Source organism: Eschscholzia californica, unplaced genomic scaffold (assembly GCF_041429995.1).
Source record: "Eschscholzia californica isolate CP2 unplaced genomic scaffold, dmEscCali1.0.p SCAF_3, whole genome shotgun sequence".
NCBI lineage: Eukaryota > Viridiplantae > Streptophyta > Magnoliopsida > Ranunculales > Papaveraceae > Eschscholzia > Eschscholzia californica.
Window position 1 is genome coordinate 39,243,076 of NW_028238420.1, and position 71,629 is coordinate 39,314,704.

General features: G+C 36.8%; 5 protein-coding genes across 6 annotated transcripts; 2 read left to right on the forward strand and 3 right to left on the reverse strand.

The window, feature by feature from the left end:
• The first annotated feature begins 10,288 nt into the window (after positions 1-10,288).
• On the forward strand, positions 10,289-16,979 carry LOC147550164 (dolichol kinase EVAN-like). The gene is made up of 14 exons (XM_086665058.1): positions 10,289-11,361; positions 11,740-11,852; positions 12,175-12,381; positions 12,580-12,684; positions 12,983-13,053; positions 13,143-13,223; positions 13,305-13,534; positions 13,887-14,076; positions 14,177-14,242; positions 15,403-15,491; positions 15,590-15,704; positions 15,798-15,849; positions 15,955-16,055; positions 16,658-16,979. The coding sequence occupies exons 1-14, from the start codon at positions 11,174-11,176 to the stop codon at positions 16,769-16,771; spliced, it is 1,722 nt and encodes a 573-aa protein (XP_086521184.1). The 5' UTR covers positions 10,289-11,173; the 3' UTR covers positions 16,772-16,979.
• A 1,345-nt stretch (positions 16,980-18,324) lies between these two features.
• Positions 18,325-18,711, reverse strand: LOC147550165 (auxin-responsive protein SAUR24-like). The gene has a single exon (XM_086668429.1). It carries the CDS (start codon positions 18,709-18,711, stop codon positions 18,325-18,327), a length of 387 nt encoding a protein of 128 aa, XP_086524555.1.
• Positions 18,712-30,799: 12,088 nt separating this feature from the next.
• LOC147550166 (U-box domain-containing protein 14-like) lies at positions 30,800-34,648 on the forward strand. Its single transcript, XM_086665059.1, has 4 exons — positions 30,800-31,859; positions 32,046-32,162; positions 32,368-32,781; positions 33,169-34,648. The coding sequence occupies exons 1-4, from the start codon at positions 31,593-31,595 to the stop codon at positions 34,252-34,254; spliced, it is 1,884 nt and encodes a 627-aa protein (XP_086521185.1). The 5' UTR covers positions 30,800-31,592; the 3' UTR covers positions 34,255-34,648.
• Positions 34,649-35,636: 988 nt separating this feature from the next.
• On the reverse strand, positions 35,637-46,369 carry LOC147550167 (vacuolar protein-sorting-associated protein 33 homolog). The gene is made up of 23 exons (XM_086665060.1): positions 46,210-46,369; positions 43,046-43,235; positions 42,899-42,938; positions 42,737-42,817; positions 42,449-42,643; positions 42,087-42,197; positions 41,930-41,995; positions 41,658-41,765; positions 41,505-41,549; positions 40,772-40,828; positions 40,297-40,391; positions 40,066-40,117; positions 39,833-39,889; positions 39,452-39,514; positions 39,249-39,355; positions 38,608-38,730; positions 38,382-38,463; positions 38,174-38,244; positions 37,510-37,590; positions 37,002-37,059; positions 36,822-36,883; positions 36,524-36,617; positions 35,637-36,027 (listed from the first exon to the last, which is right to left on the reverse strand). Exons 2-23 carry the CDS (start codon positions 43,096-43,098, stop codon positions 35,938-35,940), a joined length of 1,791 nt encoding a protein of 596 aa, XP_086521186.1. The 5' UTR covers positions 43,099-43,235; positions 46,210-46,369; the 3' UTR covers positions 35,637-35,937.
• Positions 46,370-52,717: 6,348 nt separating this feature from the next.
• LOC147550168 (heavy metal-associated isoprenylated plant protein 3-like) lies at positions 52,718-54,838 on the reverse strand. 2 transcript variants are annotated; one of them, XM_086671844.1, is made up of 5 exons: positions 54,702-54,838; positions 54,434-54,611; positions 53,983-54,212; positions 53,761-53,848; positions 52,718-53,623 (listed from the first exon to the last, which is right to left on the reverse strand). In XM_086671844.1, the coding sequence occupies exons 1-5, from the start codon at positions 54,720-54,722 to the stop codon at positions 53,148-53,150; spliced, it is 993 nt and encodes a 330-aa protein (XP_086527970.1). In that variant the 5' UTR covers positions 54,723-54,838; the 3' UTR covers positions 52,718-53,147. The 2 variants fall into 2 exon arrangements, with proteins under 2 accessions (XP_086527970.1, XP_086527971.1); XM_086671845.1 differs by lacking the exon at positions 54,702-54,838 and having other exon boundaries at positions 54,434-54,640.
• Between the last annotated feature and the right edge of the window lie 16,791 nt (positions 54,839-71,629).

A 71,629-nucleotide genomic window follows, 5' to 3' on the forward strand; every position in this document is an offset into this window, starting at 1 on the left:
TATCATTGAGGGGGGCCCTTTTACCAAAAATGAAGGGGCCTATAAAATCTCCCATAGTAGTATTAAATAATTACAAGGGATATCATAAATATACGAAACTATATCTTCAAATATTTTTGAATATTTTTAAACATTTTGGGCTCTTCCTGAATGTTGGATCTCTTATTCTGCATCAGTCTAAGTATTATTATTCACGTTTGTCATTAATTTTATTTTTTGTACTAATTCATCAAGTGATAAATTTGTGTTGATTTTAGACCTATTTCAGTCAAGCCAATCAAGCTCAGCCAACGAGGAAAAACAATACCTTACTCAGTAACCTTCCTTCACTTAATGAGTTATTTCTGCTACTAGTTTCTCGCAATGTACCCATCTAAGGATTTCCACTTTTTGGGTCGGGGAGTTGAGTCATCCTAATAACAAGTAAAGCTGTGAACTATATTGGATACCGTAATATAGTGATTAGTGAATTTATAAGTGTGTGGAAAAATCTCACCACTTAGACAAAGTTTTCTGAGTGTGAGAAACTCAAAGCTACCCAACACTAGTACTAGAGCCGAAGATATAACAAGTCTCTAACTATTGTCTATTGAAGTTAGTACCAACGCGTGAGGTGGAGATTGTTGGGATAATTGGACATTAGTCGAGGTGAGTTTATAAGTTTTGATAGAGAACCTCGTCTCTTTAATCCATCAAGACCACCCGATTCTCGAGTTGACTCAGTAAGGCTAACTCCCAAAGGGAAAGATCAGTGACTTGCATTTACAACTTAGTGACTTACAAGAGATCTTATCACCTTGATGAATTTCTTGGCAACTTCCCTTCTTCGAAGAATCCAAGGACAGGTTAAGTTTTCTTGGATATCATCAAAATATTTTGATCTACCCAATAATATTTAGAAACTCAAATAAGTAAACTACTTTTCTTCTTTCTCTAGATCTTACTATCTTACTTATTAGATCCCCCACTCTCTCTCTCTCTCTCTCTCTACACACACACACACATCAATACTTCTTCAATCGGCTACAAATATATTTTCTTAGATAATCAAAACAAAGGAATCCAAGCAAAAGTGCAAACCCCACTTCTTAAATCAAGGAAAAACTTAAGAATGACCCCTCATGAAAAAGAAAAATAAAATGAAATTCAAGAATCTCGAAATAAAAAGGATAAAATTCACTTGCATTTTCCATTTATTTACCTCATACATGTGACAATAAATTATAGACTTTGTGACAAAATAAAATAAAATATAAATGCACATCTAAAGGAACAAAGTTTTTGAAACAAATATTAATTCTCTATTTGATCACAAAAATCAGAAACAAATTCTCACACTAATTAATAACAATTGAATTATGTATCTTGTTTATATACACTCAAAATTTGATGTAAAATCTAACTAAAAATGGAAATATCCATCCAATTAGACAAAGATGAATCATATATCGGTGGATTCGTTCCAACAAACTAGCATTGTAATGCAACGTCGAAAAATGTAGAACTTAGCTCTTTGCTCTTTCACTAGACGGTTGCACCTTTGCCCAAATGATTTACATGGGTTTCGCACGTGTTTAGAACAAAAACTCTTGTTGGTTTCTTTCATCATCATCTCCATGACTAGAAAATTGATCTTCTTCTTCTCGGTTGTTTATATTCTTGCAGTTGTAGTAGGACTAAGTAGTAAGATTTGAAGTTTGTAAAGTTTGTATTGAGGAAGGAAGGGGGAATGGGTTGGTATTTATAAAGGTAATAGGTATGAGGTTTGTTTGCTTTACTTTATATTTATTTATTATTATATTTTTTAACTTTTATCTAAATACTTTCCTAGATTTTGGCTAAGTATGGGTAACATCAAGATAATTGTATCTTTCTGTGCATAAAATGGAAGGACATACGTGTCTTGATAAGTTTATTAAATTTATTCTAATTTTATGTTAAATATAGAACTTCCTTCTCATAGGAGTCGTAATTTTGTGGAGTCAGACTAGACTTAGTATAGACAAGAGTCACAAAAAATAACAAATATTGTTCTACTCTGACCATTTAGGCAGGCGAAAACCCAACTTAGTAGACGATCAAGATTTAGAGACAGAAGTGAGATCAACTTATTTTCATTTTAAAATCTTGTCCGTCCACTGGTCGGAATTCTGCCCTCGTAAGTTGGGGCAAACACTTTTTAGAACTCGAAACCTAAAGACGAAAGGATGATCTTTTAGGCAATGTTTTTTCTCGTGAAAGGCAATCCCACCGAGGGTTAGACGCAATGTAATCTAAGAGCAATGCCCATCTTCCTTCTTCCCCAACAAAAAGTTGTTGGCCAGCAACTTTAAATCCACAAATCATTTTTTGTTTTTTTAATGCAAATCCTAGACGCACACTAGATTTTTTTTTTTGATGAGAATGACGCACACTAGATTTGGCGAAGGAAAATCTCTTTCGCCGGAATAGAAGGTAGAAATGAAGAGAGAAGGAGAACCAGATAAGAAGGTGAGTATTGTCTCCAACCACAGTCGTAAATATATTGTCTTCAACGAAAAAAAAAAAAGACATTTTCCATAAAATTTTCAGGACAAAATTACCCTCAAGTCAGAAACCGTACCTGCACGAGTGGGTTGTAAGATTTACTGTTATGTATGATGAGAAAGTTGTTTCTTTTGTATTTTGATGTCTTCAAAAAACACCCTCAGAATCTCAGATGTTAACATCTGGATGGCCAAAATTTAATTATTTAATTATTCCTGGAAAGAATATATCTTGGGTTCTTCTTCCCCTAATTTTTTGCACTTTGACCCATTTATTTACTAAACCTCTCTCTCCCCAATTTTTTTAGATTTCCAACCTATGTTGATATGTTGACTGATGTTAATTAATTAATTTATTTATTTTAATCTTTTGCCATAAGATTTTCACAAGAGTTGGACTATTTCTGTCCTTACTTTTAACCAATTATATTAGTTATCTCTAATTTTTCTCCTAATCCATTCTTCATTTTGTCCTTGGTGCCGTTAAAAGCATTTGATTTTTGTGCTACTACGGTTCTATTAGCACGAGAATTATTTTAAAAAATGTCTATAAACACTAGATTTTTCAAACAAGCACCAGTTGATTTTTGTACACGATGCACTCAAGCATTAAATAATGATTAGGAAATAATTTGTACACTTCATTAGAGATTTTTCTTTGGTTGACAATTTGTTGAAAAACACTCGTATTAAGTATATTTTCTAAATTTTGGCAAGAGAAAAGAATCACTCGATATCAGGGTGCTTGTGAAGTGTTCTGGTCAATGTTCATTAACCTAGTCAAACGAAAAAGCTGTGTTCTTAAAGTGCAAAGGTCGGGTGGTTTTAGCATCATCCTCGTGGATATTATCTAAATAGTGATCATTATATAGATGACCTATTAGGATTTTATCTAAATAGTGATCATTATATATTTTGAAAAAGTATCGCGTCATTTAGAGAACGAAATGAAGTAAATAAGTAATACTTTTTATATGCGCTTAAACTATTAGACTTTTTGGGAGAAAGTATCATGAAAGAACTAGAAGACTAGATCTAAGAATGTTTATATCAACAAAAAACTTATAAAATCTTTTGGGAGAATGTATCATCAAAGTAGTGAAAGAGTCAACATGAAGACTAGATCTAAGAATGTTTAGATTAAAACACAACTTTTGAGTAAAAAGGGAAGTTGTATCTACCAATGTTGTTGTTATCTTCAAGATTTGAATTAATCTTATATTTTGTCCACTTATTTCTTTCATAATATTGGAAACTTATGTATCCCTAAAACATACTATAGTACTATATAAGAATGTTAGTCTTTTCAAGATTAATTAGTCAAAACTTCAATTAAAAAAAGTAAATTATTGTAAGTTTAAGAAAATAGTCCCACATAGGTAATTAAGAGTTACTTCTCGTAGTTTGTTTGCATGTGTGAGAAACTGAAAATATAGTCCCACATAGATAATAAAAAAGAAATCTCAATATCAAGGATTCTTTGACTCATTTTAGATATTGGTGAGAAGTATTCAAGAAACAAAAAAAAAAAACCCATCTTCTTCTCTATATTGTCTCTTGTTTGGCTGAAGGAATCAATAGTACACTTGAAAAACAACATTTATAAACAAACAACTACAGTAACTAATAGTAGTAGGAGTACATGATTCACGTGAAAGTTTGAATATAAGGAAGAAAGAAATAGTACTTATAGCAAACAGACAACCAGGTCTCTGAATTCTGATGCCATAATATACATGCATGGTTGTCACTTGTCAGTATATATATATAGACAGAGAGAGAGAAGATAGTTCTAGAGAGAGAGAGAGGGGAGATGGGACGAATCAATAAAAACGCTTCAAGGTCACACAGTATTCTTAGTTAGATTCCCATAAAATTCTTAAACCTTCTAAATTTAGTAGGTAGGCGTGCAAGCTTAGATACGAATATCCCAAACACTTCTCTCCAAATTACTATCAGAGATAACAGTGGAGAATATTGACAGTACTCCTCATCACTTTTTATTCATCCATCTTTATGATTCATTTTCTTTATGTCTAGTATATTTCTTTTAGTTCCAAAATAACTTAACTTCACAAATGCTATTTCGCTTGAAAACATGCGCCAATCACAATACGAAAGTTGATATGGTCAGTGCCCGGCTCCCATTTATTAAAACGTTACTCTCTTACATGGCCATGATCATTGGTAGTAGGCCGTATCAGATTTCGGGTTGTGGTGGGTCTCTATTTTCAAGCCAAATACTCCCTCAGTCCAAAAATGAACTCAGAATTCTTTATTATTGTAGAAGAAGAACTATCTAAATTACACGGAGTTTCCATCTATTTATAGAAGTAATTTTCGTCCCAAAATATCTAGAAAAAGTTGTTACAATAGTTAGTTATGAAAATGGATTTCCTAACTAACTTTGAGGTTGTTATATTCTAATCTAACGGCACCTCTGATTCTTAAGGCACCTCTGTGAGTTCGACTTACTCTTTCAATACATCACCCCTGTTCTTGATTTACCTAAACTTCTTAAGCTTTAATCCGTTCTTCAAGCTTACTCTAATAAAAAGCATATCAGCTGCATTACTAGAGTACTTGGGCAAGGCGGCCAGCATTTTGGGCTTGTTTAGGACTAAGCCCTTTAGTATGTTGGTGATGTAGAAACGCAGCGGAATTAAAAGAGATGAATAATTAACTAAGAACGATGAAAATAAGAATCAAATAACTCTAAATAATAAACTTGATTAAAACTTCAATGGGGTTTTTCTCTCAATCTGAGAACAATAGACAAACTAGATATCCTTTTATAGGACTCTGGACTTTCCTAGATAGACTTGAATTAGACTTTCTAAATAATTAAATACTGCAACTGCCTAAATTACTTGGACTCAAATATGAACCTTTCCAATTATTGGAAATATTAAAATAGTAAAATTCCTAAACCCAAATTAATTAATAATCATACTAAAATAAGGACTTCCTAATTATACTCTCTCTGGCCGGTTGGTCCATGACCGGGTCCGGTCATGGAAATAGTCTCCACGCCGGGTGCCCCTGCATCAGCATCCCCTTCCCTCAAGAGGTTCGTCCCGAACCGTTTGTGAAGAGAATGTAGTTCTTCCGATCCATCTTCAATTGGCAATAACGTCACAATCTTCTTCTTCCATGGAAATTCATAAACATTCAAACGACCACGGTAAGTGGCATCAACATCAGATTGCCATGGTCGTCCTAATATGATGTGGCATAAATCCATATCACTGACATCACAATTAACTGTAGACACATAAGAAGAACCAATAGAAAGATTAATAGTACACATGTGATCAACCCGTGTAGTAGTTCCTGACTGAATCCAAGCGGTTTTATATGGGTTTGATTTAATCATTGTAGCAATACCCAAGAAATTAACCAGTTTTGTAGAAATTAAATTTTCTACACAACCATTGTCAATTACTATAGTACACACTTTATTCAGTACTGTACCCCGTGTAACGAACAAATTCTTTCGTTGAGATAAATTCCTTTTAAAAGGTGTGAAAAGAACTCTACGAGTGAGTAACATAACTCGATCACCGTTGTCTGGAATAGTATTAATTCGTTCCAATTGATCTTCATCTTCATCTGAATCTGATTTCTTTTCTACAATATTTGCTTTACCGCGAGAGGGGCAAGCATTAGAATAGTGGCATGTTTCAAAACAACGATAACACTTAACTGGTGGAGGTTTTTTATAAGGATTTTCAGCTACCTGTTTAGTACCCTCCTCCGGTTGTTTTGGTTGATCCAACTCATCCGGTAAAGTTCTTACCGTTTGACTTCTAGTACTGTGTCCCCGAAAGATGGAACGAGAATCTGATTCAAAGGATCTAGCTACACTAATACATTCAGATACGGAATTGAAAGACCTTAAATTAACCAAATCCTTAATATCATTCCGAAGTCCGTCTTTGAATTTTTCCACTTTCATTGATTCTGAATCGGGAAGATTAAGCCTTGTTATTAGACGTTGGAATTCCGAAGCATATTCCTCAACAGAACGTCTTCCTTGACGGCAACACAAATAATCAACACATAATTGGTTCTCATAGTCCGGAGGGAGGAATCGGGAAAACATTAATGGTTTAAGCTCTAGCCAAGAAGAGATAGGAGGTAGTTGTGATAAACGTCGATTTTCGGATTCCTGTTTCCACCAAGTTAGAGCAGTTTTAGATAAATAACCAGTAACACAACGTACCTGTTCAGGGTCTTCCACTTGCATAACATCAGAGAAGATCTCGAATCGTGAGACGTAGTCCAAGAAGTCTTCGATATTTATTGAACCATCATATGATGGTACTTCCATTCGAATACGGTAAGATGAATTAGCATGGGTACAATCGGTTTCGGTTTGTTGATGGTGGTGTTCGAGAATTGGTTTAGGGGTTTGAAACACAATCGGTTGACGTTGGGTTTGGTTGCTTGGACGGTGGAATGGTTCTCGGGTTTGGGTAAGGGTAAGGTTGGTCTCTCGGTTTTGGTTGATCGGTTGGTATGGGTCTCGGGTTTGAGTGAGATTTAGGTTGGGCTCTCGGTTTTGGTTGAACGGTTGGTATGGTTCTCGGGTTAGTTGAGTTGGGTGATGATCGGTTTGGAGATGATATGGAAGGGCTGACTCGGTAACTAGTGGTCGAGAGGTGTTTGGAAGTTCTCGTAGTTGATAGGGTTGGTTAGGTGGTGGTGTTGTGTCGCGAGTTTGGAGGTAATGGCGGTTGTCGGTTTGTTGATTTGGGATGTAGTTATGTGGTTGGTGTAGAGGATGGGTGTCGGTTCGGGTTAACGGGTTTTGGGTGTGAGGTTCGAGATACGTTTGTGAAGGACGGGAGGGACCGAGAAGTTGGGTTTGTTGTTGGAGTCCACTGTTGGTGTGTTGGTTGTTGGTTGGGAAACGGTGTTCGGGTGATGTCGAATTGTGGTGATGTTCGGTTGGGATGTATGATTCGGTTAGTGGACGGTTTTGGTTTATGGTAGGATTGGTGAAGGAGAATGGTGATGATTGTGGACTTGTATAGGATGGGTATGTATTTGGTTTTAGTGTAGGAGTCGTTGGGTTGTTTGTGATAAACGGTGGAGGTGTAATTGGGCAAGGATTGCTAATGGTGTGACCGAATAGGGGTATGTTGGTATCGGTAGGGAAGCTTATAGGTGAAAACCGGTTAGGGTGTGAGTTGGTTGTGAGGATTGGTGGTGTATTGGAACCGATAGGTAACGGGTTTGAAGTGTGGGAAGAGGGTTGATTGATACACATACCTTTAATTTGTTTCGAGAGATTGTTTAAGGAATCGGTGAGTTGATCGAAACGTTGATCGATTCGTTCGAATTTTTCTGTTGTTTCCTTCTTGTACTCCATGAAACCTTCTTCCAACTTTTTACCTGCAGATAACCCTTCCTTAATATTGTCCCATTCAGATGAAAAGGTTGGTGTTTTCCCCTTAGTTGGTGTAGCCGAGATAGTAGTATTAACCATGATGATAAAAGTGATGAAGACCGGGAAAAAAAAAAAAATTTATGGCTCTAGATACCACTTGATGTAAAAACGCAGCGGAATTAAAAGAGATGAATAATTAACTAAGAACGATGAAAATAAGAATCAAATAACTCTAAATAATAAACTTGATTAAAACTTCAATGAGGTTTTTCTCTCAATCTGAGAACAATAGACAAACTAGATATCCTTTTATAGGACTCTGGACTTTCCTAGATAGACTTGAATTAGACTTTCTAAATAATTAAATACTGCAACTGCCTAAATTACTTGGACTCAAATATGAACCTTTCCAATTATTGGAAATATTAAAATAGTAAAATTCCTAAACCCAAATTAATTAATAATCATACTAAAATAAGGACTTCCTAATTATACTCTCTCTGGCCGGTTGGTCCATGACCGGGTCCGGTCATGGAAATAGTCTCCACGCCGGGTGCCCCTGCATCAGTTTTTCCAAAAAGAAGAAGATTTACTCAAATTGATTAAACCGGCCAAGGAGATGTATCATATTATCAAGAAGGTACAAGAACCACTTCAATCCTTTGTAACTACCAAAAATAAAATGTTTGAAAAGATTGTTTTGGACTTAATGAAGATTCCTGATGTTCTGCATAAGGTAGCGCGTGACAAACGCTTGAGCCGGCATGTTCAGAGTTCTCTTAGTCATCTTATGGAATCTATGTGGAAGTGTAGAAAACGATATAATAAACATTCTGCTAGATCAAAGTACAATGGTTTGATAGAGAAAGTAATTGAACTTCGTCCTCATTATTATGGATATCCTTGCGTGCCAGTTTTTGAACATGATGGTGTTCATGGTCGAAGACCCGCTGGAAAACTTGGAGGAACAATTGTCTCAATGTAAAGAGGATACTGACACACATATGTGTGGTATTGGTTCGAAGAGACCCGCTGGAAAACTTGGAGGAACTATTGTCTCAAGTGTAGAAAAAAACCTCTCCAATGCAAAACTCGATTGAGATCTTAAGATGATGTGGAAGCATTTAATTTTGAGATGTCTCAATTACAAACTTTATTTTTTGAGAGTCTTAAATGTCTTAGTCATCAAATTTAATATTTCGATCAATAGAAAAGTGTTGCATTGGAGAAGGATTTAAATTGGAGACACTCAATTTGAACACATAGGAAAGGAAATCTCAACTGAGACTTGACACATAAACCAATTAGAGTTTTTTTGAGTTTTGCAACGAAAATGTTCTAATTTAGCGTAATGGGGCGTGGATTTTTACGTTTCTCTCATTGATTAAAATGTTTCTCTCTCACATGGTCGTGATCAATGGTAGCCGGCAGTAGCAAATTTCGGGCTGTGGTGGGCCCCTATTTTTAGGCCAAATAACATTTATATACTTTGTAAGAAGAAGTCTAGAACCCTTTCATAAAGAAAAAAAAAGAACTCTAGAACCCAACTGTTTAATTTAGCCCGGTAGATCTACTAATTTTGCCAAGTTTGTACACATATATAATTGCATTTTTCTTCAATAATTTAGTGAAAGCCGTCAAATCATTGAGATCCTGATTAAGGAAAAGTATAAGAAAAGCTTCAAATAGAAATAATAAATAGAGAAACTCAAAATTCTTTATTATTGTTGAAGAAGAGCTAACTGAACTACACGGAGTTTACGGAGTTTACATCTATTTATAGAAGTAATTTTCGTCCCAAAATATCTAGAAAAGTTGTTACAATAGTTAGTCATGAAAATGGATTTCGTAACTAACTTTAATGGTGTTATGTTCTAAGGGCACCTTTGATTCTTAAGGCACCTCTGTGAGCTTGAGTTATTCTTTCTTACACCTAGACTACATCATCTCTGTTCTTGGTTTAGCAAAACTTCTTAAGCTTTAATCCGTTCTTCAAGCTTCCTCTAGTAAAAAGCATATTGGTTGCATGAGTAGAGTTAAGTTAGGCAAGGCAGCCAGCATTTTGGGCTTTGTTTAAGACAAAGCCCTTTAGTATGTTGGGCTATAAAACCACCTACGAAGATGGATTTGTCCTTGCACTTGTGTACTTCGTTTACATTTATGAGTTGGCTAAGAAAAAACTATATCGAAGAAAAATTTAAAGCACGCTGAAATTACAAAACATCTAAGCCCAATCACTATCACTGGTTAACATCTAAGCCCAATCACTATCACTGGTTGTACCTTCTTTTCGCGAGTCCACCAATGTTAAAGAGTATATTTAGAACATTATAGGCCCAATAAAATGGTTACTTTTGCCTTATGAGATAGAATGTAATCGCCAAGATGCTTCTTCCCAAATATTCTGTATTGAATGATAGCTACTTGGTGCAGGTAGATTATGTTTGTGTTCTATCCACACCCATTAAAGCACGCATATCAATGCGTGTCTGATTGAATTTTGGAAAGAAAAAATTACTTCGGATTTAGGAATTTCTCGTTCTTTCATTATAACTTCTATTTTGTAATCTTACACCTGAGAAACTTAGCTACAAAAATCAACATAAAATTCAAACTAACAAAAATACTGGTACGTACAACTTTTAAATAAAGAATGATATGTAATCTCTTACGAAGGTCATCTGTGAGTAAGGGCTCACTCTCTCATCCGGTTGGGTACTTCACGCTCTAGAAATTCTATATCTATTAGAGTTATTGGGCGGACTAGAGCGGGTTATATTTAAAATCTTTGCGTCCAAGACTCGTCTAACTCTTTCAAGTTTATCGGGTGGTCCAAATTCGAGTTTACTAACCAAAATGATGGTTTTACGCGGCATTCAAGACTTGAGAGAGGGATCCCTTCAAACACTATCGACAGGAACACATCAGTGCCAAGATTAAATAACTTGAGCTTAATGAAAATTTGAGAAGGTCGGCCATTCGAAAAGAGGATCATACAAATATGTGATGCTTTCTTTGCGATGTCGATTAAACCACTCTTATACTCTAACTCTAGCATCTCCCTATTAAAAAAATTTGGGACGTTTTTGATTACCTGCTAGGCTGCTACTAGGAATATTTTGGTGGGCGAACGAGGAACGACCCGTGAAAGTAACGTTTTTCAACTACATGCCAAATTCAAAGACGCGGGCTAACTAATCCGCTCTCCCGCGTTCTCTCTCTGATCTCCTTCTCTCTCTCTTCACAGCCAGGGATGTCTTATGTATCAATCTTCAATGGAGAGAGAGTTGTTGTTGTTCTCTTCGTTTCTAGGGTTCTAATTGCTGCTGTTCCTTACTCTCTTAATTATGAAGCTTTCGCTCTTTTTCTTCTCGCTTTTGCTGCTCTCTTCGTTGAGATCTCCGTCGAAAATTCAGCCTCTTTCACCCGATTCAAAACTAGGTAATGGATTTACTCATCTCTTGGTTTTAATTTTTTCTTTTTGATCTTAGTTATTGTTTTACTCAATTTTATTTTCTGCAATTTTGTCTTTTTTTTTCTTCTCCAATTATAGTTTCAGTTAGGGAAGTAAGATCGACATTAATGAATTGTTCAAGTAATTAGGGTTTTTGATTTGTATTCAATTCAACATTTGTAATATATCTTTTGTAAGAATCTTAAATGGATTTCGTCTAGCCTGGATAGAAATTAGGGTTTGATTAGTTCAATAATAGTTGTTATTGCACATTCTAGATCTGTGCCATATAGCTAATGTCAATATATACCTTTAGGTATACAAAATGGAGATTTTGAACTTGTTAAATTTGTCAATTTTTCTAGGCCAGGTGCTTCTTCTGGGATTCTACTTGGAGCAGTTACACTGCCTGCTGTCATGCTTTCTCGCTCGATTCAGTTGTCAAGAGCCATACAGTCGAAAGATATTGAACCTCAAGGTACATGATTCATATATCAGAAGATGGGGTTTGAGAGTATTGGACACTCTGACTCTTTCATTGATTATATCAACTCACTAGAAATAACAATTTCGTTATATTTGCTCATTCACAGGGGTAGATAGAAATTTTGTTGAAAAGTCTTGGTGTTTAGAAAGCTTTAAACGTACAGAACCCATTCCCTTTAATTTAGGACCAGAAGAGACCATATTGGTTATTGTGACATTGTCACAAAAACATAACATATCAGTACAACCCTGAGTTTTGCTGGAACATTCCTTGTAGTTTTCAGGTAATTGACAGTATCTTTTATGTTTTGCAGAGCTGGATTATCTGATTCTGCAATATTGGGCTGTTTCTGCTACCTGCTTCGGTGTGCTTGTTTTCCTGTGCTTCATACAACAACGTTCGAACGATGCTATAATTTATTTCCGCCTAAAGAGTTTCCAAGACACAAAGTATAGCTTATTTTACACTGCCTTCTATGCAGCAGTTTGCTCTTTATCTCTTGCTACGAGATGTGATTGTGGTTAGTTTGCGATGCTAAACTCTTATTTTTGACAATCCTTTAATGTTGGTTGAAGTTCACTTTGGGAAATGAAACTTAATCTGGGCATGAGATATTTTTTCTGCCAATAGAACATCGTCTGAAGTAATATGACTTCCACGATGGAAAATCTAAAGAAAGGATATGCTTGAAATGACATTATCTTACCATTCTTTACAGGCTCACACATAGCAATGAAGTTATTTTGGGTGTTCTGTCATGGATTGGCAGCAGTGAGATTAATTGAACATATTCTTCACACTTTCCCATCATGTGCTTCTATAGGTACGTACTCTATAGTTTGTTCAGTTATCTTTCTATTCTGAATATCTGAACGTTTAAGCACTAATATGACATATTTAGTACTGTCTCAAACTCGTTTTGTCTTCTAACTTTTCAACTTGAGTAGTCTCATATATTTACATAGAATGTGTCAGCTGAACAGGTGTCAAACTTGGTAGTTTTGTTACTCAAAAATGAATTGCTATGCTTAAAAATGACAGAAATGTCAGTTTTGTTGAACCAAGTTGATTCTTGATGGTTATATTGATATATCTTAGCTAAAGATTCATGTTTTTCTCAGGTGAAGCACTTCTGGTGACCTCTGGCCTTGTTCTCTATTTCGGTGACATGCTATTGCAAACTCTTGCAAAGGTCTGGTTTGCTAGATGTTCTACTTTATACTTACCCCATGTGTTCACCAAAGTTGTTCTGATATTGATGGTCTAACCTTGGATTGACAGGTCAATACATATCTAGTCTCTTCAGAATTAGCCTCTGGACAGTTTGAAATTAAAATAAGTGAGATTAGTGCCATCATTCAGGTTCTGCCCATATAACTCTTTTGGAGTATTACGTGAATAAGATTCAAGACTATGGCTTAAACTTACTTTCTTTTTATGTAGGGAGTTCTGATTGGCCTTCTCATTTTCCCGTTATGTTACAAATTTATTATTCGGATATACCAGAACATGTCGATTTTGTTTAACGTCCAATCTCCTGAAGCTGGGGAGAAGAGTTCTGAAGTGATTGGAAAATGTCTTGTTTTTTATGCTTCTCTGATGGTGACGGTAGTAGTGATTGCTCCAGCATGGATGCAGTTCGTCGTGCATTTTGACTCGCATCCTTTGTTATGGTAATATACCTTCTGTTTTGTATACAGGCTATTTATTCAGTCGTCTTCTGTTTTTTGTATGTATGGTGGACATATGGTATATAAATATGACAAAAATGCCTTGTTATTTTTGGTTCTTCTATTAACTGTATTTTTCACGTCACATGATTAATCTGGGGTTTACTTGAATGAAATTTCGACATATCAATCCTTTCTGTGATGCTCATTCTCAATTTCTGTGACACGCAAAACTTGTAGTATGTCATTAATCTGCTGGTTTCAGATATTAAGTTTCCCAAAATTGTAGAATGTCATCAATACTGTATACACATGCACACACACCTAATACGTTTGTATTACTCAATTTATGCAGGGTATTTAATTTTGTATTTGAGGACCCACTGAAAAGACTAATATTATGTATATACTGGATCACTGTAATATGTGTATCAGTTTTGCGTTTCTACAATATTTCAAAGAGTAGCAAAATTGAGAGGATTTTGCTTCGAAAGTATTACCATCTAGTGGCAGTTCTAATGTTTTCACCAGCTCTTATTTTCCAGGTATGTTGGTTTTTTTATAGAATTTCTAGTTGTCTGCCATATTCCATTACATTGATGCTTTAGTAAAACCCTTATTAGTTCAGCATGTTTTATGTTGCAGCCCAGTTTTATTGATCTAGCTTTTGGTGCAGCGTTGGCAGTTTTCTTGGTATTAGAAATTATTCGAGTAAGTCTTTTCTGAAGGTTCAATCTTTTAATATGCAAGTACTTAGTGAGTTAGCGTGATATTGTTGAATCATTTTTTTATCGGAGGTAGGGGAACAGACCGGGCTGGTACCCATGGTCAATTTTTCCTTCTGGTTGAGTGGGCTCGGGCACTTAAAAGGCATGACCAATAGGGTCGCCTGGCGGACTCAGGCGTGTAAACTACGAAATTTGTGCGCAATTACCAGTCTGAGCTTGCCTTAAACATCGTGTACTGCGGGTACGAGGCGTTTCAGGTATGGGTGGAACGAATCTTACGAGTGCCCATAAGAAAGCTCTCCAAGAAGCCCCTCCACGAACACGCCAGTCTCAGTGTTGTATTGCTCAAATTTGTGGATATATATGAACCCCAAACCTCTCCTCATTTTATACAGATGTGGTGTTGGATTATTCTCAATCTCCACATCATAAGTTAATGGGTTCACACGTTCCTACGTTGGGAATTCGCCTGTAGTGAAAATCTCTTGGCGTTATAGTCCGGTATCTTCAGGCATATGGGCGGGGACATTAATCGAGCTGCGCACGGGTGGAGTGTCGTCCAGGGACTTACGCCCGTGCCCGATCCGCTAATTTAAAGCGTCAGACGGGTATAGTCCGTTTCCGGGCAGCAGGCACCGTCGAGCATACTCCTTCACGGGTACCCAAGCTAGGACTTGGGCTCCTGTTTTTTTCCCCACCCCTAATCAGAGGTGGAAGTCAACAATGAAATTTCAATATTATGAGTATCTTATTTTGACTAAAGCTGCTTGATCATGTCAGTTGACATCGCTAATCAAGAGCAAATAAACCAGCATAACGTTCAATTATATGCTCTAAGGCACAAAGTATTAACATAAAAAAGCGAAAATGAAGTAAGACACTACCTACCTTATTTCTCTCTAAGAATTTATATCAACTAGTTGGCTGCAGCTATGATACATATCTTTCTATAATATAGTTTCATTGGAGGAGTCTTAGATCTTCAGAAACAACTTAAGTTTGTTATCTCTCACTTCCTATCAGTAGAGCCTAGGTTGTTCTAGATTCATGTTTAGCAATACACGCAATGCTGTAAAAAAGTTGTTACTTCATTTCTCTTGGCAAAATCTGGAATAAGAGCATAACGACAACTTCTGTAGACAGGTATGGAACATTTGGCCTTTGGGGAAACATGTAAATCAGTTTATGAATGCATTCACAGATCATCGTGACTCGGATCTTCTTATTGTCAGGTAAGACATTTAATTGAATAAACCACAAAAAGTCATAGTCAATGTTTTTTTTAACAACCATCCTTTTCATCTATTCCAATACCATTTACTTCTTGTAGCCATTTTTCGCTCTTACTGGGATGTGCACTTCCTAAATGGATGTCGTCTGGATTTAATGATCGTCCGCTTGCCCCTTTTGCTGGAATTTTGAGCTTAGGAATTGGTGATACCATGGTAATTGCATGTTTTTGATAAATGGAGATACTGCCAAGCGCTTTTGCAAATTCTGGTAATTGTTGATATGAAGTTGCTTTGTTTTGTTCACAGGCATCGATGGTTGGTCACAAGTATGGGGTTCTCAGGTGGAGCAAAACTGGAAGTAAGTAAAGTAACTGATCTGCAAATATTTTTATAAATCATCGGTTTAATCTTGCCTGTAGACCATCTAAATCGAACATCTGTTTTTTTTTTTTTACTTTGTTAGAGAAAACTGTTGAAGGTACTGCAGCTGGTATAACATCAGTTCTTGCAGCTTGCTCTGTCCTCCTTCCGCTTATAGCATCAAGTGGCTATATTTACTCTCAGGTACACCTTTGAAAATTTGGAAATGCGATAATTAATTGTTCGTCATGTATATGTAAGTGAGTATAACGACTGCATACAACTGGTGAAGATGAAATAATTATTTTATAAATTTTCTTAATTAAAAGAAGTTAATTACCACATATAAAACCTTTAATTTTGATATTTGATCATTTTCAGGGAACGCCAAGCACACACTATTTCGAAATAAAACCTTTTTAATACCTCTCACGAAGGTGGTGTTTGTGTGTGTTTTTTTCTCATTGCAAAAAATTTGGCATGCCTGATTCTGAATTGTCCAACTCAAATGGACCTTAAATCAGCCTCAGTTAGCCATTCAGATGAGTCAGACAAAAAAACAAACATTCGGAAATCCCTGTCGAGCCATTGAGACAATCCAGACCTCAATTCAGATTTCAGACCTGACTTGGAATAAAACAAACACTACCTTGTGCTGGATTATGACCCAACAAATATTTGCTCTATACAATTTTATTTATAGTCCTATATAGTCCTCCTTTGGCCTTAAAACAAGTAGTAAAATAAATTTGTTTCTAAGATAGTCTTCTGTCTAACCCTATCGAATATTATTATCATATTTGCAGCACTGGGTATCCCTTCTAGTAGCTGTAACAGCAAGTGGTTTGTTAGAGGCATACACTGCACAGCTCGATAACGCCTTCATTCCTCTAGTCTTCTACAGTCTTCTCTGCTTGTAAGGTTTGCGGCTCTACTAGCGACGTAAATTCAGCATACTTGTTAGTGTTTCGTAATTTTTGAATTTAGGATCGTGCTTCTCTCGAGCACTAGTTTCTGTACATAATACAAGTTACCAACCACTCAGGCATGTAATATAGAGCTCATAGAGGATAGCAATAACACAGCTGTATTTCGACATTGTTCTACTAAATAAATTCAATAACTATATATAGGCCCGTACACTATATATACATATGTTTATATTGTTTGAAAGTTTGGAAGGGAACCCATTGAATGTGAGTGTGTCTTCCTGTCAATGAATGTATTTTCTTGATTATGTATGGTGGGGTATGTTCATACAGTCTATGGTCTAACGTTTACGCAGCACATGGCGAAGAAATTCAAATATGAATAGCCATTTCCACTTTTTCCATCTCTCTTCCTGAACTTGAGTTGCAGTCAAGCTGGGAAATAGATAACAGTTAGGTGAGAAGAAGGTAGCCATTTATTAGATGTTCTTGAATTTCCAAGTAATGGGTATCTAACTTTTAGTTTCAACACTGGGTATCTAACTTTTAACCAAACAAGTAAATTTTTAGGTTTTAATTAGGAGTAACTTAGAAGGGAAAATGAGTATTAAAATGTCTTGACATTCGATCGCCAATGACGCTGTTGATAAGGGTAACCTATTTGCCAAAACTTCATTACTTGTGACGCCCCAAGCCTTCCGGCAGTTAACGATATTGTCCCCCCTATGCGCACCACACACGGGTAGAGGGTTTTGTTCTTGGCGAAGACTCTACGAGTCCCCCCAAAAGACCTCGCCACGTACCAAGCTTGAGCGTACACCTATAGCCCAAGCTCCAGACACTCTTGAGCAATGTGAGACTATTTTATCATACAAAAAAAGGGCAAGATCTTGAAGTGTTGTGGATGTCAAAAAGCTATTTTATCATACAAAAAAAGGGCAAGATCTTGAAGTGTTGTGGATGTCAAAAAGATTTGGGTAGCTTGGAATCTAAAACCATTTTCTTGTTGTTCATTTGAGTCTGTTTCTTCTCTTACAAAGCTTAATTATATATTTCCCCAAGAGTCTTACAAAGGTTGAATCTACTTTCTGCACCCATGATTTCATTTCATAGAGATGTGTATCAGTTACAGATTCATGATGGATTGAGGTTTTCTGAATATTTCGATTAAAGCTTTTGATATGATATATTAATAACATTTCTTCAAAGAGAATCAGTAGGTCACCGTTTCAAATCTTCTCAGGATCATTTATACTACGTAAATTAGTTAAGATACACGCAAACTAGCGGCCTGGTTTAGTAGAAGTTGGGTGATTGTGAGAGGACACATTGTCTAACTTTTTCTTACTCTTATGATTAACTCTATTATTCGTAATAACCATCTCATCGTGTTGTTTGGAGATATAAACCAAAAAAATTAACAAAAAAAATATCACAATTCATTCATATATTCTTAACGTATTCTCACTTCTACATTTTTCTGTATAGTTTTTGGTTTTTTACATTGATCGAAGGAAGAAAAAAGTTTTCTAAGATCAAATATCCTAGAATCTACGAAGGGAGCGACGAAAACTAGCACAAAAAACATTCTTTTTCTTGTTAGTGCTTAACATTTCCTTAAGATCATCTGGTTTACAAGGAACAGCAAGAACACCTTCTTGTTCGAACCCGAATTCCTCTTGAGCTTTCTCCAATAACCTTAAAAATGAAGGGTTATTAAGCCAACTCAATTCAAGAACAAACTTCTTTGGTTCTTCTCCTTCAACTGCCAAAACTGCAAAATGACCTTCCTTCACTTCCTCTCCATCTCCCATTATACCATTTTCTTTGATTTTTTCATTGAAATCAATCTTACTATAATCGAATACTCTCCTTGTAGTCATCGATAACGAGCGAGTTTTCCAAAGCTTCTTCACTGCAAGCTTGACCATTGTAGTCTACAGCACTTCACACTAGTAGTTGCTTGGCAATCTCAAATTCTTCTTGAAAGCTTAAGAGTTTGTGTTGTTTTCCTTGAGAGAGAGAGAGAGAGAGAGGGAGAGATTATGATGGAGATATGTGAGTGTTCTATAAGTTTAAATATAGGGAGATGGTGTACGAAATTTGTGTCCTATCATTAAATGTGATGTACTTGTGGGGTCTATTATTACTATAAAGATCTATAGTCTCACGCGGCAAAATTGTCACCTGATCTAATTTTAGGTTATTTCTTTGAACCATCCATTTCGATTTCGCTAGACTTTTTTTTTTTTAATTATTTATTAATCTTAGATACTTCAATTTACATTTTGTCTGTGGTCATATGACTTTATACTTTTTAACAACATTTTTCCGAAAGTAGTATTATATAGTGATTGCTTAATTTTTCGTGGAGCTCTTCCATTTTTCAATTAGATTGTCCTCTGTATTATAATACTACCACAAAATTCACTTAGAAAGAAATAGTCTTTTATTGGTAAAAAGTTCCATTCATGACTTCTTTTGCTATTTGTTTTTCAGCTTAACTTTTGCTCCATATAAGCGGTGGAAATTTACCTTTGAAATTCAATATAAATGGACTGTTATCGAAGTACAGACAAATTTTCCTCGAATTAATTACACAATGTGTAAGGGACCATTTGGTGATTGATGTCTGTTCTGTGCGGAACAAGGACGGTTTGATTGTTCAAACTATCGTCCACATCTTTGTATTGCCAAAATTAATTAAGTAGTTTACAAACTACAGATGATACAAGTTATAATCGGATAACAATCTAGGCTTGTAGAAATATGGAAATTGACACTAGATGTAAAATAAATCCAATCAGGTTCAAGAATCTCAATAGACTTATTTTGTGATACATTAAGGCCAGCTTATGTGTCATACTTATTTTAAGTTCATTTAATTACATGAACTAATTTTACTAAAAGATGTTGAAATCTGAAATAACATGACATTACCATTTTAACTATAGTAAGTTCATTCACTTATTTTGAGAACTTTCTCTAACTACTACCGAATTTAGTTTCTATCTTTACAATTACTAGATTGGATTTTTTCTACACAAAAGCACCTATTAACCTACAAAACATTTTTTCTTATCAGCATGAATAAACTATTTTCGTTCAACAAAAAAAAAAGAAAAAATCATGAATAAATTATTTTATACTTTAATGGAACAATTTTGAGAGATAAATTAGAAGAAATATTTTTAATTAATTAATCTCGATCTGAGCACTTCACCATCATTTTTCCGTATTTAATGCATGTACAAATTCTTTTTTCAAGCACATAAAGTGATGGATATCAGTCGTTGTGTTCATGCAATGTTCTAGCTAACATATTAAACATTTTACTTGGAGAGTAAGCTCCCAAGAAGGAAACTCAGTGAAATCGGATGGTTCCACACAAGCAGTGAAACATACATGTCGTTTGATTTGATGCAAACCCAAACCTTACGGGAGCTAGACATGGGTATCCTCTTGAAAGGTACTGGTGCCTTTTTAGGAAGCGAGATTTGTTGTTTGGACCCCCTTTTATCATAATTGACTTGTTGTTTGGACTTCTTATTTCCAGAGTTGTATTTTAGACTCTCTTTTGACGGAATCATTCGAGAAGTAAAAACTCCATTACTTAAAAAAAAAAAAACATCAAACTATTTCTCTCTCTAAACTTGTCTATAAAAACTCCATTATTCAACCTAGCTAATGAAGTAAAAAATACACTTTCCCCACTTGCAGTAACCAAACCCTTGTTTGTTTTTCTTCATCAATCTGATTCATACCTCACTACCTCATGGTTAATATTTAATTAACCAAAATTTTCGATCCACATGATTCGGGTCTTTCGTCCCATCTTCATACCCATCCTTGCAATACCAATGGGTTGTTATAGAAATTAGATTGATTTGGAAAATGGATCTCTCCCGATTTTACATCTTCAATCTAATTCAATTTTGAGAATTCTAGTGAGAGAAAGAAAGAAAGAGGAATTCAAGAATAGAGTAAAACAGTACTTTTCACCTATTATTATTTTGGAACTGTTATATTTAACCTTTTATTTTGGAAAAGGGAGTCGAAAGTCGATTATAGGAAAGGGAGTCCAAACATCAAGTCGATTATAGGAAAGGGATCTAAACAACAAATTTCCCTTTTAGGAACTCGGATAGAGGTGACGCACGACTAGCTTTATTACACGTACGGGCCAATGACGAAATTTCTAAAACCAATAGTTGTTGGTAATGACACAATAGTTTCTCCATAAATTTCGTAGCCGTCCATGTACCTATTTATTTTTATTTTTGATTAATTCCACATTGGCGCTTTGTATTGTGTGTTTTGACATTTAGTCAGGGGTAGAGCAACGTATGGGCCCGTGGGGGCGCATGCCCCCACGGCTCCGCGCCAAAAGCCTTTGCAGGTATGAAAATTTCAGGACCGAGTATAAGTGCAATAGAACTAATTGCTTTATTATGTCGCAAAGTTGTAGATGGTTTGGTGGTTCCGACACTAGTTGTGCACCCAGCAGGTCATGGATTCGAATCCATTTAAAGGTGCCTTGCTTTAGTATTAAAGGCGCCTCCTTCCTTCACAGACGTTCTCTCATGTTTGTCTTGAGAGAGACACCATTAATACTTATAAGGGGTTGTTCTAAACTTTCGAATATATTTTTACCCCTACTATCTTTGTAGTTATCTAATTGATACATCAAATTTTCTTTTCAACTCTTATTTTTTTTTTATCAAATTTCTTTTGTTCCTATTTCTTTGTAAACTCATCCAACTTTCGATAGAGTTATTTGCACTCCCGTATTACCCTTATGTCTTATTAATTCTTCGTTTTTATGTATATTTCTTAACATTATTTAATTTAATTGCAAATGTTATTTATTTATATTTAGATTTTAGTCAAAATAAGTCACGGTTAGTTGTAGCCTAATTAGTTGATAGACTAATAGTGTTGCTATGATATATAGAAGTCATTGGTTTGAACAACATATGATTTTTTTTTAATTTAGACTTATAACTAATTTTGATAGAGGTTAGTAATGAAGCTCGCAATTCGTCATTAATGAAGGTGTTCGTTTTTTTCCTGTTTAACTGTGCCCCCACAAAGAAAAGTTTCTGGCTTCACCACTGCATTTAGTCCCAAATTATGCCCCCTATTTCTAAGCTAAATTCTTTTTTGACCACATTCTTGCCAAGTCAAGTTTTACCTCTTTGGTTAGGTTCCATCAAAGTTTGTTGTAGTTATTATTTTCTTCGTCCCAAATTACCAATGACCAAACTGTTAATGATTTCTTTAAGTTCTCTCTATTTGAATATCAACAAAATTTGCTAGTGTGACATAGACTCTAAAATCCTCGAGTCTATGTTGATAGTGTTGACATAGACTCTAAAATCCTCGAGGTCCCAGGTTCGATTTCCAAAGGAGGTGGAATCCGTGGTCATTAAATTTAGGTCATTAAAGGTATAAATATTATGGTTGTCAGACTTTAGGCTTCTTTATTATGTTCTTGGGTTTTAGCTTCTTTCATTCGTAGTTTAACTTAGACTTTTATCGTGTTTATCACATATTGATGATGTATCAATGCCATGTAATGACTAACGTAGATCGTAGTCCATATTCAAAAAAAACTTCCAAAAATATAGAGATAAAATTAATATAATAATTAGTGAATATAATTTTTTTGTTAATTACTGTGTTAGCAAAAAAAATAGTATATAACTTCGCACCCCCTGAATCAAATTCCTACATCCGTCCATTTAAAGGTGCCTTGCTTTAGTATTAAAGGCGCCTCCTTCCTTCACAGACGTTCTCTCATGTTTGTCTTGAGAGAGACACCATTAATACTTATAAGGGGTTGTTCTAAACTTTCGAATATATTTTTACCCCTACTATCTTTGTAGTTATCTAATTGATACATCAAATTTTCTTTTCAACTCTTATTTTTTTTTTATCAAATTTCTTTTGTTCCTATTTCTTTGTAAACTCATCCAACTTTCGATAGAGTTATTTGCACTCCCGTATTACCCTTATGTCTTATTAATTCTTCGTTTTTATGTATATTTCTTAACATTATTTAATTTAATTGCAAATGTTATTTATTTATATTTAGATTTTAGTCAAAATAAGTCACGGTTAGTTGTAGCCTAATTAGTTGATAGACTAATAGTGTTGCTATGATATATAGAAGTCATTGGTTTGAACAACATATGATTTTTTTTTAATTTAGACTTATAACTAATTTTGATAGAGGTTAGTAATGAAGCTCGCAATTCGTCATTAATGAAGGTGTTCGTTTTTTTCCTGTTTAACTGTGCCCCCACAAAGAAAAGTTTCTGGCTTCACCACTGCATTTAGTCCCAAATTATGCCCCCTATTTCTAAGCTAAATTCTTTTTTGACCACATTCTTGCCAAGTCAAGTTTTACCTCTTTGGTTAGGTTCCATCAAAGTTTGTTGTAGTTATTATTTTCTTCGTCCCAAATTACCAATGACCAAACTGTTAATGATTTCTTTAAGTTCTCTCTATTTGAATATCAACAAAATTTGCTAGTGTGACATAGACTCTAAAATCCTCGAGTCTATGTTGATAGTGTTGACATAGACTCTAAAATCCTCGAGGTCCCAGGTTCGATTTCCAAAGGAGGTGGAATCCGTGGTCATTAAATTTAGGTCATTAAAGGTATAAATATTATGGTTGTCAGACTTTAGGCTTCTTTATTATGTTCTTGGGTTTTAGCTTCTTTCATTCGTAGTTTAACTTAGACTTTTATCGTGTTTATCACATATTGATGATGTATCAATGCCATGTAATGACTAACGTAGATCGTAGTCCATATTCAAAAAAAACTTCCAAAAATATAGAGATAAAATTAATATAATAATTAGTGAATATAATTTTTTTTGTTAATTACTGTGTTAGCAAAAAAAATAGTATATAACTTCGCACCCCCTGAATCAAATTCCTACATCCGTCCCTTGGGGGGGGGGGGGGGGGGGGGGGTTGGGAGTTTAATGGAGAGAGTGGTTGGACGTGAAGAGAGAAAGTAATAATTAGTCTTAGGACAAAAAGTTTAGGTGTAATTTTGGTAGAAAAAGATAGGTCAATAAACTTTAATGAAATAGATGACGAAAAAAATGAAAAAAAGACCCAAATTAGAAGTTGGTTATTTTTAGGGGGCCATTTTGGCGAGTTGGTCATCTTTAGAGGTCCAAATAGAATAAACCCATTTAAAAATAAAAAATTTTCTAACAAGATTCACATTTGATGTCTTAATTTATTCTAAACAAACGGCAGAAAAAACGATTTTTTTTGCAAACCTACAACTTTGGTTTATAAATCTCGCAAACTAGATTTGCAGATGCAAACTGAATTTTAAATTCGGGAATTTGGCTAAAACTCCCTAAGAAATTATGACTTTGGTTAAAAAAGATTCATCAAAGTTTTTTAGGCTTCACCTCCCTGGTGGAAATTATGTAATTTTCTATTTCAGTGAAAAGACCAACCTAACCCTAGTCTAAGAAAATACCTTGCAAACACCTTGCACTGCCTTGCAAAGCCTTGCAAACACCTTGCAAAGCCTTGCAAACACCTTGGATAACCTTGCAAACACCTTGCACTGTATTGCAGAGCCTTGCGAACACCTAGCATGACTTTTGCAAACACCTTGCATAATCTTGCAGATCCTTCCAAAGCTTGCAAACACCTTGCAGAGCCTTGCAAACACCTTGCATGGTTTTAACAAACACCTTACATGGTTTTTACAAACACCTTGGATAGCCTTGCAAACACCTTGCACTGCCTTGCAAACACCTTGCAGAGCCTTGCAAACACTTTGCAGAGCCTTGCGAACACCTTGCATGACTTTTGCAAACACTTTGCATAACCTTGCAAACACCTTGCAATGCGCTTGCAGTGCCTTGCGAGTAACTTGTTGAACCTTGCAAATGGTTTGCAAATTAGTTTTTGAATTGATTTAATATGAAATTTGTTACAAATTGTTATATTAACAGAATGTTTTACCAAAAAACTAGCTAAATATCTCAACAATTCATAGTTGTCATTTTATCAACTCTAGCACCATCCTTTTACATTTCTTCAAAAAACTTCCATGAAATTCTTAATTTGAACATAAGCACCTATCATCATTGTTCAAGAGGAAGCATTTCTCAAAAGAATTTCATCAAACAACTTTAGAGCTATTTCAACCAATCCAAATTTTGTATAACCAACTAACATTGCATTCCAAACAACAACAATTTTTTCAAGCATTTTATCAAACACATTCCTTGCACCAACTATACTTCCATAACTTTCATATAAATTCAACAAATAAGTTTGAACATAAACATCAAAAATAACAAAACATCAAAACTAACATAGCAAAAAATTTACTTCAACCCTAAAGATTCGAAACTTGGAAATTGAACTTTCTCTCTCTATAATTTTTCACCAAAACTAACTCAAACCCTCCAAATCATCTTCTAACAACAAGTAAGAGATTCAATCACAAAAACCTAAAATAGATTGACAATCTAAACATAAGGAGATCGACCCTATAGAATCAGCTCGGAGAATCCACCAATTTCTCACATTCGTTTTTTTCATGAGTAGAAAAAAAAACTTCCTAATTTATGAAAAAATTGATTTTTTTGGTATTTTTCGTCACACAAAGGGTATTTTTGACCCTGAAAATGAGAGTGCCTACAAAATTGTCCTTCAAGAACATTTTGAAAAGTTATATGGGGCCTAGCTCTTTAAAAAGATGAGATGTCTTTTTAACAAAAAAAAAACAAAAAGTTGGGCCTTCCGCCCAATTTCAATTCATCTAATCACATAAACTAATTTTACTAGAAGATGTCGAAGTCTGAAGTAACGTGACTGAAAACTCGTACTAAAATGAGTAAGTTCATTCACTTATTTTGAGAATTTTCTCTAGGTACTACTAAATTTTAGTTTCTCTTTTTTGTTTTTAAATTTACAAGTACTAATTGGATTTTTTCTAAACAAAAGCATCTACTAACCTACAAAAACATTAGTTGCTTATCATCCTGAATAAACTATTTTATTCTTTAAGGGAAAATTTAGAAAAAAGAGAACAAATATTTCTCGTTTAATGCATGTACAATTTCGTTTTTCTAGCACGTAAAGCGACGAATACCCATCGTTGTGTTCGTGCAATGTTGTAGCTAACATATTAAGCTCGCCAGAAAGGAACTCCGAGATATTGGATGGTTCCACAGTCAAGCATAAATGTGGTTTAAGTTAATGTAAAGCTAAACCTTGCAAAAGCTTGACAGGCATATCCTCTTGAAAAATAGTGGTGTCCATTTAGGAACTCGGATAGAGGTGTTGCATGACTAGCTTTATTAGGTGTATGGGAGAATGCGGAATTTCTAAAGCTAATAGTTGTTATCCATAAATTTCGTAAGAGGGATTGGGCAAAAGGTCCAAAACCAACCCAACAATGTATATCAGGTTCACTGCAGATAAAGAATGAGGGGCAGGTCCAACAAGTCAGGTTGGGGGTGGAATTTCCGAAACACCCTTCTTCTTTTCGAAATTTACGAAACGGTCGTCGAAAAATTCTGAAAGATAATCTGACACGCCTCCCATCAGACTGTGTACTTTCTATAAATTTACAAAATTGCCACCGAAAAATTCCCTGGAAATGCGAAATTTTTTGAAAAATAGTCTGACGCACCTGACATCAAACCTTGTACTTTCCACAAATTTACAGAATTGCCATTACAAAATTTACCAACTTGCCATTTTCGTTCTATTTTCCAGATTTATTTCTTATTTCTTATTTCTTTTTTATTTTCTCCCACACATATTTCTCTCTCCAATCTTTTTAAATTTCTCTCTCCAATCTCAACAAATTTTGTTCTTTTTTCCAGATTTATTTCTTATCTTTTTGCAATCTCAACAAATTTCTTCATTTTTGGTAGTTTTTCATTGATTTGTACAAGGAAATTTTCTTGTGTACCGGAAATTATTTAATGTACTGGCCATTTTTTGGATATGTACTACATATTTTTGTACTGGGAATTTTCTTGTGTAACGGGAATTGTTCTGTGTGCTGGCCATTTGGTTATGTACTAGACATTTTTGTTCTGGGAATTTTCTTGTGTAGAGGGAATTGTTCTATGTACAAGCCATTTGGTTATGTACTAGATATTTTTGTAGTGGAAATTTTCTTGTGTACCGGGAATTGTTCTGTGTACTTGCCATTTGGTTATGTACTAGACATTTTTGTACTAGGATCTTTCTTGTGCACCGGGAATTTTTTTGTGTACTGGCCATTTGGTTCAGTATTTGACACTTTTGAACTGGGAATTTTCTTCTGTAGTGGAAATGGTTCTGTGCACTGGCCATTTGGTTATGTACTTTGATGTTTTTAGAGATGAAGAAGATAAAATGTGATACAAATAAGAATGATGAAGAAGAAAAATAAGAACATAAAACTTTTAGAGAGAGAAAGACAGAAAACTTTGATGTTTTTAGAGATTGAAAGAGATGAGGAAGATAAACTGTGAAACAAAATAAGAATGATGAACATCCAAAAATAAGAACATAAAACTTTTAGAGAGAGAAAGAACAAAAAATTTATATTTTTAGAGATTGAAAGAGCTGAAGAAGATAAAATGTGAAACAAAATAAGAATGATGAAGAAGATTTTTGGATGTATAAATAAGAAGAAAAAGGAGTTGAAACAAAATATAATGGGCGGGGTCCAAAAAAATTGGTTGAAATTTCGTCAAAAAATGGCGTCATTTTTGAATTTTCAAAAAATCTGAATGTTTCTCTGACATTACGCCATGTACGGGGAATTAATTGCTTCGCTGTCGTCCGCCAGATTGTCAGAAAACACAAAAATTTCCCGTGGAGGGGTAAATTCGGGATAAATAAAATAAAAATCAAAAAAGTGTGAGCTGTCCTAACAATTTGGACTGAGTTCTCATTGTTTTTTTTTGGCTGGGGGTAATGCTTATTTACCCTCCATTTTTTGGGCCTCTCATTCAAAAATCCATTTCGTAACCGTCGATGTTTCTACCATATCCCAAATTCAGTATATTCCGAATTTATATATAATTTTAATATTTTCATTCATTAACAAGACCCACCCCTAGAAATTTTGTTACACATAATTCTGAGATTTTAGTCATTTGAGCCAAAATAATATTTGAAGTATGTAAGAAAAACAATAAATATTTTATTATTATTAATTCAAGTCAAAATATTTATTAAGATTAAACAACTTTTTTGAATAATTTTTTTATTTTAAATTTAAATGTATAACTTTTTTTTTTTTCTTACATGTTAGTAAAACTATATATTTTTTAAAAATTACTTTTTTCAAATAAGTTGTTTAATCAAAATATTTATTAAGATTAAACAACTTATTTGATGTTAGTAAAACTTATATTTTTGAAAATCAAGATTTTTCTAACAAGATTCACATTTAATGCCTTTATTGTAGAAAACAACTAGAAAAAACAAATTTTTTTAACAATTTCGCGAACTCGATTTGGAGATGCAAACTGAATTTTAAATCTCACAAATTCAGTTTTCCAGATGTAAAATGAGAGAATCTTGCGAATTGGGTTTGAAAAGTTCGCAAATTGATTCACGAAATCCGAAAACACGGTTTGCAAACACGATCAAACCCCAAACTGCAAAAAGCAAAAATCCAACAAAAAACATCAAAAATCCGCCACAAAGAACAACAAAATCCTAATTTCTATGGTACTAATAATATTACAAGGAAATAAATAAAAATTCTAAATATTTCTACTTCCTTTCTCTATAAAAATTAGTAACTATAAGTCTATAAAACACGATTTGCAAACACGATCAAACCCAAAACTGCAAAAAGCAAAAATGCAACAAAAAAACATCAAAAATCCGCCACAAAGAACAACAAAATCCTAATATTACAAGGAAATAAAGAAGAAGAAGAAGAAGAAAATCCTAATATTACAAGGAAATAAAGAAGAAGAAGAAGAAGAAGAAGAAGAAGAAGAAGAAGAAGAAGAAGAAGAAGGAAGAAGAAGAAGAAGAAGGAGGAGGAGGAGGAGGAGGAGGAGGAGGAGGAGGAGGAGGAGGAGGAGGAGGAGGAGGAGGAGGAGGAGGAGGAGGAGGAGGAGGAGGAGGAGGAGGAGGAGGAGGAGGAGGAGAGGTCACCGCAACATATAATAAACATGACACTTTTAGGTGTCGTTTGACAAACAAAATTAGAAGAACTTTTGCTTCTAGTAGAAGTACTTTTGCTTTAATAAAGTTAAAAAAATATAGAACGTGTGATTGACAAAATAGTTATTTATAAGTAAAAAAGTTAAAAAGTTAGTTTGACAACATTATTTACTTTTCTATTTTTTCTTTCCCCATAGAGATAATTTATTTTAAGTTTACTCATACGATTTCCTGATGACTATTATGGCAAAGGTGGCGGTGGTGGTAATAATGGTGGTGGTTGAGGCGTGGTGGAGGAGGAAATATGGCGGTGGTGGTGTTAATATGGTGCTAGTGGTCATGCGGATATAGTGGTGGAAATATGGCGATGATGGTAGTGATGGAGGTATGATGGTGGTGGTAGTGGTGGAGGAGGTATTGTGTTGGTGGTTGAGGTGTGGCGGTGGAGATGAAAGTATGATGGTTGATTTGAGGTGTTGTGGTTTTGTGGTGGTGGTGGTGGAAATGCGGTGGTGGATGTGTGGTGGTGGAGGCTTGGTAATGATAGTGGTGGAGACATAGTGATGATGGTAGTGGTAGTGAAGGCTTAGAGACGATGGTGGTGGTGGTGGTGGTGGTGGTGGTGGAGACATGGTGATGGTTGTAGTGGTGGTGGAAGCTTGGTGATGATTGTAGTGATCGTGGAGGTACATTCGTGGTATTTGAAGTGTTATGGTGTGGATATGGTGTGGTGTCGGTAATGGAGGTGTGGTGGCGGTGTGGCGGAGGTGTGGAGTGGTGGTGGTGGATGTGGGCCTGTGATGGTGGTTGAGGTATGGTGGTAGTGGTGTAAATTGTCTTGTGGTGAAGCTAGCAGAGGTAGACAAGAAACAAAATAGTCAAGTAATATTCGTGTATGTGTTGGACATAAGTAACTTAACTTTGAAGTCAAAAGTAAAAAATTTTGAACTTTAAAAGGAAGTCAAATTTTAACTTAAATAAAGTCAGAAATTTTCACGTTGCCAAATTAATTTTTTACTTTTCTACTTAAATGTGCGAAAAAATAACTTATTTTAGTACTCCTATTGAATGACAATTTATACCAAAAAAGAGGAATAAATGTGTTATGGTTTTTTTTTTGATAATTATGTATTATGGTTTGACTTGCAAGATTTGTGATATTGAGGATATCCGGTGATTTGGAGGAATATTGGATTTATACCAAAAAAGAGGAATAAATGTAGATTGGATGGCTAAGGATTTGCCCCCAAGACGTGTGTTTGTCCACCCACGTTGAGACAGCATGCCGGCAAAGAAAGTTCTATGCGCGCCCACTTCATTGTTGTAGGCGCACCCCCCACCCATAAAATCCTTTCGAGATACGGCTGTATGGGGGCGTCATTAATAGTAAATAGGAGTGTTTATAGACAATGACGGCAAATGACGGTCTCCTTTTTCTTCCACGCGGTGGTTAACCAAACCAGATGGACCCACAAAAGTTTAACGAACAACTAACCTCATAATCTAGTCAGCCACCACACGCCATCTCACTGTTACCAGAATCAACCTCGGCGGTGGGTCGTTAATGTGTTCATCTTAAAGGGTAATTTTGTCAAGTACTAAGTCAACTTTGTCGATCTTAAAAACCAAATACCTTTGACTTTAAGGGTTAATTTTAATTTGACCCCCAATTTGTGGGCAACTCGAAAGTTTGACCACTTTTCTTTTTCAATGCTCCACATTTAGCCTCTAAGACCATGTTTCCGTTAGTGTTGGTTAGTCAACTCTAACCCTCAATTTTTTCTTTCCTTTTTACTCTATATGGAAAATAGTTCTTTTTCTGTGCTTTCTTTCTTACTCACTGGATTAGGTCCCTGATAATGACTGATTGTCATTTCTGACGACCTTCAACCATTTTTTGCCAATCTCTCTCTTCATCTTCCTCTCACCACCATCATCATCATCATCGTCATTGTTTTCTCTTCCTCTCTGAAAATTTAGATCTAAAACTTCAACAGAAACCCAGATTTAGATCTAAAACTTCAACAAAAACTCAGATTTGAAGTTTTAGCGTTTCGAATCGAAGCATCAACTAAAGCTTAAGATTTGAAGTTTCGGGGAGAGAGAAAGAGAGGAGATGGTGATAGTGGCGAGGAAGATGAAGAGATTGAATTTTTTTTTTTTTTTTTTTTTTTGCAGTTAAGGCACCAAAAATGAAAATCGACACCTTATCGAGTGAGTAAGAATGAAAGAAGATAGAAAAGGAATGACTTTTAAAATAGGGGTGAACTTGACCAACAATTACTAATCCAAAATATGTGAATTGAGGGCCTGATTGGAACGTTGGACAGATATGGAGGGTGAAATTGGAACCAATCAGGCACTTTTAATTCATTTATTATTTTAAAAAAACATTTTTTTTTTTTTGTATTTTTAATTTTTAATTCTGTTTGGTTGTTGAAGAACTTCGTCAAGATGCTTTAATGGCAATTCTTATGAATTTGTCACCTCTAATAAAATTTCTCTAGAACAAAGTCGTTGAGGATTCAGCTCGATTTTTATTAGGGGTTTTGTTTTGTAACAATTATTAGGGAGGTTTGAAGCTCAGAAGGCTCCTTTGTAGCTTGTTTTGTGCCCTAATAATTAATTTCACATGGAGGAATCACAGGAAGTAGTAGAAGAATTGTTTGAGATTGTGATGGAAATTATTGAATTTCCCGAATGTCGGAACACTTCTAAGAAGATGTATAGCGATCTTCTGAGAAGGGTTAAGGTATTAAGCCCTCTTTTTGAAGAATTGAAGGACATTGAGATAAATCTTAATGAAGAAGAAATTAGGGTTTTCTTGTCCTTGAAAGCTGCTTTAGCATCAGCAAGACAACTTCTAAGGTCTATTAATGAAGGCAGCAAGATCTATCAGGTAATCTCTCTTTCTCTCTCTCTTTCAAATTTATATGCAATTATAAATCAAAATTTTAATAGTTTGCTAATTGAATGAGAAAACAAGAGTATGTGAACCTTCATTTAGCTAAATTATATGATTATGAGATCAAATGATGGAGAAATCCTTGTGACAATGTATTTAAGCAAGCTTCCTAATTTGCAGGCTTTACAAAGAGAAAATATTGTAACAAAGTTTCATGAGGTGACTGGACAAATTGAGGAAGCATTAACCGAAATTTCGTACGATAAACTAAATTTATCCGAAGAAGTTCAAGAACAGGTAATCTTATAAGCATTAGTTTGCATAACCTCAGTACCTTATAAATTACGTGTATTTGCCGCTTTCCTTCATTCAATTACTTCATTCGTTATTATTATGCTTACCGTATATCGTGACATGTGATTACATTTCCTTAAAAGAATAGCTTAAGATAAACTTTATACGTTTTGAGCAAATAATGAGGTACAACTCTTGCATTGTTCAGATTGAACTTGTCCATGCTCAGTTTAAGAGAGCAAAAGAAAGAATGGACGCACCCGAGTCACAGCTTTTCAAGGATTTGTACTCGGTAAAAAACGATAAAGATCCTGACTCATCCATCCTAAGAAGACTTTCAGAGAAGCTGCACCTTAAGACCATTAATGATCTAAAGAAAGAATCTGTTGCTTTGCATGAAATGCTTATCTCTAGTGATGGAGGTTTGGGAGATCGGCTCGAAGATATGTTAACTTTACTTAAGAAGTTAACTGATTTTATACTCGCCGAAAACACAGGAGACGATGCTGTTGAAAATGAAGCAGTCTTGGTGAGGAGCAGATCGCCAGTCATTCCAGATGATTTTCGCTGCCCAGTATCACTGGAATTGATGAAAGATCCCGTCATCATCTCAACTGGACAGGTTGTCTTTTGTTGGCCTTTAACCTTTACTTATTAACTCTTTGACCATCCAACTCAAGACCAGTTGGCAATGAGTGCAGAGGCCTAATATATTATGGTCTTGGTTACTCGAGTACCCTTGGTCCATGTCGGACTATTCTTGCATGTCCCCTCGTGCGTGAGGTTCTTTACCCTAACAAGTGTACTTTTCAGTTGGGTGACGTGGAGGACGTGTAATCGTTTGGCCTAGCTCTAAAACCATGTTAAGGGATCCACTTCAAAACCAATTGGCTATGAGCCGAGTGGCCCTAGATATTATATTCTTGGTCATGAGAGTGTGCTTTATCTATGTGGGACTATTCTCATACTACTTTTAGATTGTCCATAATCCTCCATCGATTTATTTCAGACTTATGAAAGAATCTGTATCCAAAAATGGCTAGACGCTGGGCGAAAGACATGTCCCAAGACACAGCAAACTCTGCTACATACAACACTTACACCTAACTACGTTTTGAAAGGTTTAATTGTTCAGTGGTGTGAAAATAATGGGATCGAACTACCAACAAATGAAGGGAGTGGTAAAAAGAAAACATCAAGTAGTTCAGGTTCAGATTGTGATCAATCAGCTATAGTTACATTATTACAGAAATTATCAGATGGTAACCTAGAAGAGAAAAGAGCAGCTGCTGGTGAGTTTAGATTGCTGGCGAAAAGGAATGCTGATAACAGGATATGCATTGGAGAGGCAGGAGCTATTCCGCTTCTTGTAGAATTATTAGCCTCGGCTGATCCTCGAACTCGAGAACATGCGGTTACTTCACTTCTCAATCTTTCCATAAACGAGACAAACAAAGGACGTATAGTGAATGCAGGAGCAATACCCGATATAGTCGATGTGCTTAAGAATGGAAGCATTGAAGCCAGGGAAAATGCAGCTGCAACTCTTTTCAGCTTGTCTGTCATCGATGAGTATAAAGTGGCGATAGGGGCAGCCGGAGCTATCCCGGCTCTTATAGACCTCCTTTGGCAAGGGAGCCCACGAGGGAAAAAGGATGCAGCAACTGCAATTTTTAACCTTTCGATCTATCAGGGAAATAAAGTTAGGGCTTTGAGGGCCGGTATTCTGGTGCCACTGATGAAGTTGCTGATGGATGATTGTGGTGGAATAATGGACGAAGCACTTGGTATTCTGGCTATTCTTGCAACCCATCATGAAGGGAAAGCAGCGATAAGTCAGGCTGAACCAATCCCTGTTTTGATTGAGGTACTGAAGACTGGATCAATACGTAATAGAGAGAACGCTACGTCCATTTTGTGGTCGTTATGCTCCGGTGATTTACAGAGTCTGAAAAAGTTGAAAGAGCTTGGAGCAGAAGAGGCATTAAAAGAATTATCAGAGAATGGTACTGATCGAGCTAAGAGGAAAGCAGGACATCTTCTTGAGTTCATTCATCGGACAACAGATCCTGATATGGGTAGCGACAGCGCATGAATTACAGAGGCAATGAATTAAGAAAGGCCCTTTACGAGTTTCGTGATCTACCAATATTTGAATTCAAAGATGGATCCTCGGGTAGGAAGGTGTTTTTGTAGTAATCCATAAAAAATGAAAAGGGGAAATTTTTGTCCAAGTAGTGCAAAAGAATCAACTCCTCTGGCATTTGAGCTAAGATGAAAATGGGTAATTAGCACTACAGTCTTAGCAACAAACTGCATCTGCTGATAATCTGCTTTGTCCATTCTTGTATGTATCACACTGGTATTTATCATTTTTTCGATTTTGTTTTCATTTCAAAAAAGTTATCCTTTTCCGCTAAATTTAATTCTGTAATACATTTCATTGTACATATACTAATTTCAGTGTTAATGTTTTCCATTTTCGTTTCTATTTCGAAACAATTCGCTAATTCAGCGACGTTCTGTCACAAAGTTAAACATTTTGCTTAGAAACAGCAGTTACAACACTGTTTTTTCTGCTATACCACTTTCTATTGAAGTTGGGGTGTACAGATTTCATTGACAACCTTTATAATAACTAGAAAAGTCCACCCCTTCCATAATTTACCAAATAATTACCAATTCAAACTTCAGAAACAAACAAATGATACATTCATTATATAACAAACCATTCAAAAAAAAAGATTAATGGTGTGTTTGGATGACGGAATCATGAATCGCGGATTCATGAGTCCTTGGGATTCATGATTCCACGGATTCATGAATCCAAGTGATATTTTTTGGTTTGTTTGGCAACTAATAAGAATCCTATGATTTATTATTGTTTAAGTATTTTTTTTTCACGAAAATCTTTTTTCTCCCACCGTTTTTTCTTTCGAGAAAAACACGGTCTCTATCAATGTTTTTCGAGAGAAAAAACAATTTTTCGATAAAAAACGGATATGGAAGAAAAACGGTTTTTAAGGGAAATCTGTTTTCTGGAAAAAAAAAATTGGATTTTCGAAACAAAACTTATTTAGGGAAGAATCGAATTTCCGAGGAAAAAATGGTTGTCCGAAAAATCAGATTTTGGGAAAAAAAAATGATTTTTGGGGAAAAAAAAAGATTTTTGAAAAATAAAAATATTTTTGAAATTTAAAATAATTATTTTGTAGAAGGAATTATTTTTTCGTTGATTTTAAGTTTGAAATTCTGATTTATTAATCCAAAATCTTAGCAAATCCCAGGTGGTAGGGTGAGATTTTGGTCCAATACAAATTTTAGAATTAGGAATCCTTAGGATTCAAGAGTCCTAAGATTCTTGGTAGCCAAACAGATCAAGGATTCATGATTCCTACCAAATCTCACATCTGATAGGAATCCTACTTAGGAATCCTGCAACCAAACACACCATAAATAACATATGTTTTCCCCTTGTAAGTGAATTTGTCGATCTACTCCTTTCCACATGAATCAAGACCAATCCAAGAAACAGCTGAAAAATAAACGAAAAGAGGCGATGAAAGCACCTCAGAAAACAATTCACAATAGAAGAACCTCTGGAGGACTTCCCATTTATGCCTCTTATCGCACCAAAATACACCCTTGACTAGTTCGAATTTCCCGACATTTCAGTCAATGTCCCAAAACATGAAACTACGAGTTCTGATGACCAATGACACATAGTATGTTTTAAGCACACAAGAAGTTGCTCTGTGACTAAATGGCCTTCGATCCTTTAACCCATTTTCTCAAGGAATGGTTCAATCACGGTATGACCGTTCACCATTTTAGTTGTTCCAACAATCAAGTCATACGCCATTCCTTCCTGCAAATAACAAGTGGATTAAACAGCGTTCCTACAGCATTAGAAGAAAGAACCCAGAAACAATAATACCAGTTTGTTAGTCTGCTAGTAATCAGTTATGCCCAGATATTTAACATATTATCAAAACTCATTTAATAACAATAAAAGTATGTAACATTAGCTCCCGTTCTGATATAATCAAATGTAAATATTTCTATCTATAAAGGGTAAGATCAATTTTTTGCAGATTGAGAGGAAAGAATTTGTTATCTTGGGCTTCAGAAATGGTCTCTGAGGTATACCTAGATTGACGATTTACATTGGAGAAGTGAATCATACAGGTTAATAGTGCAAGAGAGACTAGGCAAGTGAAGGTGTTTTCTTTCAATACATACTCATGGTAATTCTCTCTATCTGGTTTACTGTATGTTGAAAATAATCAAAGAATGTAATGCAGAAACAGAAACCTATTTTTAACAAAAGACTTGTGTTTCTCCATATGGAACACATAGTATACCTGAGCACTGAGAAAACGAAGAGCAGATATCTCTGCATATGTTACACCTCCGACAAAGACAACCAGTACGAGAGATCGCCTTCCATCAGCGACCCTGTCAAAATGAGTACAAAAATGTCAGAGAACATAGACAGCGTCATAAAAACGTTAAACGGTAAACCTCAAACTTCTAGGAACATTTTAACTGAGTCTTAAATTAAATCCAGTCATAATAAATTCTCAACGTGCTTGAATTTTGGGTGAAAAGTAAGTTAGAGGAATTGACTAAGTTGCGTAATGAAAAGTAACAGAGGCATACTTGTCAAGATGCGTTGCCGCGCCCGGAAGAGAGTCAAATGATGGACTGCTTGAATATCCTCCCTAGACATAAAGGATGATGCAGGAAAGATTATGAATAAATAGCAAGATGAAAGAGAGAAATAAACTAGAAGTGCGAACGAGTTAGGCGGTTGATGCAGCAACAAGAGTAAGAACTCACTCTCTTCGATTCAGAATGTGGTCCAGGCAACAGCTTTAGGATCTCTTCAATAGGACGCCTGAAGGTCAATTTATCACATTATGATCATACTTTAAAACCTAGCTATGTCAAAATGAATCAAATGGTGCCTAAAAGATGACAAGTTATTCTCTGCTAACAGCAAGTTCTTTTATTATAATTTCTCTTCTAGAAATATTAACATGTAAGTAAGTGAAGAGACATGACATGTCACACATGGCAACTAAGAACGTTTACCAAGTGAAGAGACTTGACAAGGATAAGTTCTTATCCTTGTAGTGCTCTCAGAAGAAAGACATTAACGAACATATTCTCGCTGTAATCCAATAGCACATACTCCAGGGAGCAATCAGACTTTTTAATTCGTGGCATGTATAAATATTGTTATACTAGTTTCAGGAGCAAAACAACATTTTTTTGCAACAAAAGTTACTATATAAAATATTATTTTTCGGTCAAATCCTTCAAAAGGGGTAAAGAATAGCCTCACCATCCAGATCTAACAGCATGCTGGACAAGCCGAATGCTAAGAGGTGCATATCCAGAGAAGACATATGCAATATCATTGGGGCTGTAAAGGAATCACCACAAATTTTAGCAACAAGTAAAAAAATCAGATAGATCATAAAGAGCGGAAGCTGGTAAGTGAGATATTTCTATTCATGGCTCAGTTATATTACCAAGACTAAGTATACGATAAAGAAACAAACTACATGGAAACATGAGACATAATGGCTTCATGCCTTCATGTATGGATCCTATAGTGTCTTAAATTCTATACTGGTGTGTATTTGTCAACAGAGTAGTTTTACAACAACCACATCCCAAATCTCTAGAACACTGTCTATAAATAGCTCTAACTAGGCAGTATGAATAACGAATCTTGCTGGATGTCAGTATAGCATTGATCATAAGATTCTGTTTCAATCACTTCTTTTATTGACAAAAGAGACAGGTCAACAAGAACTAGTCAACATTGAGTCTGAGTAACATTTTGAGTATAGGGGTCTATTTCCAACTCTGCATGTAATCCACAACATAGATTGTTACGTCTAGTGTTGGGAAACTCCCGTGGTTCCTGACTTCCCCACTACTGCTACCTTAAGACTTTCTCATCCAACGTAAAAAGTGATCACATTAGGAAGCATTAATACTTTGCAGTGTCGATATCTTCAACGACAAGTTGCAATGCCCGCTTGATCGTCGGCCAGTTTCCTTTGAACTCCTGAGAGGAAACATAGTTATTTGTATCATTAAGAATTAACACCACAACACTGTTATTATACAATCCCAGAAATGGCAATTTGAGTAGCTAAAAAGTAACTAACACATCAAACCAAACGTCAAGTCGGATGCACTTACTTGTTTCTTGAAAAGTCCAGCTTTTTCCAAATTGTTCAGAGTAGCCATGTGTTCAAATCCGTAACTGTGGAGGAATTCTCTCCTAAATAAAAAAAATTGAGAAATTAATAGTAAAGAAGGACATGGTGAAGAAATACAACTTTTCCTAAATTCATTTATCAATAATCCGTAGGTTAAAGAACAGAAACATACAAAATAAAGGAGATTTATAAATACTGGATCTTACCTCAAATAGTCAAAGTTTTTCTTCGGTAACCCTGAATTTGTAATGGAAAATAAGACAAGAAGACGTAGAACATTGACAATTGGCTCCTGCTTGTGGATCATTTCTTCAATGTAATCGTAACATCTGACCCATTTGATCATTTATAAAGTCATAATATATTCTGGTAAACATATATCTAATAATTAAGTGCAGCCACATATATGAAGGTAGAAAATTACCGAAGTGCCAACTTATTTGATCTAAAAAGTGTGCACTTCCAGGAATTGTTTAAACAAATAGGTATTAAAACTCAGTGAGTCTATGATGGAGTACCTTAAACGATATAATCGCCAATATAGAAAAATGAGATATATAGTCTCCTAATAACTATTCATGGTTTGAGGAAAACAATCTGGTAATTGTCATGAGATCCACAAAACTATTTAGGAAAATATGTACCCCTACTCTGTTTATGCACCGCAATAGTTCTGTACTACTTAGTTAACAACCACTATATAACTGTAAAATTGTAGAAAAATGTCTCATCTAGATACCATACTACTGTTCTTGTCAGTCCATTCAAGAGATTAGTACTCAGAACTATGACCGCAGCTCAAACATGTTAAGCATTATATTGAGTTATAATTCAAATCGCTACTCACATGTCGTAACTTTCAGCCTCCACAATTGTGTGCTCCATGTCAAGTTTTCCAGCAAATGACGACTTTGAAGTAAACGTAGACAAATGCTGAGCAAGATTGATGTGTCTCTGAAGCAATAATGAGTAGAAAGAGAGAATTAACTATTAGAACATAATCATTTAGAAGAAAACCATAAATGTAATTATGTAAGTGAACATACTTACAGTTATCTCTGGTAACGAGTTAAGTTTCTTTACGAAGTCCTTCAGTTCAGAGACTGACTGGCTCTGAAAAGTTAAACGCCACTCAATCAGATGTTATCGGTAAAGCCAATATAGAAGCACCTAAATCGTGTATCTAAGACACAATGGAGACTTTTGTATGAACAGTTTTGCAATTTAACTAAGAACTAGGAAAATTTACACACGAGGTCTAGCTTTTGACCGCTAGACGGCATGCAACTAAGATCTAGCCTCTTTTGCATTTGGAACTATAGCTATCAAATGAGTACCTAGAGAAAATTTGTCTGACAGAAAAATAGGATAATGGCACCAACTTTTAAGTCAGAAACAAATGAAGTTGCAAGTGATGTTCCATTAACTTACAGTAGTTTGCATGTCTGTATAATCCTGCTTCATAGATGTCGCTTTTTGTCGGAGAACCTGTATTCAGAGGAAGTCGGTATGTTAACATATCAAATTCAGTTAAGAGGCATAAAAAAACGTGATCAGACTTCTTCTATCAATACAAAATAAAAGTCGCAATGAACTAAAAGAGTTTAACTGAAGAAAGAGCAAGGAATATATGTTAAATAAGTTGCCTCGAATCATAGAATAACCTGAACAACAACTTCAAAGTTGAGATCACGAGTCTCCTTAAATAGCTTATCACTGAAGTCAAGTTAAGAAAAGGGTTAGTTGTAAATTGTAATACCATTGCTCAAGTAATTCATAGATACATTATCTATCATCCATAAAAGTCCTGTCTCTACTACAATTATTCCTTGAGTTGGATTCCAACGCGATAAAGGTTTCAAGTAAATTAGAAAGGAAAAAGCAGATCAGTTTACCTAGAATTAAGTGGAACCTTCATCTTTTTTCCTTCTTGTTGGGATCCCATGATGGATGAATCTAGCTCAACAGAACCATTATTTATATGGAGAAGCTGCATTAAACCAAAAGAAAACTCATTACAATATATTGTCTCAAGCATGTATTATAACTAGCATGTTTGTCTCGTTTCAAGGAACAAGGCACCATAATGATGTAAAATACATATGTTTTCTGTGTTAAAATGTTTGATGATCCCTAAGAGAAGGTATATCTAATATCAATCAGAATTATCATGAGGGATGCATTTACTTTTCTGCTAATAGAAAAAGGGTCCATAAATATTAGATGTTATGAAAAGAAGAGAACAATAACCAATATATTCAAACAACACAATGCAAATTGTCTCGGAAGCGTACTCAGTTCCGTCATACTGATTGTACAACATATTCTTCAGAAAGGACAGAATCACATTCCTATATTTGCATAACATACCTCATCCAGTAGGCCTTCATATGTTAATTGGGTACACATAGGTGTAACCATGTCTACCTGCAAACAATATGAAAATGACATTACAAATTAGAATTGCACAACTCTCATGAGCTAGATATCTTACTCACTTAGTTATAACTAGATAAAGTAGTCAAAACAGTAAATCCACGGTTGGAACTTATAAGCAATAAGCAAATATAGTTCAAGGAACAACAGTCCCCCAAAGAGTTTTTTCTGTTTGCATTTTTTCTTGTTTAATTCTTGGAGGTGCAAACACCAAGTTTCTCATTTCTCTTTCCACTTCTCAACTACGTCCATGACAGGTTATATGTAGGTTACTACAACGCAATCACATGTTAGACGTTCAACTAACCTACGGTAGCATGCACAGTGCAAATGCTTCCCTCTAGCATACCAAAGTCAAATAAAATGAAGTACAATAGAATAACACAAAGCCAATATATTGAATTTTTCATTTATCTATTGTTGCAAAATCGAGTTCCGTAATAAATTATTCAGACCAGTTGTCATCCTTTGCTATGTAATGCTGCAGAATTACAAGTTTCAAATTGTCAAACTAGTAAGATTTATCAGAATAGATTCTGTCATTCTGACTGGTGGGTGCAGGCAGGAGAATAAAAGTAATATTTGGTGCCACGTTGCAGAAGATCTATGACATGAAATCTGTTAACTAGTTCAAGGTCACTTTTAGTTAATGGAATAAAACAACTACCTCTCTATCAAGAAGGATGAGCGTATTTATTTCTGATGCTCCCACCTGATGTATTAAAATAAAAGCAACTTATCAGTAGCGATTGAAAATCACGTAAACCAATAAAGATACACAATCTTTAAGACTTTTATTCTACGAAGAACTCATATTTACATCTGATGCGCTGACTGGCTCTTCTACTTGCATACGGCTTAGTATATCTGCAATCCGTGTTGATGCCTTGCCTTTAGCCCTCACGTTTGGGATCAGTCCAAATGAAAACTAGAAATCAAAAAAGATGAATTATTGTAAGTAAGAAGTATAGAGATAGGATTCCAAGTGTTAGAATTATCCTGAGTATGAGAATCTCCAAGGTATTTTATTACTTGAGAACCATGTGTAGCATTTTCACTTCTATAGTATTTTCGGATACAAACAACACATACCTCAAGTTTATGAATTGATTTTGCAATATGCCAAAGAGAACTTGTATCCCCGTCAACCAGATATTCCTATCTTGCATAAAGAACATAAGGATGCATATTAGAAGCTAAAACACATTTGGTGTTAGAGCGGAATAAAACGTAACATATTTGGTGTTACCCTGTAAGCAAGGTCAAGTTCAAAAGAAAGCACATCCTCATCCAACGGAATAATATATAAAGGGTATTCCCCGACAGTAAGCAAGTGATGAATTTTTTCCTCCTCGAAAATCTGTAATAACAAACAAGATGCATGAGTTAAAAGGCCAAAAGAAGGTCCCAAACGGCTACATGGTAGTGAGATTTCGAGAGCCCAATACATATAGCAAGATCCCTTTACAAGTAACCAATGATTTCATTGGAACACCAAAATGAGACTACTCGGTAGCCACTGGAATATTATCTCCCCTCACTACATTCATAATAAGATAATTTCTTCTAGATAAGGGTAGGTAGAACAAATTAAATCCTAGTATAGCTCACCTTTTCGCAGGCAACTGTTCTTCGAGGAACAAAGTAAACAAAATACTCCCTTTGAAGTACTTTCGAAATGTCATGTTGAATATGAGCCGAAATTTGCTTCACCAAATTAAGCTGTGATCGAACGAGGTAAATTACTTTGGTACATTCTGTTTGAACTGGTTCAGAAGATAAATGCCGTAATTCTACACCATATTCCTATTCAAAACCAAAAAAACAAGACACATAATAATTTTAGGGCAAATTTGGATGTTTGGAGATAATTAAAACCAATCAAAGTAGTAGAATTACCTTAAGAAGTGATGTTTGAAGGATCAAAGCGAGTGATCCACTGAGTTTCTGATCAACAATCAAACACTTCTTTCCACGAATCTAAAGAAGATTAAACAAGTCAAATTAATCAAATTCAAGAGCATTCAAATTCAAGAAACAAGAGTTTATATGTTAACTTACGTTTTTAAGGATGGTAATAAGATCTTTCTGAGATTGTTCTCTAGATTCATGAAGAAAAATTAAGCAATTCAGAAAGAAATTGATGAAAATTTTGATCAAATTCAATTCAGGTAAATAAATTAAGAGACAATTTGATGAAAAGATTACCTAAGAGAAGTGAGATTAAGAGGAGCATTATCCAAATTCGGAATCTGAGACATTGAAATTGAAGAGAGAGAAAGTAAAAGAATTACTCTCCTGATAGGGCTAATATCTGGAGTGCCCTAGAGCGGGAAAACCTGATGAAGAAAAGGCGGGGTTTGATCAGGTGACCGCGGGGATCTCCGAATTGTGAGAACTATCGTGTATTCGTCGAAACGATAGAAAGATATTTCTGAATAGTAAAGAAGAAGCAGTTGGAGATTAATATTTCTCTTGTGTATCGATAACAATGTGGGTCAAAGTATTTATAGACTAATGAAATACAATTAGGGTAAATCTAGGATAAAGATTACAAATATATGATGTTTATCTAAATACAATATCGAAACTTCTGGAACATTGAGACCGGCGGGACCGGTCTCTCTTTGTCGACCTGGTTGGTCGGTCCGGGTTATATGGATCGGGTGGCCGATCCATATACATAACCCTAATACTCCCCCTCAAGTTGGAGCAGGAATGTCAATGATGCCCAACTTGCCAATAGTAGATTTGAAAGCTTCTGCACCTAGTGGCTTCGTAAGTATGTCAACGAGTTGTTCCGAGGAGGGAGTAAATGTTGGAGAGATCAAGTTGTTTTTAATCTTCTCACGTACCAGATGACAGTCGATCTCTATGTGTTTGGTTCGTTCATGGAATACTGGATTTTCGGCAATGTGAATAGCCGCACGATTGTCACAGTGGACCGGCATGGGAGAAGAGTGATCAATCCCCAGATCGGAGAGAAGAGATTTGAGCCATTGAAGCTCACAAGTGAGAGTGGTCATGGCCCGATATTCAGCTTCCGCGGAAGATCGAGCAATGGTGTGTTGTTTCTTGGATTTCCAAGAAAGTGGACTCGATCCAAGCATTGTGAGATAGCCAGTGGTGGATCGTCTGGTTGTGGGACAACCAACCTAGTCAGAATCACAAAAACCAGAGATTAGGAGAGGACTAGTCAAAGAAAGTAGGATACCTTTTCCAATGGAACCTTTGAGATATCGCAGGACTCGGTGTGCAGCATCCATGTGTGAGGAATGCGGATCTTGCATGAATTGACTAAGACTGTTAACCGCGAAAGTGATGTCCGGGCGAGTCACGGTGAGATAAATGAGGCGGCCTATAAGGCGACGATATACTGTAGGATCCTCCAGAGGTTGACCATCTGTTGTAGTGAGTTTGGACTTTTGATCCATAGGAAAAGGAGAAATTTTGGAAGCTGTGAGTCCAGAGTCCTTGAGAATATCAACAATGTACTTGCGTTGACATAAGAATATACCTTTCGAAGAACGGGATACCTCAATACCCAAAAAGTATTGAAGACGGCCAAGATCTTTGAGGGAGAGAGCAGAGCGAAGGAAGGACTTGAGGGAAGATATGGCCAAATTGTTATTCCCTGTGATTATGATGTCGTCGACATAAACCAAGACATATATTGATGTGGAACCTTTGCGATATGTAAAGAGAGAGTAGTCGGAGAGGGATTGAATGAAATCTCGTTTCAGCAGTACGGAAGAAATTTAGAGAACCACTGGCGAGATGCTTGCTTTAGACCATAAAGGGATTTTTTAAGACGACATACACGTGTCTCCCCCTGAGGTTAAAAGCCAGGTGGTAATTTCATAAAAACTTCTTCGTATAAATCACCTTGGAGAAATGCGTTGTTGACATCTAATTGGTGAAGAGACCAACCTTTGACTGCGGCAATGGACAGAAGAACCCTGACTGTTACCAACTTCGCGACAGGGGCAAAGGTGTCAGTGTAGTCAAGTGCTTCGACTTGAGTATGGCCTTTGGCAACGAGACGCGCCTTGTAGCGTTCAATGGAACTGTTAGCATTGAATTTGATTTTGTAAACCCATTTGCATCCAAAGGGTTTCTTTCCAACTGGAAGATGAGTTAAGGTCCAAGTATTGTTTGATTCAAGGGCCTTGATTTCTGTGGCCATGGCCTCCCTCCAATGAGGGGAAGTCATAGCCTCCTTGAAGGAAGTGGGTTCTTTATGGGAAAGGACCGATGTGAGGAATATCTTATGGTCCTTATAGAAAGGTGCAACTGATAGATAATCCGTGAGAGGATAAGGAGTGTTGGACCGAGAATTAGAATGTGGCAAGGAGATATTGTTACAATCGTAATCTGCCAGATGAGGTGGAGGGCGTCGATCACGTGTCGGACGCTGATTATGAGGAGGAAGAGTGCCCATATTCAGAGTGGAAGGGTCGGAAGCCAGTGGGCCAATCAAATCCGATGCGGGCGCCTCTGCCGAAGTAGGCGGGACGGTGTCGGGTCGCTGTTTGGTGAGATCATCGTCCTGTTGAAGGATACCTGGAGCAGGCGGTGCCGACAGAGACTGGAGATGGGCCTGACCAGGGGTGTTCGTGGAAGGGGGTGTCTGCAGAGGCCGAACAGATCCATGGCTAAGCATTCCAGGAGGTGCCTGCAGAGGGCGAATGGGTGCTTGGTCAGGGGTTGTTGTAGCTGAACCCGAGGGCGCCTGGAAAGGCCTGTCACTGGACGGTGTAGATGAAGTAGTCGTCCGTGGGGGAAAGATAAACGAATCGTTGTCCGGAATGGACACGAACGGGTGAGGAAGAGACTTGAGATTAGTGAAGTAAGTAGAGACGTCGAATCCGTCTTGTTTCATTGAAGAGATTGCACGTTTGAGTTGAAAGATTTTTGGTGCATTTGTTTGATGGAATCTATCATAAAGATTCGTCCAAATTTCAGCAGCAGATTCATCATATAAGATGGATTGACGAAGATCAGGAGAAACCGAGTTGACTAACCAACTGGACACGAGATCATTACATCTCTCCCATGCATGTGATTCAAAGGGAGTTGTCGGTTTAGAGATTAAACCATCGACAAACTCGAATTTGTCTTTGGCTCTTAAAGCCATTCTCATTCCTCTTGACCAGGAGGCATAGTTATCTCCGGAAAGAAGAGGTGTGATCAATATAGTAGTAGGTGAATCACTATGATGAATATCATAGATTGCAGAAGAATATGGAGGAGTGCCTGGAGTGTAATCCGTGCCTGATTCAGTAGGTGTAGACATGATGAATAAAGAGAAAGATAGAAATCGTTTGTAGATTAGAAAAAAAAAATGAGTGGCTCTTATTCCATGTGAGAACTATCGTTTAGATAGTTCGAGTATTAGTCGAACGATAGAAAGATATTTCTGAATAGTAAAGAAGAAGCAGTTGGAGATTAATATTTCTCTTGTGTATTGATAACAATGTGGGTTACAGGTATTTATAGACTAATGAAATACAATTAGGGTAAATCTAGGATAAAGATTACAAGTATATGATGTTTATCTAAATACAATATGAAAACTTTTGGAACATTGAGACCGGCGGGACCGGTATCTCTTGGTCGACCGGGTTGGTCGGTCCGGGTTATATGGATCGGGTGGCCGATCCATATACATAACCCTAATAAGAATGTCGAAGTTTTTAGCATCCGATTTTTCTTTGTTTGAAACCAAACAGACCCTTAACTTTAGAGAATCGACTACGATGTACGTTAGTCGTTACAAGGCATTGATACATCATGTAGATGTGATACGCACGATAACCGCCTAATTTAAACCATGAATGAAAGAGGCCTAAAGCCCGATAAATTTATCACATAATTAACTTTATTTTGACCTAAATTACATGAGATAAATCTTGATGGGAAACTGATTGCACCGAGACTCGATCCCACAACCTCATGTGCTTAAGAGGGATGTCCAACCGCTACACAAAAGGGAGGTGGACACCTAGCCCCTGATTTGGATGAACGGAAGGGCCTTTGTTTGTTTCGTCATCAGTTGGGCTTGTGTCTGTACCAACTATATCGGGAAAAATGATGCAGAACAAGAAAATCCAGACATACTCTAGACATACATCCTATTTTTACGAGCGGACACTTGGATTGACTTTAACTCGGTCATTACTTTGACCAAGTTAAGGTGTCACTAACACTCACCGTCCGACCACCATCTTCATTGGTTGAAAATCGCCCGACAATGGGACCTCCATCACCACCACTAAACACCAGCACCTTCATCAGCGATCTCTCCCCCTCTATTGTTCTCTCAATCTTTATTAAAGAGTCAGTTGGAACTCTCGAATGAGGATTTTGATCACTCTTTCTTTATAGTAGATAGAGGACAAAAGAGAGAGAACACAGAGCGAAGAGGAAGAGAAAGATCGGGTGGTGGTGGAGTGAGGAGAAAAAATATCATTTTTTGTAACAGAGAGTGGGTAAAACTTCGATTTAGTAAAAATAAATTGACCTAAGTCCAAGTCAATATGAATATACAACGGTAAAGTAGTTAAGGGAGATTTGTTGTTTGGACCCCCTTTCGTATTATTGACTTGCTGTTTGGACTCCCTTTTTCCAGTGTTGCACTTTGGACTCCCTTTTTTTTAAAAAAAAAAAGTTAAATATAACAGTTCAAGAAGAGAAAATACGATTTTACCCTCTACTTAACCTACCTCAACCTAAGTAACCTACGAGTTAAATAAACCCACATTTATCTCATGATTTTAATTAATCTCATTAATCAAACCCACATTTATACTCAAATGAATCTTTCTAATCCTACTTAGGCCATTTCCAATTTCAGTTGCTACAATGAGAGGGATTAATGGCAGTGGTTGTGGAAGGAGAAGTGGAATTGTTGGTGGAGGCAGTCAAATTGGCGGTGGAAGGAGAAGTGGAATTGGTGGTGATGAAAAGAGGGGGGCTGGATTTGGGACTGAGATTGCCCATGTGTGAGAACAAGACGGCTGGATTGCCATTGTTTTTGGTTGTTTCAAAATTACATCACGAGTTAAATAGGATGATCACCATGAGGCGAATGGCCAACCTCTTTCCCTCTTTAGTTTCTCTCTCCAGAAATGAGAGGAGTGCTCGAGAGAGAAGCACTGACCAAGATGTATACAATAGATAGAAATGGATTGATGGGTTTCACAAAATCATTGTGGTACAAATGGTCACCTACAAAATTATGGTTTTCTTTAGTATTGGATTTGTGTGGTGGAGTTCAATTTTTTTGCATATGAATCTCTGCTGGAGTATTTGATTTTAGATACTCAAGTTCTTGATGGACACAAAACTAATTTGATATTTATTTTGTAGTTGTTTTGATGAATGAAGTAAACATCAATGGGGCAAGACCATTATCTCATTAGTCATACTTCTTGGATTAGTTTGTTACGAAGAAGATGAGTTAAAGATTGAAGAAGATAAGTTAAATAAGTTAGGGGGTCCAAAGAGTAATATTGATTATATAAGGGTGAACTGAGAATTATTTAAAATATGACTTTAGAAACGGAATATTCTCGGATGATTCCGTCAAAAGGGAGTCCAAAATGCAACACTGGAAAAAGGGAGTCCAAACAGCAAGTCAATTATATGAAAGGGGGTCCAAACAACAAATCCCCCAATAGTTAATGTATATAAACATTTACCCACATCATACATACATTCATTATACATACATTCATCATACATAACCACAATAACTGGTGGTGCACCTTCTCGCTCTAGTAACATGACAAAGTGTGAGAATAGTCCCACATGGGAGAATGGGTATCTAGCAACCAAGAATATGAGGTCTAGGTTGTCTTCACTCATTGTCAATTAGTTTTGAGTTGGATGACCACAAACTTAACATGATATCAGAGTTAGGCCCACACATGATAGGCTTAAAAGCCACACGTGCTCCATGTCGCCCAAAAAAATGCACGTGTTAGGCTCAAAGAACGTCACATGTGAGGGGACGTGTGAGAATAGTCACACATGGGAGAATGGGTATCTGACAACTAAGAATATAAGGTCTAGGTCCTCTCCACTCATTGCCAATTGATTATGAAAATATAGAATAAATATGTTTATAAGCAAGAAAAATTTGATCACTTAGAAGGAGTTTTTTGGGTGAGAGAGCTAAAAACATCCAACACGCTTTTCGGAGTTCCAATAACACCCAACACTTATATAAGAGATAACAAGCCCAATAATTATTGAAGTGAAAATGTGGGATGAAGAGGTTATTGGCATAATCCTTCATTGATTGTGCAAGAGACAAAGAGTAAGTTGATAATTGAGAGAAAAATGAAAAATCTCTTACCCTCTTGAGATATCTTTTGGGGTGGACAAAGTCCAAAAATCTCTCAATAAAAAATGCTTCAATACATAACAATGTCTTCTAAGTTCAACTCTTTTACTGCTGAAACCAAACTACATAACTCACCTGTAATACTTGATTTTTGATAGACATAAGATGTTCTTTTTTGTTTAGAATTTGTAAAAATTGATGGTATAAGAGAAATCTGCAAATAAAATTACGAATTTCTCTTCGAAAATATGTAAAAAAAGAGGAATATTAACATATTTAATTAGTTTAGTCCTTTGTATGTGAATCTTAACGTACCAAGAAACTCTTTAATTTCTTATACAACGTTAGTAGTTTTTCAAGCAACTAAACTGTTTTAATAGATCAAATACAAGTTGGATGGAATCTCTACGGGAAAATATATTTATTAAGTCATTTTCTGGTTCAACAAATAAAAAATCATTTTCTGTACATCACATAACCAATGAAAAACTTGAACCAAACAACCAATACCACAAATAAAAAATGTGTATAAAGAATATACCTTGGAAGATCGGAATATATGTTATACAATATATCAGTATATGTCGATATTATATAAATGAAAAGGCAGAAAAGCATGCGGGGGAATAAGTTGTCTTGCATTTTCTTCATTCAACATTTGGTAGTCCATGTGGTTCCAAGGTGTTGACATAAACTCCAGAAAGCCCTTAGGCTTTAGGCCATTGTCTTGTTGGGCTATAGGTCCGGTCTTGTTTCAGTTTGAGTGGGCAGTTGTTGGGCTATAGGTCCGGTCTTGTTGCGCTATAGGTCCGCTTTCTAGTCACACTCACATTTGTCTTCTCCCCAAAATCAAAACTCCTCAATCTCCGGCTGATTATAGACCGATCAGCCTGCTCAACACTACCTATAAGATCATTACCAAAATCATGGCCAATCGCCTCAAACGTATTCTGCCAGACCTTATCTCTCCGTTTCAAGCAGCCTATGTCCTCGGCCGTCAAATCATTGATAATGTCATCATTAGCCAAGAACTCATCCACTCTTTTAAGAAAATCAAGGGACCCAAAAGCTATTTCGGTCTTAAACTAGATATGTCCAAAGCATTTGACCGTGTGGAGTGGAATTTCCTGGTCAAAATTATGCAGTTGATGGGATTTTCCACCACGTGGATAAACTTGATTAACACGTGTCTCTCTACTAGCTCTATGGCGGTTCTTATTAATGGTCGACCGAGGTTGACTTTCGACGTTAGCCGAGGCATCCGTCAAGGCGACACGCTCTCTCCATTCCTGTTCGCCATTGCCATGGAAGGCCTTAGTCGGCTTCTTGAGAAACGTAACAATCAACAGTCGTTTATTGGTTTTCCTATTCCTAACTCGGATCTTGTTATCAATCACCTTTTGTTTGCAGATGATTGTATCATTTTTGTGCAGAACTCGCTTGAGAATATTTTTTAACTGAAGCAGATCTTGAAAGAGTTCGGGGAAGCTTCCGGGTAGATGATTAATTACTCTAAATCCACGATCTTCTTTTCTAAAAACTCACATCCTAAATTCAAACGTATGATTATCCGAGATCTCAAAGTTCATCAATCTTCGTCAGGAGATAAATACCTCGGCACCAATTTGTTCATCAATAAGAATAAAAAGCAGGCCTTCCAACCTATTCTCTCCCAAATCAAAAATAAACTTGCCAAATGGCAAACTAATCTCCTCTCCCAAGCTGGTCGTTCGATAGTTTTATCGACTATTGTTGCGGCGGTTTCCCGATACCAAATGCAGTGCTTTGCCATACCCAAAGGCATATGTACTAGCATCGAGTCCTTACAAAGGACTTTCTGGTGGGGAAAATCCAAAACTTTCCATACGATCAACTGGTCTGCCATTTGCAAACCTCGCAAACTTGGTGGATTAGGATTTCGCCTCCCCTCTCGGATAATCAGGCCTTTCTCAACAAGATCAATTGGCGACTGCTCAATAACCCTCAGGCGATATGGGTTAACATTCTTAAAGGGAAATACTTCCCTGAATCTCCTAAGCCATCTATCGCTAAGCCTAATCATTCCTGGTCCTGGAAATCTATCAGTAAACACTTCAATCAGGTTGCTGGCCTGGTCTTTTGGGACATTAACAAAGGTAGTCATGTCAACATCTGGCATGATTATTGGATCCTTAATCATCCCCCCCCCCTCCATAATCAGAGCGTTCTAATCTTGAATGGGTTTCTCAACTAATTACCAATAATACATGGAATATGAATATTATTAACAATTGTTTTGATAGTGAAATTTGCAGCTCAATAATTAGCATCAACTTACAGGCAGACCAAGATGACAAACCGAGATGGTCTCTCACCAAATCAGGTAATTTCTCTATTAAATCTATGTATAATTTTCTCAGAACAGGAAGTGTAGAACCAATGCACGATCAGAACGACTGGTATTTTATTTGGAATATGAATAACATACCTCGGATAAAATTATTCCTCTGGAAATGCGTCTACCAGTGAAAGACAAAATTGGTAAATTTATAGGAAATACCTATGCGTGCATTAACTATGACGAAAATGAAACTCTGGACCATGTAATGTTGCATTGCACCTTTGCACGAGCAATTTGGTTCCATTTTCAGGTATGAACGGAGACTATTAATACAGTCAATGATTGGATTAAACAATGGAAAACATTGGAGGAAGACACCATCAATCTATATGCAAAGATATTATGGTTCATTTGGAAAGCCAGATGTGAGAACTGTTTTTCGTCAAAAAAACAAACACCTACACAAATGATCTCACGAATCAACAACTCCTCGACTACTCCACTTAAAATAGATGTTTCAAATGCTAACAAATGCAGGGATAAACAAGAAAAACAAATATGGAGACCTCCTTCGGTGCCGTTCCTTAAGTTAAATGTTGACGCCTCATTCACCAAACTCATTGAACCAGCAGGAGTCGGATGCATAATACATGATAGCGAAACTAACTTCATCATTAGCAGCGACAGATTTAGTTCGATGCCAAAACGCGGAGGAATGTGAGAGCATGGCGATTCACCTTGGTATTTTATGGGCCATTCAACTTCAGATAAACCACGCACAACTAGAAAGTGATAATGCAGCTCTGATCCAGTTCATCAATGGCACTAGTGAAGCTATCCACCGGCAATCTAAAAAAATCCTGACTCACTCAATGACCCTTAGAAAATATTTCACTCAATGACCCTTAGAAAATATTTCACTCACATTATCTTCTCACATGTTCCGAGGGAATGCAATGTCAAGGGGGGACGCACTAGCTAAATGGTAAAGACACAATGGTCAAAGAAAAATTTGGAAGGTAGCTCCTTCTTTTATTACTGCTTTACATTAGAAACCTTTGTTTGTTTGCCTTGTTGTTTTTAATGCAATGTTCTTTCTCATCAAAAAAAAAAGACGAACAAAATTTAACTCACACATTTATCTCAAAGGAATGTAAATAAATGAACCAACGAGGATTTTCTAGTAATATTAGGACAACTTAAGTTTTCACCAGTTTCAACAAAAAATAAAATAAAAGTTTTCACCAAGCACGGCCACGTTCAAAGAAACCAACACGATCAAACTGATGACAACACTCTGTAACTGACCCACCACAGATTCAGGACCACTACTTTGTCTACCATCTCCACCACTAACCACCACAACTTTACAACCATGACAACTATACCCCTAATTAAATAACTAAGAACAATAATTAATAACATTCTCTCATTACTAATCAAGCTCAGTAGCAAACAACAAACTCAAACTACCCTCCCAAAATATAAAGATTTCTCAAAACATGTACCCATTTTCTAATGGTATACATTAACAAACTACCTTCCTAAAACACTAAAAGATTCTCCAAGTAGGCCTTCTTATTTACATTTTTCATTTTCTTCCTCTTAACCTCACATGATTGCCTTCATAAAAAAAAACCTCACATGATTGAGCACGCATTAGGGTTTTCGTCACTGAAAATCTGTGGTGCATGAACGTATTGAACGTTATACCCATACCCGTTCTGTCCTTGTTCGTACCCGTACCCGTACCCGTACCCGTACCCTTGTCCCCAGTATTCCAGTTTGTGTCCTTCTACCTTCCCACTACTTTTCTTGTCGCCATCCACGTTTCCAGATTCTTCTTTCTTTCCACCATCATGGGTTTTCTTGTCGCCACCACTTTCATTATCTCCACCACCATCTTTCTTCTCTCCGCCGCCGCCACCACCACCACCTTTGCCTTTCTTTCCGCCATTACCACCATCTTTCTTCTCTCCTTCATCTTTCTTCGGCGGTAAAACCTCAACGTTCCTCTTCAACTTTCCTTTAAGAAATGGTAAAAGGGCTTTTACGTCCATTGTCCCTTTCACAGTTACTAAATCCTTCTGTGTGTCAATTGCCACGTTTTGAACACCTGAAATAATCCAATCAGATTTTGATTCAATACCACACAAAATACGAAAACACCCTCACAACAAAAAATATATCCATTTTTTTAGATCTCGAGGAAACAAATCTATAAATAAAATCTCATCCGTGAAAATCACTTGCCTTTATATTTTGATACAATTTTGCGAATTTTTTTAATGCATCCTTCACAATGTAGTTTCATCTTCAAAATTTCTGTTGTAGTTTGAGGCTAAATCAAGAACACAAATCAAAACCAGAATCAAACACCAAAAATTAGGCTAAAATGCGCCAAGCAATTCCATTAATGGAAGAAATCTGATTATCAATGGCGCATGATAGTGAAAAACGCCGGAATAATCTTACCTCTTTCTCTTTCTTGTCATCGGTTTTTTTCTTTTCCGGCTTATCTTCTTTCTTCTTTTCTGCCGATTTCTTATCTCCGCCTTCCTTATCCTTCTTCGGTAATGGAGAAAGAAGTTCTACTTTCTTCTTCGTTTTCTGTTCGAGTCTCTCTTTAAGTTTCAATGGATCAACTTTTATTCCTTTCACTGTTAACTTGTTCGTTGTGATTTCACCTTTTATTTCTTCAACACCTTCAATCAATCAATAAAACAAAATAAGAAACAGCATCAGAAACTAACAATGCCAGTATAGAATCAGAGAATAGAAACCAAATCTGATTAATAAAATGTAACAGTACGGAAACGATTTCCGATCAAATATATCGGTAAAATATGATAAAAAATGCATAAAATCGCTTAAAAGGGAGAGGAATAAATAGGATTATGAAGTTTTTGACTCTCATTAAAATTACCTGGAAAGGATTGAATAGATTTCTTCACTTTTTTGACACAACCTTCACAATGAATATCAATCTTCAAAATTATAGTAATCGGTCCATCTTCTTTCTTTTTTCCTTCATCTTTCTTTTTCTCATTCTTCTCGCCGCCGCCGTTCTTCTTCTGATCACTATTGTTCTTTCCGCCGTCTTTCTGTAAACACATTGAGAGAGAAGAAGATAGTAAAGATTATAACGGAATTAGTAGAAGAAATGAAGGAGAAAAGTTTAAAGATGGAGAAACCTTGAAAGTTTCTTCTCCCATTTGTCTAGATTCTTCTATTTTGGTAAGTTTCTACTTCTGAAACGGAAGACGAGTAGTTATTTCGAATAAATAGGGGAAGCCAGTGAGTGAGAGAGAGAGAGAAAGAGTGATGTCCTAATGTATCACGCCATCGCGGTCATGTTAGTATGTATGTGAGTGATGCAGGTGATGGTATCATACATGATGTCATTAAAGTATGACTTGTTTCCTCAAGTTGTGTTACATGACATTTTATGGACACCCCAAGTCTTGACCGCAGCAAGGGCTGTTCCTGAGATTTTAGAGGCCCAGTGCCAAATTCTAATAGGGACCCTTTATACAACAATCCATAAAATTTAAATGTTCTCACAGTCTTTTTGAATATAAATGTTCTTACATGGTAAATAATGAAGAATTCCGAATTATTTAACTATAAAAAAAGATAGATCGTAAAATTCATCTTTTATTTAGTTTTTTATTAACTTTAAATTCATATAACCATACAAACAAAATCTAATAAAATTTATAAATTAGAGATGATTTTTCGTTATTTTTCAATCCACTATCAATACTACTAAAGAACAAAATAGAAAATCGTCTTCTTTTTTTCTAGAATTTTTACAATACACACTCATTAATTGAAAAAAAATCGTCAAAATTGCAAATGTTGTTTACTTTTTATTGTAAACATTATCGAATTAGCAAAGCAAAAAAACGAGAATTTATATTTACAAAGACAATTTTATTTTTGGTGTTCTTTTATCATTGTTATTTGTTAGCAATTTGAAAGTCCTTTACTACTAAATTGAAGTAGGGAAAAAAAACTTAAATATTGAGGCGAGGAGGTTTCGAACCACTGCCCACTGGTTCCTAAAACAGACATACTTGTCCACTGCGCTAATTTACTTAAATGGAGTAATTAGTTGAAAATCTGTTTAAAAGTATAAGTTGCATGTAGGTAAGATAAAATTAACTCAGTAAGGCCCCATGTGGTGGGGGGCCCTGTGCGGGCGCACGGCCCGCACCCCCCACCACACGGCCCGGACCGCAGCCACGCACCATCCGACCATCCGAGCACAAATTTGGTTTAGGAGAATAAAAGATTCATATAGACTACGGATTTTGTTTAAAGCCCAACATCCGAATAGCTATTTTTACCGCCTCTTTATCATCACCACTAGTAACACTCAATAACAACAAGCACCACCTTTCGTCTACCACTGTTATCTTTTTCTCTTTTTCTCTCGCCTCCTAACTCTCTTATCAATCTCTTTATTTCTGTGTTCTGGCAAAAGCGAGGTTGGATGATTTTTTTTCTTTTCCTAGACATACTACATAAGAAGCCTTTCTTCATGACGCGGTAAGTGAGGTCTGTAACCTCGATTTGGTATATAAGAAGCCTATGTCTCTATGATATGCCATGCGATGAATGTCTGAATAGAAATACTTCGTGATGATATTTTTTTCTAACTATTTTTTGTTTTAAGGAAATGGGTTAATTTCGGGCTTAAGTGTGTGAATAACTAGTTGTTTTAGTATCCAATTGTTTGGCCCCCTATATGTGCCGAATATCTTTTATAGCCCCTAATTCTTGTCTCCCTAACCAATTTGATCTTTATGACAATTATGTAAATTATTTTTTTTTTTTGTTTTCTTTAAATTTATAACAGAGGTTGTGAGGGGGATGAGCCGATGAAGATGGTGAATGGTGCCGGAGAGAAAGAGGAGAGAGAAGAAAAAGTAATACATTCAAAAGAAAATGGAGAAGAAACAAAAACTTGTTAAAAAATAGTAGAATGACAAATTTGTTAAGTGGGACAAAATTTGAGGGTCAAAAAAGAAAAATTAGAAGCCCACACACAATTATAGAGGCTAAAAAATGTCGACACACAATTAGAAGCCAAAATGACTAGTTAGTTATTAGTTAGAGATTGGAGGTAAAAATAGTTAACCTTAAGAAAATTGGTCAATATTACTTGTGTTGTCAAAAGATTGTTCAAAATTTATTTTATGCTTCAACTTCCAACCTAAGGTACGTAAAGGTTTGCATATATATTTGCACAAATTCATACATAGACCATAGTATATAAGATTTTCACAAATTCATACATGTCTTTAGTTTGCAAGCTCAAATGAGCAGAGCCCAGCAGTAAGAAATGGGGGTTTCACCCCAAACTCCTATTTTTGACAATAATGATATCTATCTATAGAGGGTAAACCCAGAGCTGATGGAATCAATCGAAATCCAACCAAATCCGGTGGAATTTCAAACTTAGTAGCAACTGCCAGTTCATGGGGAGTAAAACAAGAATCAAAACAATGAGTCAATGACTCCTTTTTAATAAGAGATAAGGCAATAATCGACTATCTCAATAGAGAGGAAAAGAAGATAGGTTCGAACAAGAGGGGAAAATTTAGAACCATTTGAAAAGAAAGTGGAACAACCAATATATTTACTTAAAGTTTGCTCTGTAAGGATTGATGACACTATCTATACCGTTGTTCTTTTGTACGTCAAGCAAGTAATACGATTTTCTTATGTTACATGTGACATGTTATTCGACAAAATGCACTCATTGATTATCTGCATGTTATTTTCGACACGGATATAATCTAGAGATTTTAGTATACCTATACATACAAGGTTAGTAATAAATAGGTTTTGCTCCAATGAAATTAAAATGTGACAATGTCACACACTGAGGATTAAACATAAGTGGACATAAATAGAAGTAGTAGTATGGAAAGGAGAGTGATGATGGTGAAGATGACTTTGGTGATTCCACTTGATCGATTGTAATACTTTAAGCTAAAGAACAAGTGTTGTCACACTCACACACCAAATGCTCTAAAGTACAAGACAAATCTCACCTGTAAGAAACCAATCAAACATTCGTTTCAACCAGAGCCAGGCTCCTCATACCAACCCAACTTAATTATGGATCCTGCAAAGGGTTCTACACGAATAATGATTTACAGTGAGGCTCCATTTTTTGTTATTTGTGTGAAGAGGTAAATCACCTCTTGATAATAGAAGATTATAATTAACTGAACAGAGAGAGAGAGAGAGAGAGAGAGAGAGAGAGAGAGAGAGAGAGAGAGAGAGAGAGAGAGAGAGAGAGAGAGAGAGAGAGAGAGAGAGAGAGAGAGAGAGAGAGAGAGAGAGAGAGAGAGAGAGAGAGAGAGAGAGAGAGAGAGAGAGATGGTTTACATGAGTATTTATAGGTTTACATGTAGGTTACATATAGAAGTAAATCTAGGAAACATGGAAACTTCCTTTAACAAGTTATTACATAAAATAACAATTAATAGTTAGGAAACTATTAATAATTAGGAAACCCTAATTATAGCCGGTTGGGCTTCCTCTTGCTAGTCGGCCGGTCATCCCATGATGTTGGTGGGCTTATGTATTCTTGGGCCTGGTGATATACCTTAACACTCCCCCTCAAGTTGAAGCAGAAAGAGACGTGATGCCCAACTTGCCAATAATATGTTTGAACGCATCTGCTCCAAGTGGCTTCGTGAAAATATCCGCTAGTTGCTCAGAAGTAGGTGTAAAACGGGGAGCAATGACGTTGGCTTTAATCTTTTTCCGAACGAAGTTACAATCAATCTCAATATGCTTTGTACGTTCATGAAAAACTGGGTTATCAGCTATGTGGAGTGCTGCTTTATTATCACAGTAAACTGACATAGGAGAAGAGTGGTCGATACCAAGATCGCGAAGTAGATATTTCAACCATTGAAGTTCACTAGTTAAATGTGCTAGGGCACGATATTCTGCTTCAGCAGAAGACTTAGCAATGGTAGGTTGCTTTTTAGATTTCCAGGAGAGTGGGCTAGAACCCAACATAGTGAAATATCCCGTTGTAGAACGACGAGTGGACGGACAACCAGCCCAGTCCGAGTCACAATATCCAGATATGTGTAAAGAACTGTTGGAAGATAGGAGTAGACCATGACCAATAGATCCTTTGAGATATCGTAGAACACGATGAGCAGCATCGAGATGAGTGGTGCTAGGTTTTTGAAGAAATTGACTAAGATTATTCACTGCATAACTGATGTCAGGTCGGGTGACAGTGAGATAGAGGAGGCGACCGATCGTCTGTAGATGGTGGGATCCGGAAGAGGGTCACCATCAGAAGGACTTAGACGAAGTTTCTGTTCCATTGGAAATGGAGAGGGACGACAGGCAGAAAGGCCTGAATCTGTAATAATGTCAAGGGCATATTTGCGCTGACACAAGAAGATGCCTTGAGAGGAACGAGAGACCTCGATTCCTAGAAAGTATTTAAGAGGACCTAAATCTTTGAGAGAAAAGGTGGTGTGAAGAAAAGATTTTAGTTGAGAGATGGCGATTTCGTCATTTCCAGTAATAACGATGTCATCTACGTAAACTAATACGTAGAGATGGACAGATTCTGTGCAGAGAGAAAATAACGAATAGTCGGAAAGGGACTGTGTGAAGCCCTTTTTGATAAGGACTGAAGAGAATTTAGAGAACCATTGACGGGAGGCCTGTTTTAGGCCATATAGAGACTTTTGTAAACGACAAACTTTAGACTCCCCCTGTTTAGAAAAACCGGGAGGTAGTTTCATGAAGACCTCTTCATCGAGGTCGCCTTGGAGAAAGGCATTGTTGACATCTAATTGATGTAGGGACCATTTTTTAACAGCTGCAATGGATAGCAGGACGCGAACTGTAACTAATTTGGCGACAGGAGCAAAGGTGTCATGGAAATCAAGGCCCTCTATTTGAGTATATCCCTTTGCGACAAGACGAGCTTTGTAACGTTCAATAGAGCCATCAGCTTTGAATTTGATTTTGTAAACCCATTTACAACCAATTGCCCTTTTTCCGGAAGGGAGGTCTGTAATGGTCCATGTTTGATTAGCCTCTAAGGCTGCAATTTCTTTTTCCATTGCCTCACGCCAGTGAGGGGATTTGACCGCCTGAGAGAATGAAGTAGGCTCAACTGTAGAGATTACAGAGTTAAGGAAAACCTGGTGAGAGGCTGAAAATTGATTAAAGTGAAGATAGTTAGTGAGTGGATAAGTAACAGTAGAAGAAGGATAGGAGTGACAAACATAATCGTCTAGGTGCGCCGGGGGACGACGGAGGCGTGAAGGCCGAAGGGAATGAGGTGGAGATGACGGTGCCTGTAGAGGTAGGGACGATGGTGCCTCTAGAGGGACCGGCCGGTCATCGAAAGATGGTGGGCTTGATGACCGAGACCGAGGAGGCCCGGGAGTGCTCGTAGGGCGAGAAGGAGAGGGCGGATCAGGAGCGCCGGAAAGGGCATGAGCTGAATCATTGATCCTAGTTGGTGTGCCTATAGGTAGACCGGTTGAGTCCGAAGGAGAAGAAGGAGGAAAGATGAATGAGCCATCATCCGGAATGGAGATCATCGGTTGTGTGTGAACCAAAGGAGGGACCCGACCGGTAGTGATCATGGGAAATTTGTTTTCATGGAAGACAACATCACGAGAAGTGATTATTTTTCGAGAATTGAGATAAAAAACGCGATAACCTTTTTTACTGTTGGGGTAACCAACGAAAATACCCGGAGAAGCACGGGAATCGAATTTCGTCTTGACCAGTGGTCGTCTAGTAAAACATAGACAACCGAAAACCCGAAGATGATCAAATGTGGGAGGAGATCCCAATAACTTTTCATGCAGAGAAAGACCTTTTAAAGTGGGTGTAGGCAATTTATTAATGAGGTAAACTGCCGTGAGAACACACTCACCCCAAAAGGAAAGTGGAAGATGAGCCTGAAGGCGAAGAGAACGTGCCACCTCTAGAATGTGTCGATGTTTTCTCTCGACGATTCCATTCTGTTGTGGAGTATGAGGACAACTAGTCTGATGGAGAATTCCCTTTTTGCGGAACCATGATTGGATGTCATTGTTCATAAATTCAGTACCATTGTCTGAGCGAATGGTTTGAATTTTGGGAACTGGGATCGTTCCTTGTCCGGATTTGAATTGAGAGATGGACGAATTGAATTGAGTAGATATATAATTGGAAAAATTCTTGATTAGTCTAAAGGTGTCAGATTTGTGGGACATTAAAAATATCCAAGTACAACGAGTAAAGTCGTCTACTAAAGTGAGAAAATAACGACAGCCGGAATGAGAGGGGACAGAGAATGGTCCCCATAAATCGGCATGAACGAGTTCAAAATAACGAGAAGTCGATGTATGACTTAAAGGAAAAGGTAAACGTGTAAATTTGGACAAAGGACAAATTTCGCACGGAATTTTATTAAAAGAAATTAACTTCATACATGGAGTTTTGGAAACTAAATACTTAAAAGAAGTAAAAGAGGGTTGTCCTAGGCGCCAATGCCATATATCGGAAACATCTTTATTGATACTAGTATTAGGAACTGAAAACGAACAAATCTTAAGGTCCGTGCGAAGAAAATAAAGGTCATCATGGAGATCACCAAGTCCAATCGTCGCCTTCGTCAATTTGTCCTGAAAGACACAAGAACCAGAATCGAATGTTACCAAACATCGAAGAGAAGTACTGATTTAAGTAACAGAAATTAAATTGATTTTAAATTCTGGAATGTGTAAAACATTATGAAGTAAAAATTGTTTATTGAAAACAATCGTTCCAATATGATGAACTTTAATGCGTGAACCATCCGGAAGACGGACAAAGTAATTAGATGGGGCATTAGTATAATAGGAGAAGCGAGATAAGTGACAACAAATATGTTTGGCAGCGCCGGAATCGATTACCCAAGGGGAGGATGAAAAAGAAATACCTGGGAGATTAATGTCCGAACCCGTGAGATGAATTCCAGGTTCGGTTTGACTAGGTGCTGATCGGTGGGTGCCTGCAGAATTCTGGTGCTGATCGAGCATGGACAGCAGCCCACGGTACTGTTCATTGGTGAGGCTGGTGGCTAGAGGCACACCCGTGTTCAGCTCGGCATCGGCAGGGGCAGTCACGGTGGCTGCCACCGAACCGGCTGGTCGGTTTTGCCGTGGGCGAGGTTGCTGGCCTTGTCGGTTCGGGTATCCATGGAGTTGGAAGCAGGTAGCCCGTACATGACCGTGTTGTTGACAATGATCGCAAAACGGACGTGGTCGCTTAGGACGTTGACCGGTTGATTTGTCCATGCGAGGTAGTCGTTGGTCATTGTAGGTGGCAAGAGCGGCGGCTTCCGGTGGAGTTGAAGTGGCGGCCATGATATTTTGTTGGATCTCTTCTTGCTTAACAAGAGAATGAATTTTCAAGATCGAAGGAAAAGGATCCATTAACAAAACTTGACTTCGAATAGCCGAAAATCTATCATGTAGTCCTTGAAGGAATTCCATGGCGCGTTCTTGATTGGTAAGATCAAGTAATGATTTTCCTTGACCACAAATACATGGATCGACCACCATGAGAGATTGCAACTCATCTTGGAGAGTTTTGAGTTTAGTAAAATAGGAAGATACATCATGTCCTTCTTGTTTGAAGGAAGAAATTGCTCGTAATATATGATAGATTTTGGGAGCATTGGTTTGGAAGAACCTTTCATAAAGATTACGCCAAATATCGGCGGCACTTTCATCATATAAAACAGAAGAACGAATATCCGGAGCAATAGAGTTGATAATCCAACTACTAACGAGATCATTACACCTTCCCCATGAGTGTAATTGAGTTGGAGAAGTGGGTTTGGGAATAGAACCATCTACAAACCCGAATTTATCTTTAGCTCGAAGAGCCATCTTCATGGTTCTTGACCAAGAGGCATAATTATCTCCGAATAATAATGGAGTGATAAGAATAGTAGTTAGTGAATCAGAGTGATGAACATCAAACACCGGATTAGGTGGAGAGTTTGGAGTATAGTCTCCAGAATCGATATCAGTAGTAGTCATGATAGAAGATATTGATTTTCAAAAAAAAATTTGGCTCTTATACCATGTGAAGAGGTAAATCACCTCTTGATAATAGAAGATTATAATTAACTGAACATAGAGAGAGAGAGAGAGAGAGAGAGAGAGAGAGAGAAATCATGTGGGAGAGAGAGAGAGAGATGGAAGAAAGAATTCTCTATGTGTTTATTCATCTAGTTTACATGAGTATTTATAGGTTTACATGTAGGTTACATATAGAAGTAAATCTAGGAAACATGGAAACTTCCTTTAACAAGTTATTACATAAAATAACAATTAATAGTTAGGAAACTATTAATAATTAGGAAACCCTAATTATAGCCGGTTGGGCTTCCTATTGCTAGTCGGCCGGTCATCCCATGATGTTGGTGGGCTTGTGTATTCTTGGGCCTGGTGATATACCTTAACAATTTGAAGGCTTCATTACCATCATTATACTCATACGATGCATAGAGGATAGCATAAGCACATAACAACGACTATGAAGAATCGTAACATATTAAGAGGTTGTTACATAAAGAGGATGTAGTAAGTTCATAAATCGTCATAGTAACATTATTAGAAGCCCTAAAAACTACTAAAACGAACGTGGGAGGCCATGAAAAAAATTATTGACTTAAACACCCATTAATTACTTGGGATAAACCAATAGAGTAAACTACAACCATCCCGACTTAACCTCATGACCTCTTTAAGAGATACACAACCAACTAAGCTTTAAACTATCTCATAAAAAAAAAAACTAAGCGTTAAACTCATGTGCATCTCAATTTGTTCTTGACAGGGAGAATGAAGTAACCCATTTCCTTATTGGTTTCACATTTTTATTTCAACAAGTGTCAAACGCGCGCTTTTTTTTTATTTTGCTAAAAGCTCTCTTCTATTTCCACCCCAAAAAACAAATTGGAACTCTTCGTCTAAATCATTTGTAGATTTATACATAATATTGTGCCTTTTTTTGCTCTCGGGCGGAGAAATAGTTTGCCAGTCATCGGACCACCAATATCGGTGGAGAGTTAGTTTCTTAGGTTAGTTACAGGCGTATAAAAGAGTTATTTTTTAAATTTTGAGGCGGTTATTGGCAGTTTCGACCCTGTTTAGGGTGCTTTTATTCTCGAATTTAGGTTTTTTCAACCTATAATTCCAATCTAGTCGCTCTTAAGGAGAATTTGTTCCTGTTTATGTGATTTCGAATTGGTTTCTTTATTCTAATCTTCAATCAATCATCATTGGAGAACCTAGTAATCAATTTATCCAACAATTTGCTGCATTAACGACCGAAGATAGTGATCCAATCACGGTAGAAGGAGAAGATTTGGATTTCCAATCAAGGGAAATTATTAAGCATGGTGAGGTATGGTTTCAAAGCTCCAAAAAAGTGGAAATTCTTCAAGCATTATCACGGTTATCTAGGGTGATACACGGCCCTCATCAGTTTCATTTTTCGGAAGTTAGAGATAATGTTTTTTTAATTAAATTCGCTACCGACACGGAATTAGATATTGCTATGGATAGTTCTCCTTGGGTAATTCAGGAAGAACTCATAGTTCTTCAACGATGCCAACCGGATGTGATGCCTAATGATCATAAATTTGAAACTGCTTGGTTTTGGGTCCAACTGCATGGGATACCCCCTAATCGGCTAACTTCGGAGACAGTTAATCGTCTGGCTGCTTCCCTTGGGAATTTTGTTCCCACTACAAAAGAGGAGGCAATGAAATGGTGTTTATTTGGCCGAGTTCGAATAGAACTTAGCCTGACTAGTAAACTTCCTTCCAATGTCTATTTAAAACTTACAAACTACAAGATTCTGGCCATTTCTATTAGGGTGGAGAAACTACCCCGGTTTTGTACCTCTTGTGGGTATTTGGGACACACTATTAAATTTTGTCCTACCATGATGGCTTTTAATGATCTACTTAAACAGAATTTAACGGATGAACAGAGAGTCAAAGTTCTAAAGGCAATGACTCCGAATTATAATGATGATTTTAAAGTCCCATATAATACTAAAAATAAAGTTAAGGAGGTTGGCTCTTTTAGTCAAGAGAAATTGGAAGAAAAAAAGGCTGGATCTGATACTAATTTTACTATTAAAACTAACTTTGGAGAATTGTTGTCTAACTTGTGCAAATCCAGGAAAAGAGGAATAGAAACCTCTTATGCTGTCACGGGGATGTACTCAAATGTGCTTTATCAAGGAGAAACTTCAGGTTCCGGAAATACCATAAGTACTCACCAATCGGGAGATCATATAGACGAAGAAATGCCACAATCCGAAGAAATATCGTTAAAATACTTCAAACGAACTCCTCATCAGATAGTGTTGGACAATGAAAGGGCATCGGCAGCCCAAATGCCGCATAATCCATGAAGATCCTTGCGTGGAATTGTCGGAGCCTTGGGAACACCCCGACAAAGGAAACACTTAAACAGTTCCTAGGTTCTATTAAACCGTCGATGGTTTTCTTATCTGAAACTAAGATTATTAATTATATTCCTCTTCCTTGTTTTAATAATTTCAATTTACCTAATTATATGTATGTTCCCTCTCTTGGTAGGAGTGGGGGTCTTATCCTCCATTGGTCTAATGAAATAGATCTGGATATTCATCACTACTCTCACAATGTTATTCATGCCACTATTACGAACCTTCATGAAGAGCCTTATGATATTTTTTGTATTTATGGACCACCGAGTGTCCAACATAGGCTTAATTTCTGGTCTAATCTTCTTCAAAGAATTAGAAACATCACCAACCCTTACTGCTGTATAGGGGATCTAAATGCTTTGAGTAATAATAATGAAAAATTGGGTGGTAATCCTAATATTTCGTTTATGTCTCATTTTCAGCAATTTATTCAAAATGCAAATCTTATAGACTTGGGATTCAACGGACCAGCGTTTACTTGGACGAACAACAAGTCCATTCATCATCTGACTAAGGCGAGACTGGATAGAGTCTTATGTAATCTAGATTGGCTTATGAAATTCCCAGAATCGGGTGTGTTTCATCTTCCTCGGTACAACAGCGACCACGCCCCAATTTTACTCAAACTCACAGTCGAAGGTCAACCGGTAAAAACAATAGCAAAATTTGAAATTTTTTGGACTCGACATGAAGAATATCGAAATACTTTTACTGATAAATGGGAAAGATCAACGGGTGATTTTTTAGAGAAAATCGGCCAAGTAAAAGAATCGTTGAAAAAATGGAGTAAAAGGGCTTTCGGAGTTTTGAAAAACCGTTTAGCTATTCTTCAAAAAAGACTTCATGATATCCAATCTCTAATTCCTTCCGAAGACAATCTTACTATAGAAAGCAAAATTCAAGAAGAACTTATGTTTTTGGAGGAAATCATGAGAACAAAGGTCGAACAAAGGGCGAGATCTAAGTGGGTCCAGAATGGGGACCGAAATACCAAAGCATTTCATTTAGCAATGTCAACGAGAAGACAAAAGAACAGGATTCATCAAATAACACTAACAAATGGGGAGTCAACCAAGGATCCAAAAATCATTTCAGAGGAGTTCATAAACCATTTTCAGAATATATTTCGGGAAGAACCGGTTTGCGACCCTCCCACCGAAGTTATGAATAACTATAAGGTTTTCACGGCTGAACAACTGACCGATATCTCAAGGATTCCTTCGTCAGAGGAAATAAAGGCTGTAGTCATGGAAATGGGCTCGATTAAAAGTCCTGGGCCAGACGGTTTACCATGTTACTTCTTCCAACATAATTGGGACACTATAGGTACAGAGCTTACTTCGTATATCCAACAAGTCTTTGCCACAGGTAAAATCGACCCTCTTTTAAATCATACTACTATAGCCCTTATTTCTAAGGTAAGGAACCCGAGTTCAGCCTCGGAGTACAGACTGATCTCCTTATGTAATTCGGTCTATAAATTCATCACTAAATTGGTGGCAAATAGGATTAGACCTTATCTTGAAGAAGGCATTATGTGGACCCAAAATGCTTTCGTGCCGTCTCGCCAAATTACAGATAATATCATCATTACTAAGGAACTGTTATATTCCATGCATAAATCAAAAGCTAAGAAAGGTAATTTTTCCCTTAAAATGGATATGGCTAAGGCTTATGATAGGGTTAATTGGAATTTCCTTGAATCAGTCCTCAGAGCGACTGGGCTTAATGGGACCATCCTGCACTTGATATTGTCTTGCATTACCACACCTAGATTCAACATTCAGATTAATGGGTCGACGGTCGGAGACTTTAAGGCCTCTAGAGGCCTTAGACAGGGCTGTCTTTTATCGCCCTATCTTTTTATCCTAACCTCCCAATCTCTCTCTCTCCTTTTTAATCATTATGAGAATCAAGGTACATTTACAGGTTATAAGATCAATTCAGCGGCTCCTAGCATTACACACTTACTATTCGCTGATGATCTCATTATTTTTGGTAAAGCAAATCAAGATAATCTAAACACAGTGGTAGAACTAATGGAGCACTATAGCAGATTCTCAGGCCAGCAGGTGAACTACTCCAAATCTTCTCTTTACTTTAGCAAGGGTGTCCCCAACCTGATTATTCAGCAATTTACTCATAAATTGAATGCCCCTTTGATGACTGATAGAGAGAAGTACCTTGGTGCTCTTATTCTCAAAAAGGAAAACAGGATTGATAGTTATAACTGGTTAGTTGACAAATTTCATCAATCTCTTTCTAACTGGAAACAAAAATTCACAACTCAGGCAGGTAGAACTATATTGATTAAATCCATCTTATCTTCATTCTACACTTACACAAGCAGCTTTCAGCTCTTGCCTATTGGTACTATTAACATGCTAGAAAAAAATCGAAAGACGCTTTTGGTGGGGGTCATCATTTGGAGGATAAGAAACTCCATTTTATTAATTAGGACATTATCTGTACTCCCAAAAATAAAGGTGATTTGGGCATTAGATCTATAAGAGAAATTAACATGTCTCTTATAGCTAAACTCGTGTGGAATTTTCTTACTAAACCAGATGATATGTGGGTTAGACTATTGAAAGCTAAATATCTCAGATCATCAAATTTTTGGAACCACAATCACACCAATAGTAATTCTCACATTTGGATAGCTATTAATAAAATCAAACCTAGCATGAAGAATAATATACTTTGGCAAATTAGTAATGGTTCAATGATTGATATAAGAACAGACCCATGGATTCCTAATACCACTAATCATCTACTTACATATACTAACAATCTACCTGAACATTATGAGAAGGTATATGATTTAATTGTGCAGGAAACAGGTAATTGGAATCATCAAATCATTTTTACCTACTTTAATCAGGATGATGCAAATGCTATTGTAAATATTCCTATTTATCATAATAGGCCAAAGGATGTACTCATATGGTGTCCAACAGTAAATGGTAAGTTCTCTACCAAGTCATTTTATCAGGAGATCAAACAAATTCCAGTTAACAGATCAAGCTCATGAATTTCCTTGGAAGTTATTTTGGAAGAAAACTCATATGTTACCTAAAATTCAGACTTTCATATGGAAGTTAGTCCATGAAGGATTACCTCTTCTTAAACACATAGGAGATAGAGTCCCTTATATTGATCAAGATTGTCAGATCTGCCTCATGGGAGAATCGGAAACTACCAATCACCTCTTTGGAAGTTGTCGAGTATTTAAAGAATTAATTCATATAGCTGAGTTAGATGATCTGCAATTCATTAAAGAGGATCCAATTAAACCCTAGCTGCTATTCTCAAAAATAAAGATATAACGGAAGAGAAGTGGTACCAAGTTACTTATCTGTACTGGGAATGGTGGAAATCTAGAAATGAACTCCATTTCCAGAATAGGGTTCCGAATCTCGCTAGATGTTGGTGGAAGACGAAAGACGCACTCAGGTACATCACTATTAACCCTTCTTCCTCATCTACTAACCAAACTTTTCAGATGAACTGGAGTCCACCAGAGAGAAGGAGTAATCAAGATCAATTTCGATGGATCCTTCAAGGAAAATGAGGCATCATGTGCTGCAATAGCACGCAACTCTAATGGAGAAACAGTAGGCATAAAAAAGAGGCTTCTAAATCCAATCTCTCCGATTCACAGTGAAATCGCCGCACTCCAGGAAGCACTAACCCTAGCGGACGAACTTTCCTTCTCCTCTTTTATACTCGAGGGAGATGCTAAAGTGTTGATAGAGTTAATCCAGGCCGTTGAACCTGATATTCCGTGGCGATTAACGGCGTTAATAGACGGCCTTCGGGAGAAAGTTAATAGGAGACAGCTGGTTCTTGCATACTGTCCACGTACGTACAATAAGGACGCGCACGACCTGGCCATCTCGGTTTTACCCTCCCAAAATTGATATTTTGTTATTTAACCCCCGGATGATAGATTATGTTACAAGTTAGCCTCCTGATTTGTATTTCTATTTCGTTTTAGGTCCTGACTTTGTAACTTTAGTGTTATTTATGATATTTGGGTTCAAAAAAAAAAAAAAAAAATCATTTGTAGATTTGCACCAAGGGCCCCAAGAAAAGAAGAGACGGAAACTTTTAAGAAAAAGAAGAGACGGTGATTTGTGAGCTCGAGCTCTAACAACCGTTCATCCCCATGCGTCCTAAAAAAATACAGTTGTATTTTGCTTAAAATTAGGAGTGGTTAAAACCAATAATTAATAAACCCTATTTCACATTTATAATTACAAAAATAACATCCAAAATAAATCTTCCACGTTTTTTCATATCTTCTTAAGCCAAATTAACCAATTCTAGGGTTTTCCTTTAGCAATTTTTTCTCTCATTCACTTTTTTGATGCATAGTTTCTAATCAAAGGTTAAATTCAACCTCAAATATGAAATAATCTACAGTTCTTTGAGTTACATAATTCACATATTCAAGTCAAGTTTTGGTGCCACTTTATCTTATAATTGAAATTTGTTGATCTTGCTTAGTTTAATCTGATCAATGTCTGGAACTTCCCCTGGTCGAACCTTTAGATGATCTTTATTACGAACCCATGTGGTGTTCACTTTACAAGATACCTTTAGCTATCCAGAATAGGGCTGATCTTGATGCCATTTTTGAATCCATGGGAAAGATTATTCAAGTTCAACCAAGAAATTTAGGTTTTGTTGATAACCCAGTCATTAGGGTTCACTTTCTTTATGATGTGCGTTCTCCACTGTTAGCTGTGATCAACCCAATCTTCTCTGATTTGGTAGCTGAGATCAAAATCAGTTATAGAAAGTTTCCTGGGGCTATATGTCAGAGCTGTCGTATTGTGGAACATCCACTAAGTCGCTGTCCTCACCCTCTCCAGTTCTTCTTTTCGGGGGAAGATGAGGAGGATTTTGAATCGGATCCAATGGAAGATGAGGACAACACTATTGTGATTTCTCCTGAACCTGATGTTCCTGGTACTGTTGCACCACCTCCTTCTCCTGTTAATCATCCTATTCCTCCTCACCTCTTGTTCAGCCCGTCGGGTAAGAGGTTGAGAGAAGATATCTCTACCCATTCGATCAGCTCATCAGAATTCTCTGAGGAGGACCAGGTTATTCACTCTTTATTCAATGACAATCAGGTAGTCCAAGCTATGCTAGATGATTCAATTATGTTGACACGCAGTCTGGAGATGGCAATTCCAGGGGATGAAGGGGAGGTCCAAGCTTCACCAGCTAGGGCTTCTTGATCGGTTTTAGTGGTCTTTCTTGTTCTGTTAGTTTAGTTTTCTTTTGTTTGTGTTTCGTTCTTTCTTTTCTCTCTGTCCAGCTTGGGGGTGTCTTTAGGGGACTTTTGTTTTGGTTTCTAGTTGGTCTAAAAGCCAGAGGTTTTAGCGATCTCTTGAGGTTTACTCGAGATCGCCTCTTGACACCTCTGGCTCTTCTACCAACTGTTGTTCCCCTGGGTCGTGTTTTTTTGTGTTCCTAGATCTTGTCGGACTTGGTTTTATTTTCTGTTAACTGTTAGTTAATTTTGGTTTTTGTTAGTTATTTTTGGTTCCTGTATCTTCCTTGTGCTTTCTGTTATCTGTTAGCCATATCTGTTTCCTTTTTGGTTTCTTTAGTGTTATTTTCTGTTTAGTTGGCTAGGGTTTGGCTGGTTGCCTCCATTAGGCGTGGCCTGGTTGGCTCTCTGGTTGAGGTGCTCTTAGAGTGGGCTCAGGCGGTTTTTTTGTGGGTTAGGGTGGGTTAGGTGGGGTGCCTGTAGTTTGGGCCTGCTTAGTCGGTTGGGGCTGTATTCTGATGGGCGAACCCATTCCTAACGTTTCTGTCTTGGCGTGGAACATAAGAGGAAGTGGTCGGGTGCTCAATTGTAAGCACCTTTATCGCCTCTTTAGACAGAATAGACCTGACTTTCTTTTCCTATCTGAAACCAAGAGATCGAAGGACCAGCTTTTCAAGCTTCTTCCTTTCCTTAGAGACTATCATAGATTCGTAGTGGACCCAAAAAACACAGCTGGGGGATTAGTGCTATTCTGGTCAGCGGACTTCCAAGTGGAAGTCCTTCATGCTAACGATTATATCATTCATACCATGAGTCAGCACCTTCCTTCTGGACTTTCGTTCAATTTAACCGGTTTTTATGGTAGTCCGTATAGTTCTAACCGTATGCTCCCTTGGGAGACTATGAAGACCCTTCAGGATAAACATACTCCGAATACCCCTTGGCTGCTGCTAGGTGATCTGAATACCATCTTCCACCCCTCTGAGAAAGAGGGTGGAAACATTAATCTGCCCACGCACGCTCATAAAATCAAAACGGTGATCCAGGAGTGTGGTCTCAGAGACTTGGGTTTTAGAGGCCCCCAGCATACTTGGTCCAACAAAAATTTTAAAGGTACGCTGATTAAAGAAAGATTGGACAGGGCGCTGGCTAATCATTCTTGGCTCACTGCTTTTCCGGCTTCCATTCTAACCCATCTGGAGGGTGTTGGCTCGGACCACCTTCCCATTCTCCTCACCACTCTCATATCTGAAGCGCTGGGTCGGAAACCGTTCAAATTTATTCGAACCTGGATGTCGCACC

Bases quoted from the DNA above. Each gene is read 5' to 3' on its own strand.
- LOC147550164 (XM_086665058.1), top strand. From the start codon at position 11,174: ATGTCTTATGTATCAATCTTCAATGGAGAGAGAGTTGTTGTTGTTCTC. The intron at 13,224-13,304 runs GTTCTGCCCATA...CTTTTTATGTAG, and splicing joins AGATTAGTGCCATCATTCAG to GGAGTTCTGATTGGCCTTCT. The intron at 14,243-15,402 runs GTAAGTCTTTTC...TTCTGTAGACAG, and splicing joins TGGTATTAGAAATTATTCGA to GTATGGAACATTTGGCCTTT.
- LOC147550165 (XM_086668429.1), bottom strand. From the start codon at position 18,711: ATGGTCAAGCTTGCAGTGAAGAAGCTTTGGAAAACTCGCTCGTTATCG.
- LOC147550166 (XM_086665059.1), top strand. From the start codon at position 31,593: ATGGAGGAATCACAGGAAGTAGTAGAAGAATTGTTTGAGATTGTGATG. The intron at 31,860-32,045 runs GTAATCTCTCTT...CCTAATTTGCAG, and splicing joins AAGGCAGCAAGATCTATCAG to GCTTTACAAAGAGAAAATAT. The intron at 32,782-33,168 runs GTTGTCTTTTGT...GATTTATTTCAG, and splicing joins TCATCATCTCAACTGGACAG to ACTTATGAAAGAATCTGTAT.
- LOC147550167 (XM_086665060.1), bottom strand. From the start codon at position 43,098: ATGTCTCAGATTCCGAATTTGGATAATGCTCCTCTTAATCTCACTTCT. The intron at 42,644-42,736 runs GTAATTCTACTA...GGTTTTGAATAG, and splicing joins TTCAAACATCACTTCTTAAG to GAATATGGTGTAGAATTACG. The intron at 40,392-40,771 runs GTATGTTATGCA...GGTTTAATGCAG, and splicing joins ATGAAGGCCTACTGGATGAG to CTTCTCCATATAAATAATGG.
- LOC147550168 (XM_086671844.1), bottom strand. From the start codon at position 54,722: ATGGGAGAAGAAACTTTCAAG. The intron at 54,213-54,433 runs GTAATTTTAATG...GATTGATTGAAG, and splicing joins ATCTATTCAATCCTTTCCAG to GTGTTGAAGAAATAAAAGGT. The intron at 53,849-53,982 runs GTAAGATTATTC...TTCTTGATTTAG, and splicing joins ATGACAAGAAAGAGAAAGAG to CCTCAAACTACAACAGAAAT.